We start from the raw sequence: 62,755 nt of genomic DNA, 5'->3' as shown, positions 1-62,755 counted from the left end.
CGGGATTCAATTTTCTCTGAGCTTGAATGGAGGGTCTAGCATCTTCTTCTAACAAGATTTTATGCATGCATATGGATGAACTTATCCCCTTCAAATCAGCTAGGGTCCATCCAATGGCATCTTGATGAGTTTGCAGCACCTTGATCAATTCTTCTTCCTGTTCTTGGCTCAAGGCCGAGCTAATGATAACAGGGTGACTCTCATCACTACCCAAGTATGCATACTTGAGATTAGGGGGCAATGCTTTGAGCTCAGGTTTTGGTGCTTCCTTTTCTTCCTTCACTTTCTCTGGCCTGCTTAGCATGGTTGTGTCAGCACCCTTGATATCACTAACTTCAATATCCTTGGTGAACTCTTCCTCTGCCACTTCCTTTATTGTTTCCTCAAAAGTTTCTTGTACTGCAATGTCCACTACATCAACCCTCATGCATTCCCTTAGTGATTCTGATGGATAGCTCATTGCCTTGAATACATTAAACACCAATTTCTCATCATGGAGTCTAAGAGTGAGTTCACCCTTTTGTACATCTATGATGGCTCCAGCAGTAGCTAGGAAGGGTCTTCCCAGAATTATTGAAGCTTTGGCTTCTTCCTCCATATCTAACACCACAAAATCAGCAGGAAATATAAATTCTCCCACCTTCACCAACAAATCCTCAACTATCCCATGAGGGAATTTAAAAGTTCGATCTGCCAATTGGAGGGCCATTCTTGTTGGTTTGGCTTCTTCAATCTTCATTCTTCTCATCATTGTTAGCGACATCAAATTGATGCTGGCCCCTAAATCACACAAGGCCTTCTCCACCATGACTTCTCCTATAATGCAGGGGATTGGAAACTGCCTGGGTCCTTCAATTTCTGAGGCAATTTGTGCTGAATGATGGCACTGCATTCTTCAGTTAACAACACAGTTTCCTCATTTCTCCAGCTTCTCTTCTTGGTCATTAATTCTTTTAAGAATTTTGCATAGAGTGGCATTTGCTCTATTGCCTCAGCAAAGGGAATGTTGATTTGAAGCTTCTTGAAAATCTCCAAGAACCTGGAGAATTGGCCATCCTTTTCACTTTTCATCAAACGTTGAGGATAAGGTGCTTTAGGTGTGTAAGGCTTCAAGACCTCTTTTTCTTTTTCTTTTGTTGCAAACGGTGTAACATATTGTCCTTGTTCTTTGTCTTTCACATTTTCCTTTGCTTCATCCTCTGTGGTTTCCCTTGAAATCTCCTTTAGATTCTTTCCACTTCTGAGGGTTATGGCCTTACATTCCTCCCTTGCAATAGCCTTGGCAGCATGAGAACCGCTTGTCCCAGGGGCTTGCTTAGTCAAATACAAAATTTGATTTTCTAGCTTCTGGATGGCAGCTCCTTGGTTTTGCAAGTTAGAATTTACTTCTTCCTTAAAAGCTTTCAATTCAATTATGTCTTGGCTCATGGTTGCAAGCATTCCTTCTATCCGGTTTAATTGATCTTGAAATTGTTGGTTCGGATTAGGTTGGGTATGTTGATTATTTTGGCCATGATATGATGATTGGGGGTAAGTGTTTTGTGTGGCTTGGTATGATCTTTGGTTGGAGTTTTGGTATGTGGAATTGTTATGTTGGTTGTGGTTGTAAGGTTTGTGGTTTTGTGGTTGGGTTTGTTGGTTTCCCCACCCAAAGTTTGGGTGGTTTCTCCAGCCTGGGTTGTAAGTGTTGGCATGTGGATCATATGATTGCCTTTGTTGGTTTCCCACATAGTTAACCTCATCCCATTCACCTCCTTCAATGCCTACTTCCTCTTGATCTTGTGTGTGTATTGCAGCCACTTGCTTTGTTTCTAATTGCCTGGTAAGCTCTGCTAGTTGCTTGGCAAACACCTTGTTTTGGGCTAGAATTGTATCAACCTGGTTCAGCTCCATGACTCCCTTAGTGTTGTGCCTTTCTGATGCATAGTAGTACTCATTCTCAGCCACTGTCTTGATCACTTCAATGGCCTCTTCCACAGTCTTTTTCCTGTTCAATGAACCTCCTGATGAATGGTCTACAGCCTTCCTTGATTCATAAGAGAGCCCATCATAGAAGATGTGCAGTTGAACCCAATCATGGAACATGTTTGGTGGGCATTTCCTTGTCAAGTCCTTGAATCTCTCCCATGCCTCGTAGAGAGTTTCACCATCTTGTTGTCTAAAAGTTTGAACCTCAGATCGAAGCCTATTGACCTTTTGTGGAGGGTAGAAACGTGCCAGAAACTTGCTTTCCACCTCATCCCATGTTGTTAGACTCCCCCTTGGGAATGATTCCAGCCACTTAGCTGCTTTGTCCCTAAGTGAGAATGGGAACAAAAGCAGTTTATAGGCATCTTCCTGGACTCCATTGGACTTCACAGTGTCACAAATTCTCAGGAATTTTGTGAGATGTTGGTTTGGGTCTTCATTAGCACTTCCTCCAAAGGAACAATGATTTTCCACAAGTGATATTAGCTGTGGCTTGAGCTCAAAATTGTTGGCCTGAATGGGTGGTTTCTGGATGCTACTACCACAATTCCCAGAGGTTGGGTTTATGTATGAACTAAGAACCCTCCTCTCAGGGATGGCATTGTTTCCATCAGCTCTCTCATGGTTGTGAACTTCTCTATCCATGTTGAGATCTAAAGCTTCCTCAAAATTGTCCTCAGATTCTCCTTCAGATTCCTCTTCTCCCACTACTCTCTTCCCTCTTGCTTCCCTTCTAAGTCTATGAAGGGTCCTCTCTGGTTCGGTATATGGAGGAGTTGATGTCTCTCCTCTTCTACCTGTCATACAAGAACACAGCTCAAACACAAACAAGTGAAATACTCTTGGTTAATGGAAGAGTATGGTTAGCTCAATTGAGGAATTAATTCAAACAGTTAGTGAGTCAGTGAGTTAGTTGCATGAATTTAAAGGCATAAAGAAGGAAAGCATGTAACCAAGTGCAGAAATTAAAATTCGACAAGTATCTAGAACAGAATTAACAAAGCAATAGAAAATTGCTCAATCTAGTTAGCTTCCAATTTGAGAATTGTCAATCGAAAACCAATCCCCGGCAACGGCGCCATAAACTTGATGCGCATAAACGTGTTATGCTACGATTTAGGAAATTGCACGATCGGCAAAATTCCTTCCGGCAAGTGCACCGGTTATCGTCGTCAAGTAAAAACTCATAATAGAGTGAGGTCGAATCCCACAAGGATTGGTTGAGTGAGCAATTCGGATTAGAAGTGTGTTCTAGTTGAGCGGAATCAAGATTTGAGATGAGAATTGCGGAATGTAAAATTGGCGGGAAAAGTAAATGACAAGAAAATTAAATGGCTGAATCTTAAATTGCATGAATTAAAGAGCAGAATGTAAATTGCTGAAATTAAAAGGGAATGGGGATGATTGCAAGAATTGAATTGCAGAATGTAAAGAGAAAGTGGAAATCAGAAATGGGGAATTCATTGGGTTTAGGAGATATTGAAATCTCCGAATCAAAACATGTATATCTCTTCCTCAACCAATGCATTCATTGAATTTTGCTTGGCAATCTTATATGATTGGATCCCAATTCCTTGGCTCACCAATGCTCTCTAAAACAAACAAATTCCCAATCCCTTGGTTTAAATGTTCATAAGAAGAGATGATGCTTGATCACTGATTATACCACACAATTTCATGAACCACAATTTGGTAGGATTACATGTCACAATATCCATCCAAACCCCAATCCAATCCACTGTGAGAAAGCTTCTCTAGCATGAATCCTCCATTCCTTTCCCAAGGCTCCGAAGGATTCCAAGTATGAGTAGTTTCTTTCCCAAGACAACTACTCAATGGAATTAGATCGAGAAGCTTTCTAACAAAATTCAAGAGAAAAGATTGAAGAAGAAGATAAACTATTATTGATTCATTGAATTACAATAGAGCTCCCTAACCCAATGAAAGGGGGTTTAGTGAATCATAGCTCTGAATTCAATTACAAAGAAAAGGAAAACTAGCTAAAAGTGAAGTAAAAAGTCCCTCTAACTTAACTTCTATCCTATTTATACACTTTCTATATTGAGCTTCAGTTGTGCTTCTTGGGCTTTGAGGCCTCTCCTTGCCTTCCTTTTGCCTTGGGTTTATGATCCATAATCTTGATGAGGTTGTTGATCCAAATCCTGTAACATTTATTGAGCCAACTTAGTGATAATCAAATAATGACACATGACTCAATAAATTGAGATTTCAAACTCATCAATCCTTCAGGCCCAATCCCATAAACCATGATATTCAATTGGGTTTCATACCAAAGTAAGTTTAAGTTAATATTTGTGCTCAAAGACTAACTTAAATCACAATATTTTTGGCCCAGAAACCTTTTTCAAGAGTGGCGTTTAAGTTGTAGTTTAAGCTTAAACTGCAGCTTAAACGCCAGACACTTCCAGTGAGGCCTTTTGAAGAAGCACGTTTAAGCTTCAGTTAAGGTTAAACTGAAGCTTAAACGTGGAAATGGAAGAAGGTAGCCCTGGAGAGTCATGTAGTCAAACACGTTTAAGCTTCAGTTTAAGGTTAAACTGAAGCTTAAACGTGGGGATAGGAAGGGCAGCCCTGGAGGTCGAACACGTTTAACCTCCAGTTTGAGGTCAAACTGGAGGTTAAACGTGGAAAAGGGTGGAGGCATACTGGAGGTCGAACACGTTTAACCTCCAGTTTGAGGTCAAACTGGAGGTTAAACGTGGAAGCTTAGAATGGTGGCACTGGAGGTGTCGAACACGTTTAACCTCCAGTTTGAGGTCAAACTGGAGGTTAAACGTGGAGATGGAGAGAGCAACCCTAGAGTGGAAAAGCTATCGAACACGTTTAAGCTCCAGTTTGAGTCAAACTGGAGCTTAAACGTGGAATGGCTCCCTGGTACTCTTCCTGGTTCTGGCGTTTAACCTCCAGTTTGAGGTCAAACTGGAGGTTAAACGTGGAACTCCTCCCTGGGTGGCATACTCATTCTGGCGTTTAACCTCCAGTTTGAGGTCAAACTGGAGGTTAAACTTCAATCCCAGCATTTCTTATCCTTCATGATTTTGGCGTTTAAGCTCCAGTTTAGGCTTCAACCGGAACTTAAACTCCACATGTGATATTCAAGCTTCCTTTATTGATTTTGTTGCTTCCTTGCTTAGCCTCTTCTTCCCTGAAATCATCCAAACAATTGCATCAAAGTCTTGCAAAATTTCATGAGAAATCTTTCATTCATAGCATTTAAGTAATATAACTAAAACTCATGGAATTTGCATCAAAATCATATTGTTTGGATGGTTCATTACTTTGTTCTTCATTTAACCATTTTTGGTTACTTTAAGCTCAAGAAAATGCATAAAACAACTAAAACTAACAGAAAAATGCTAGTGAAACTAGCCTATGATGCCTTGGCATCAAAAGTCTTGAGGTGGTGTATATGAAAATTGTGGTACTTGGGAGTATTGGTGTTGGAATGGTGGTGGCTCTATGTATGGTTCATATAGTGGTTGGTATGGTGGATATGCGTTAGGGTCATATAGGGGTTGGTGCATGAAATTGTGATCTCAATGGCGCCAAAAACTTGGTACGCACTATCATAATCTCAATTCTTCTTCACAACTTCGCACAACTAACCAGCAAGTGCACTGGGTCGTCCAAGTAATAAACCTTACGTGAGTAAGGGTCGATCCCACAGAGATTGTCGGCTTGAAGCAAGCTACGGTCATCCTTGTAAATCTCAGTCAGGCGGATTCAAATGGTTATGGGATTTTGATAATTAAAATATAAATAAAATATAAAATAAGATAGAGATACTTATGCAATTCATTGGTAAGAATTTTAGATAAGCGTATGGAGATGCTTTGTTCCTTCTGAATCTCTGCTTTCCTACTGCCTTCATCCAATCATTCATACTCCTTTCCATGGCAAGTTGTATGTTGGGCATCACCGTCGTCAATGGCTACCTCCCGTCCTCTTAGTGAAAATGGTCCAAATGCGCTGTCACCGCACGGCGAATCATCTGTCGGTTCTCACTCATGTTAGAATAGGATCCGTTGATCCTTTTGCGTCTGTCACTACGCCCAGCACCCGTGAGTTTGAAGCTCATCACAGTCATCCCATCCCGGATCCTACTCGAAATACCACAGACAAGGTTTAGACTTTCTGGATCTCAAGAATGGCTGCCAATAATTCTAGCTTATACCACGAAGACTCTAATCTGAACCAGGAGCCCAAGAGATAAACTCTCAAGCTATTGTAGATAGAATGGAAGTGGTTGTCAGGCACGCGTTCATAGGCGAGAATGATGATGAGTGTCACAGATCATCACATTCATCAGGTTGAAGTACGAGTGAATATCTTGGAATAAGAATAATCTTGAATTGAATAGAAAAATAATAGTACTTTGCATTAATTCATGAGGAACAGCAGAGCTCCACACCATAATCTATGGTGTAGAAACTCCACCATTGAAAATACATAAGTGATAATAGTGTTCATTGGCTTCGGCCCCAGAGAGGGAACCAGAATGACCAAGACCTCGAATACAATAGTAAAAACTCCTATTTATACTAAACTAGTAACTAGGGTTACAGAAAATAAGTAAATGATGCAGAAATCCACTTCTGGGGCCCATTAATGTATGAAAACTTGTCTCTCAACAAATTTTCCTTCGGCAAGTATACCAAATTGTCGTCAAGTAAAAACTCACAATAGAGTGAGGTCGAATCCCACAGGGATTGATTGGTCAAGCAACTTTAATCAAAGGAATGTTCTAGTTGAGCTAAGCAGAAATTGAGTTGAGATTTGCAGAAAAGTAAATAGCAGGAAACTAAATAACAGAAAATGTAATTGCTGGAAGTAAATGGCATAATGTAAATGACGGAAAGTAAGTTGCAGAATCTTAAACGGGGGTTTGGGAAAATGAACATAAAAGTAAATAGCAGAAAGTAAAGATAATGGGTAAGATTAGAAATGGGGGATTCATTGGGCTCAGGAGATGTTGTATTCTCCGGATCAAGTTCATTCTCATCTCTTCCTCAATCAATGCATTCATTGATCTCCTTGGCAATCTTAAGTGATTGGATTCCAATTCCTTGGTAATTCAATCTCTCAAATCTTGATCATTAGCCAATTTCTTGGTCTAATTGCTCATGAAAAGAGATGAAGTATGGTCACTGATTATACCACATGTATTCCCAAATAAAAGTGTTGGTAGGATTATATGTCACTATATCCATCCAAACCCCAATTTGGTCCAACATGAGAAAGTATTTCTAGCATGATCTCTTCATTCCTCTTCCAAGGTTCCGAAGAGATCCAAGTATGAATAGCTTCTTTTCCAAGACAACTACCCAATTGGATGAAGATTAAAAGCCTTCTAGTAAAATCAAGAGAAAAGAAAGAAGAAGAATAATGAAAACTATTATTGATCCATCAAATTACAACAGAGCTCCCTAGCCCAATGAAAAGGGGTTTAGTTGTTCATAGCTCGGGAAATGGAAGAAGATAAAGAAGAATGCATTCTCAAATTAACTAGAAATTACAGAGAAAGTAAAATATACAGAGTGTAGTTCTCCAAAATTCCCAGGCTCTTTTACTAGTTCCAAACTACTCCTATATATACTACTCTTCTTATCTTCTAGTTGGCTCTTCAAGTCTTGGATATGGGCCTTTGATCTTAAGTTGAAGCAGTTACAATTATTAGTGGGCTCAGCTTTGCTTGCAGAAAAAGTGTGAGTTAGGCATGGACGTTAGTTAGGATGTTAGTGGTGTTAACGTTTAGTGAAAATGTGGGTTCGAGAATGTTAGTAACGATCACCTTTTTCACTAACGTTCCAAACCAACAACGATCCACATTAACTTCAACATTAGTGGCACTAACGTGATCACTAACGTTGCCTCTTGGTCCTTTGCAAACGTTATTGGCATTCACCTTTTCCAATAACGTTGCTAATTGCCTCTTTTCCCCGCGTTAGAGTTCACGTTAATTAGATTAATGTGGCCACTAACGTTGTGGTAATTGCCATCTCCAACGTTAGTGACAAAGGTGAGTGTCACTAGCGTTGGCCTATCACTCCTTGCTCCACGTTACCCTTCACGTTAGTGGTCTTAACGTGACCACTAACGTGGGCAATGTGGGCCTAGTCCAACGTTACTGACAAAGGTGAGTGTCACTAACGTTGGAAATTTCTTCCTCTTCCCACGTTAGAGTTCACGTTAATTAGATTAACGTGGCTCTTAACGTGGCTTATGTATGGCCTTTTGGAATGTTAGTGGTGTTCACTTTTACCACTAACGTTGGAGCTCCTCTTTTCTTTCCACGTTAGCACCCATGTTAATGTAACTAAGGTGGCAACTAATGTAGGCTATGATGGCTTTTGTAGGCGTTATTGGCGATCACTTTTCTCATTAACGCCACAAGCTTATGCCCATTCCACGTTAGTGGTCACGTTAATTAGACCAACGTGGCTACTAACGTGGCTCTTCCTTGCTTCCTTTGTCCTGAAATAATGCAAATAAAGTGCATCAAAGCTCTATTCCAAGTCATGAGATCATGAATTATCGAGTTTGTCATTCAATTCATGCATAATTCTCATGAAATCATGTAAAGTTCACAATGTTTGCTTGAATCAAGATGTAAGTGTATTTCTACCCAAAACTTGCTTATTTACTAAGAAAATGCATCAAACTACCCTAAAACAGTAAAGAAAAGGTCAGTAAAACTGGCCAAAATGCCCTGGCATCACAACACCAAACTTAAAGCTTGCTTGTCCCTAAGCAAGTACTGAAACATCAGAATGATTAATGAAAGAACGAGAGAAACAAGTTCTTGTTATAGAAGTAAAGCTCTTGGTTTATGGGGTTTCATGCATAGCAACTTAGGTTCATTCCTTTACTGGTTTCCAGGTCCTTATCATGCTCTTGAATACTTGCTTGATTGCATCCTATGAGATCCTTATTCTTTGATCCTCCCTTTTTTTTCTCAGGGTTTATTGCATCCTTAGGCTAAGTGCTCTGTGAGGGGGCAACTCTTTAAAGTAAGCTTTCAGCCAACACTCCTAAACCAGTTGGTTCAAGGTGCTAGGTGTTGAAACACCCCTAAGGATTTACTCCCTCAAGTCTCTCTCCGCCATACATGCTCACTACAGGCACATGGTTTGTTATTTTCTTTCTTTGAGGCCTTGGTGTCCAGCACCTCTTTGGGTTACTAAATGTTCTGTAGCAAAAGTTGCTCTTGATAGTGTACTTTCAGCTGACAATCCCGGGTTAGTTAACCCAAGTTACCAAGTGATGAGGTGATGAGCGGATATTTTATACACTTTTTGGGGTTAATTTCATGTAGTTTTTAGTATGTTTTAGTTAGTTTTTAGTATATTTTTATTAGTTTCTAGGCAAAATTCATATTTCTGAACTTTACTATGAGTTTGTGTATTTTTCTGTGATTTCAGGTATATTCTGGCTGAAATTGAGGGAGCTGAGCAAAAATCTGATTCAGGCTAAAAAAGGACTACAGATGCTGTTGGATTCTGACCTCCCTGCACTCGAAATGGATTTTCTGGAGCTACAAGAGTCCAAATGGCGCGCTCTCAATTGCGTTGGAAAGTATACATCCAGGGCTTTCCAGCAATATATAATAGTCCATACTTTGCTCAAGGATAAATGACGTAAACTGGCGTTCAACTCCAGTTCCATATTGCATTCTGGCGTTAAAAGCCAGAAACAGGTTACAAGTTGGAGTTAAATGCCTAAAACAGGTTAAAACCTGGCGTTTAACTCCAAATACAGCCTAGGCACGTGTAAAGCTCAAGTCTCAGCCCCAGCACACAACAAGTGGGCCCCTGAAGTGGATTTCTGCACTATCTATCATTGCTTATTCATTTTCTGTAAACCTAGGTTACTAGTTTAGTATTTAAACAACTATTAGAGATTTATTTTGTACCTCGTGACATTTTAGATCCGAACTTTGTACTCTTTGACGGCGTGAGTCCCTAAACTCCATTGTTGGGTGTGAGGAGCTCTGCTGTGTCTCGATAACTTAATGCAATTATTTCTATTTTCTATTTAAACACACTTGTTTCTATCTAAGATGTTCATTCGCACTATATTATGATGGATGTGATGACCCATGACATTCATCTCTCAACCTATGAACACGTGACTGACAACCACCTCCATTCTACCTTCGATTGAATGAGTATCTCTTGGATTCCTTAATCAGAATCTTCGTGGTATAAGCTAGAATCCATTGGCAGCATTCTTATGAATCCAGAATGTCTAAACCTTGTCTGTGGTATTCCGAGTAGGATTCAGGGATTGAATGACTGTGACGAGCTTCAAACTCATAAGGGTTGGGCGTAGTGACAGACGCAAAAGGATCAATGGATCCTATTCCAACATGAGTGAGAACCGACAGATGATTAGCTGTGCGGTGACAGCGCACCTGGACCATTTTCATTGAGAGGACGAATGGTAGCCATTAACAACGGTGATCCACCAATACACAGCTTGCCATAGGAGGAACCTTGCGTGCGTGAAGAAGAAGACAGGGGGAAGCAGACATTCAGAAGATAAAGCATCTCCAAAACTCCAACATATTCTCCATTACTGCATAACAAGTATTTATTTCATGCTCTTTTATTTTTCGCACCTCAGACTGATAATCATAATTAATCTCTTGACTAAGATTTACAAGATAACCATAGATTGCTTCAAGCCAACAATCTCCGTGGGATCGACCCTTACTCACGTAAGGTATTACTTGGACGACCCAGTGCACTTGCTGGTTAGTGGTACGAAGTTGTGAAAAGTGTGAATCACAATTTCGTGCACCAAGTTTTTGGCTCCGTTGCCGGGGATTGTTCGAGTTTGGACAACTGACGTTTTATTTTGTTGCTTAGATTAGGAAAATTTTTCTTTTTGGTTTAGAGTCTTCTATTGTTGTTTTTGGTTGAAAATTTTTTTTATCCTTATTTTCTCTTTTTAAATTTTTAAAAAATTTTATAAACTGATAATTGAGTTTTTCTATTTGAGTTTAGTTTCATATTTTAAGTTTGGTTTCAATTGCATGTTTTTTTTTATTTTGTTTAAATTTTCGAATTTGTGTTCATTGTTCTTTCTTAATCTTCAAGTTGTTCTTATTTATTTCCCCTGTTTGATCTTTAGTTTTCCTTGTTTTGTGATTTTTCTTGTTTTTCTTGTGCATTTTCGAATTATTAGTATCTAAAAAAAATATATTTATTTATTAAATACCTTATTAAAACACGTTAAATTTATAGCTCAATTGGCTATAGCGTTGTGCTTATATTCTTGGTAATTGGCTATCTTCTTTTTAAAACTTTTTCAAAAATAATTTTTTTTTGAATAAATCTTGTGCCAAACTTTAAGTTTGGTGTTCTCCTGTTAACTTTTCTTTAGTTTTCAAAAATTTTATTTTGGTTTTCTAAAAATTTTAAGTTTGGTGTTCTTTCTTCATGTTCTTGTTGTTCTTGTGAGTCTTCAAAGTGTTCTTGAGTCTTCCTTGTGTTTTGATCTTAAAATTTTTAAGTTTGGTGTTCCTTGGTGTTTTCCCTCCAAAATTTTCAAAAATAAGGAGCATTAGATCTAAAAACTTTAAGTCCTGTGTCATTTTATTGTTTTTCTCTTTCCTCATTAAATTCAAAAATATCTTTTCTCTTTATTTTAAATTTAATTTTCGAAAATTACTTTAAAAAATTCAGATTTTTATTTTAAAATCAAATCCTTTCAAAATTCAAAATCTTTTTTAAGAATCATATACAGAGTTTTTCAAATCTTCTCAATTAAGCAATTATTCTCATTTTCAAATTTATTTTTCCCTTGGTTTTCGAAATTTACATTTTAAATTTCTAATTATTTTATTTTATTTTATCTTATTAATTTTATTTATCTTAATAATTTGGTTTGTTCTACTTCAATAAAATAAAAACAAAAATATATCTTCTTTACAATTCACATCAATTTCATTTTATCCATAATGGATCTAAGTTGAAATGAACAGTCCAGAAGTACTCTGAGATCATATGCTAATCCCACTACTGCTGCATATGGGAGTAGTATCTTTATACCCCCCATCAAGGTAGGCAGTTTTGAGCTAAATCCTTAGCTCATTGTCACGGTGAAGCAAAACTGCCAGTATTTCGGTCTTCCACAGGAAGAACCTACTGAGTTTCTGGCACAATTCTTGCAAATTGTTGACACAGTACATGACAAGGAGGTAGATTAGGATGTATACAGACTGTTACTGTTTTCGTTTGCTGTAAAAGTTCAAGCTAAAAGGTGGTTAAATAACCAACCCACAGCAAGCATAAGGACATGGAAATAGTTATCAGACAAATTCCTGAATCAATATTTCCCTCCAAAAAGGATGACACAGCTAAGGCTGGACATCCAAGGCTTTAAACAAGAGGATGACAAATCCCTTTATAATGCTTGGGAGAGGTAGAGAGGGATGCTAAGGAAATGCCCCTCTGAAATATTTTCAAAGTGGGTGCAATTAGACATCTTCTACTATGGGCTTACAGAAGGAGCTCAGATGTCCTTAGACCACTCAGCTGGTGGATCTATACACATGACGAAAACAATTGAAGAGGCTCAAGAGCTTATTGATATAGTTGCCAAAAATCAGCATCTGTACATAAGCAGTGAGTCCTCCATAAAAGAAGAAGTCAAAGCAGTGTCTACTGAACTTGGTCCTCCAGAACAAGTTGCCGAACTCAATCAACAATTGTGTTTTCTAACAAAACAGCTAGCAAAATTCAAGGAGATGCTACAAGACACTAAAAATGCTAATAAAAATATGGAGGCACAATTGAATCAGATAAAACAGCAATTATCAAAGCAGATAACAGAGGAGTGCCAGGCAGTTCAATTAAGAAGTGGGAAAACATTAAATACCCCACTTCAGAGCAGCAGAAAGCCAAGAAAAGAACAACTGACAGAGGATGAGCAAAAAATTATCCAAAATCCCTCTGAGGACAGTAAGGGCCCAGAGAGGAACAACTCTGGCGTTCAAACGCCAGAAAAGGATGCAAGGTTGGCGTTAAACGCCCAACCCACGCACAGTTCTGGCGTTCAAACGCCAGGAACAGACAAGGAGCTGGCGTTAAACGCCAAATGGAAGCTCAATTATGGCGTTCAAACGCCAGAAACAGGTAGGAAGTTGGCGTCCAACGCCAATCAAACTTCCAACCCTGGCATTCAAACGCCAGTGAGGGATCAGACACACACAAGTGCTGATAGTAACCCCTCTAAAAAGGCTTCTCCAACCACTTCTATAGGAAATAAACCTGCAGCAACCAAGGTTGAGGAATACAAAGCCAAGATGCCTTATCTTCAAAAACTCTGCCAAAAGGAGCAGGATAAGCAATTTGCTCGCTTTGCAGACTACCTCAGGACTCTTGAAATAAAGATTTCGTTTGCAGAGACACTTGAGCAAATACCCTCTTATGCCAAGTTCATGAAAGAGATCTTGAGTCATAAGAAGGATTGGAGAGAAATTGAAAGAGTTCTCCTCACTGAGGAATGCAGTGCAGTCATTCTGAAGAGCTTCCCAAAAAAGCTTAAAGATCCCGGGAGCTTTATGATACCATGCATATTAGAGGGTGATTGCACCAAGACAGCTTTATGTGATCTTGGGGCAAGCATCAACCTAATACCTACATCCACTATCAGAAAGCTTGGTTTAACTAAAGAAGTCAAACCAACTCGGATATGTCTCCAACTTGCTGATGGCTCCATTAAATACCCATCAGGCGTGATTGAAGACATGATTGTTAGGGTTGGGCCATTCGCCTTTCCCACTGACTTTGTAGTGCTGGAAATAGAGGAGCACAGGAGTGCTACTCTCATTCTAGAAAGACCTTTCCTAGCAACTGGATGAACTCTCATTGATGTTCAAAAGGGGGAAGTAACCCTGAGAGTCAATGAGGATGAGTTTAAGTTGAATGCTGTCAAAGCCATGCAGCATCCATACACACCAAAAGACTGCATGAAAGTTGATCTTATTGACTCTTTGGTAGAGGAGATCAACCATGGCTGAGAGTCTCGAATCAGAGCTGGAAGACATCTTTAAAGATGTTCAGCCTGATCTGGAGGATTCAGAGGAATTGAAAGAGCCTTTGGAAATTCCTCAGGAAGAGGAAAAACCTCCTAATCCCGAGCTCAAACCATTACCACCATCCCTGAAATATGCATTTCTGGGAGAAGGTGACACTTTTCCAGTGATCATAAGCTCTGCTTTAAATTCACAGGAAGAGGAAGCACTACTTCAAGTGCTAAGGACACACAAGACAGCTCTTAGGTGGTCCATAAGTGACCTTAAGGGCATACGCCCAGCTAGATGCATGCACAAGATCCTATTGGAGGATGATGCTAAGCCAGTGGTTCAACCACAGAGGCGGTTAAATCCAGCCATGAAGGAAGTGGTGCAGAAAGAGGTCACCAAGTTATTAGAGGCTGGGATTATTTATCCTATTTTTGATAGCCCCTGGGTGAGCCCTGTCCAAGTTGTCCCCAAAAAGGGAGGCATGACAGTGGTTCATAATGAAAAAAATGAACTGGTTCCTACAAGAATAGTTACAGGGTCGCACATGTGTGTTGACTATAGAAGGCTCAATACAGCCACCAGAAAGGATCATTTTCCTTTACCATTCATAGACTAGATGCTAGAAAGACTAGCAGGTCATGATTATTACTGCTTTTTGGATGGCTATTCAGGCTACAACCAAATTGCAGTAGATCCCCAAGATCAAGAAAAAACAGCATTCACATGTCCATCTGGAGTATTTGCCTACAGAAGGATGCCATTTAGGCTGTGTAATGCACCTGCAACCTTTCAGAGATGCATGCTCTCTATTTCCTCTGATATGGTGGAAAAATTTCTGGAAGTCTTCATGGATGACTTCTCAGTATATGGAGACTCATTCAGCTCCTGTCTTGATCACCTGACACTGGTTCTGAAAAGATACCAAGAGACTAACCTGGTTTTAAACTGGGAAAAATGTCACTTTATGGTGACTGAAGGGATTGTCCTTGGGCACAATATTTCGAACAAGGGAATAGAGGTGGATCAAGCTAAGGTATAGGTAATTGAAAAATTACCACCACCTGCCAATGTTAAGGCAATCAGAAGCTTTCTAGGGCATGCAGGATTATATAGGAGGTTTATAAAGGATTTTTCAAAAATTGCAAAACCTCTAAGCAACCTGCTAGCTGCTGACACGCCCTTTGTGTTTGACACAGAGTGTCAGCAGGTGTTTGAAACTCTGAAAGCTAAGCTGGTCACAGCACCAGTCATTTCTGCACCAGACTGGACATTACATTTTGAACTAATGTGTGATGCCAGTGACCATGCCATTGGTGCAGTATTGGGGCAAAGGCATGACAAGCTTCTGCATGTCATTTATTATACTAGCCATGTTTTAAATGATGCCCAGAAAAATTACACAACCACAGAGAAAGAATTACTTGTAGTGGTTTATGCCATTGACAACTTTAGATCATACTTGGTAGGATCAAAAGTGATTGTGTACACTGACCATGCTGCTCTTAAATATCTACTTACAAAGCAAGATTCAAAACCCAGGCTCATAAGATGGTTATTGCTTCTGCAAGAGTTTGATATAGAAATAAGAGACAGAAAAGGGACAGAAAACTAAGTGGCTGATCATCTGTCCCGAATAGAGCCAATAGAAGGGGCGTCCTTTCCCTCTATTGAGATCTCTAAAACCTTTCTGGATGAGCATTTGTTCGCCATTCAGGAAACACAGATATTGCAAACTATAAAGCTGCAAGGTTCATACCCAAGGAGTACAGCAGGCAACAAAAGAAAAAATTAATTACTGATGCAAAGTACTACTTGTGGGATGAACCCTATCTCTTTAAGAGATGTGCAGACGGAATAATCTGAAGGTGTGTGCCTAGAGAAGAAGCACAGAAGATCTTATGGCATTGCCATGGGTCACAATATGGAGGCCACTTCGGAGGTGAGCGAACAGCCACCAAGGTCCTCCAATGTGGCTTCTACTGGCCTACCCTTTATAGAGATTCCCAAGAGTTTGTACGTAACTGTGATAGTTGCCAGAGAGCTAGTAATCTGCCTCATGGTTATGCCATGCCTCAACAAGGAATCTTGGAGATTGAGTTGTTTGATGTATGGGGTATTGACTTCATGGGGCCTTTCCCACCATCATACTCAAACACTTATATTCTGGTTGCAGTGGACTATGTATCCAAATGGGTAGAGGCCATTGCCACACCCACTAATAATACTAAGACAGTGCTGAAGTTCCTCCAGAAACATATCTTCAGCAGGTTTGGTGTCCCTATAGTACTAATCAGTGATGGGGGCACCCACTGCTGCAACAAACAGCTTTACTCTGCCATGGTACGGTATGGAATTAACCACAAGGTGGCAACTCCATATCATCCACATACAAATGGGCAAGCTGAAGTCTCTAACAGAGAACTAAAAAGAATCCTGGAACGGACTGTAAGTACCCGTAGAAAGGATTGGGCAAGAAGCTTGGATGATGCTCTGTGGGCCTACAGAACAGCATTCAAGACTCCTATAGGGACCTCTCCATACCAGCTTGTGTATGGTAAGGCCTGTCATCTGCCCGTGGAATTGGAGCACAAAGCCTACTGGGCAACCAGATTCTTGAACTTTGATGCCAAATTAGCTGGAGAAAAAAGATTGCTCCAGCTGAATGAGCTAGAGGAATTCAGACTCACTAATTTCGAAAATGCCAAGCTTTACAAAGAGAAAGCAAAAAGGTGGCATGACAGAAAGCTGTCATCTAGGGTCTTTAAACAAGGACAGAAGGTTCTGCTGTTTAACTCTAGACTCCGGCTATTCCCCGGGAAACTGAAATCCCGGTGGAGGGGACCATATGTGATTACAAGTGTATCACCATATGGCTATATGGAGCTTTAAGACATTGATTCTAATAAGAAGTTCATTGTTAATAGACAGCGAATCAAGCATTATCTTGAAGGCAATGTTGAGCAAGAGTGCTCAAGGCTGAAGCTAGATTAAAAGCTCAGCAAGGTTCAGCTAAAGACAATAAAGAAGCGCTTGCTGGGAGGCAACCCAGCCATTAGCAAAACTCTTTCTATTATTTTATTTTATTTTATTCTATTTTTTGTTTTATTTATTTTTAAATTAAGTAAGTTCAATATTAATAATCTTCAAGGTAAAGAATCAATTGCATAAGTTCACAGGGTTACAGAAGGATTCAGAGCACAAAACAGTAAAAAGAAGCTCACTGGTGCAAAAAAGCCAGTAAGAGCTATTTTGGGCGTTAAACGCCTAAAAGGAGCATATACTGGGCGTTTAACGCCAGTAGAGATAGCCATCTGGGTGTTAAACGCTAGAAAGAAGCAGCTTCTGGGCGTTTAACGTCAGATTTACAGCATCCTGGGCGTTCAGAAAAACGCCCAGTGACAAAGGAGTTTCTGCCGTTTAACGCCAGCTAGAAGCAACAGCTGGGCATTAAACGCCCAGACCAAGCACCAGTTGGGCGTTAGACGCCCAAAACATGCAGCAGTTGGGCGTTTAACGCCAAGATTGTGGGGAGTAGGTAATTTCGTTTTCAATTCAAATTTTTTCCATTTTTCATGTTTCAATTCATGATTTCTTGCATAAACATGTTACAAATCCTAATTTTTCAAATCTTTTTTCAAAAAGATATCAAATGTATCTTAATTCTAAACATAAACTTTTTTTAATCCTCTTCAACTTCTTTTCAAATCTTTTTCAAAACAAATCTATCTCTCTTCTTCAAAAATCTTTTCAACTCATCAATATCTTGTTCAAATCTTCACAATATCTTTTTCAAAACAAAGCTATCTTTTTCAATTATCTTTCATATTATTCATATCTTTTAAATTTTAAAGTGCATCCTTTTCCTATCATACTTATCTTTTACAAATCATATCTTTTATTATATCTTCTTCAAAATTTTTGAAAACCCACCCCCCTTCCCTTTAAATCCTAGTTCGGCCTCCCCCCTCCTTCATAGTTCGGACTTGGCTCTCCTCATATCCTACTTCTTTCCTTTCTTTTGGTTGAGGACAAGGAAACCTCTAAGTTTGGTGTGTCTATCCGTGATCACTAAGCCAATACCCACTAAGATCATGGCTCCTAAGGGAAAACAAACCAACTCAAAAGAGGAGATCTCAAACCAGTCTCCAGAGGCTGGCTGGACTTCATTGGGCGCTCTATACTGCCCACTAGCAACTGCTCTGAGGTCACCATCAGAAGAGCAGTGATGATTCATTTCATTATGCTGGAAAAAGAAGTGGAAGTTCATCAGCTAATTGCTTGTGAGCTCTACAAAATTGCAAACAAGAACTCTAAAGATGCCAGATTGGCTTATCCAAGCTTGGTCTCTCTGTTATGTAAAGATGCTGGGGTAAAAATGGGAGTAGATGAGTATATCTCAGTTGAGCAACCAATCACCAAAAATTCTATAGAAGGACAACAAGTGCAGGATGACCCCATCAAGAGGAGAGCACAGGAGTTCCTCCTAGAAATCCCTCAAATTGAATACTAGGAGCGCCTAAAAGCATCAGTCACCAAGTTGCAAGAAGCTGTGGATTAACTGAAAGAAGAACAGCAAAATCAAAACAGCATGCTCTGCAAACTGCTTAGAGAATAAGAAGAGCAAGGGTGTGAACTGAAGGAACTGAAGCGCCAGAAGCTATCTTTTGAAGGGCCAAGCACTCCACAGACTAAAGAGGCATCCACATCCCAAATTCAAGGTTGTTGAGTTCTAATCTTAGCCTTAACTCTGTGATAATTATTCTTATTAGAAATTTACCTTAGAAGTCATATATGAGTAGTAGTAATCAGTATATCTATTTTAATTTTATCTCCAATTAAGCTATAATTTATTTTTCTCATCATCATCAAACATGAATAAAATAGTAGATTTTTAGAATAAGGAGGCAATTTTTTCGAGTTCTTAATAAGGAAAATTCTAATTATCTATATGTGGTGGCAATGCTTTTTGTCTTTTGAATGAATGCATGAACAGTGCATGTTTTTGATATTGAATTTTATGAATGTTAAAATTGTTGGCTCTTGAAATAATGATGAACAACAGAAATATTATTGATAATTTGAAAAATCATAAAATTGATTCTTGAAGCAAGAAAAAGCAGTGAATACAAATGCTTGCAAAAAAAAAAAGCAAGGGTTAATTAGATTAACGTTGGCCACTAACGTGGTGGTAATTGCCATTTCCAACGTTAGTGACAAAGGTGAGTGTCACTAACGTTGGCCTATCGCTCCTTGCTCCACGTTACCCTTCACGTTAGTGGTCTTAACGTGGGCAATGTTGGCCTAGTCCAACGTTAGTGACAAAGGTGAGTGTCACTAACGTTGGCAATTTCTTCCTCCTCCCACGTTAGAGTTCACGTTAATTAGATTAACGTGGCTCTTAACGTGGCTTATGTATGGCCTTTTGGAACGTTAGTGGTGTTTACTTTTACCACTAACGTTGGAGCTCCTCTTTTTATTTCACGTTAGCTCCCACGTTAATGTAACTAATGTGGGCTATGATGGCTTTCGAAGGCATTATTGGCGATTACTTTTCTCATTAACGCCACAAGCTTATGCCCATTCCACATTAGTGGTCACGTTAATTAGACTAACGTGGCTACTAACGTGGCTCTTACTTGCTTCCTTTGTCCTGAAATCAAGCAAATAAAGTGCATCAAAGCTCTATTCCAAGTCATGAGATCATGCATTATCCAGTTTGTCATTCAATTCATGCATAATTCTCATGAAAACATGTAAAGTTCACAATGCTTGCTTGAATCAAGATGTAAGTATATTTCTACCCAAAACTTGCTTATTTACTAAGAAAATGCATGAAACTACCCTAAAACAGTAAAGAAAAGGTCAGTAAAATTGGCCAAAATACCCTGGCATCACAACACCAAACTTAAAGCTTGCTTGTCCCTAACCAAGTACTGAAACATCAGAATGATGAATGAAAGAACGAGAGAAACAAGTTCTTATTATAGAAGTAAAGCTCTTGGTTTATGGGGTTTCATGCATAGCAACTTAGGTTCATTCCTTTACTGGTTTCCAGGTCCTTATCATGCTCTTGAATACTTGCTTGATTGCATCCTATGAGATCCTTATTCTTTGATCCTCCCTTTTTTTTTTCTCAGGGTTTATTGCATCCTTAGGCTAAGTGCTCTGTGAGGGGGCAACTCTTTAAAGTAAGCTTTCAGCCAACACTTCCGAACCAGTTGGTTCAAGGTGCTAGGTGTTGAAACACCCCTAAGGATTTACTCCTTCAAGTCTCTCTCCCCCATACATGCACACCACAGGCACATGGTTTGTTATTTTCTTTCTTTGAGGCCTTGGTGTACAGCACCTCTTTGGGTTACTAAATGTTCTGTAGCAAAAGTTGCTCTTGATAGTGGACTTTCAGCTGATAATCCCGGGTTAGTTAACCCAAGTTACCAAGTGATAAGGTGATGAGCGGATATTTTATACACTTTTTGGTGTTAAATTCATGTAGTTTTTAGTATGTTTTAGTTAGTTTTTAGTATATTTCTATTAGTTTCTAGGAAAAATTCATATTTCTAGACTTTACTATGAGTTTGTGTATTTTTCTGTGATTTCAGGTATTTTCTGGCTTAAATTAAGGGAGCTGAGCAAAAATCTGATTCAGGCTGAAAAAGGACAGCAGATGTTGTTGGATTCTGACCTCCCTGCACTCGAAATGGATTTTCTGGAGCTACAGAAGTCCAAATAGTGTGCTCTCAATTGCGTTGGAAAGTAGACATTCAGGGCTTTCCAGCAATATATAATAGTTCATACTTTGCTCAAGGATAAACGATGTAAACTGGCGTTCAATGCCAGTTTCATGTTGTATTCTGGCGTTAAACGCCAGAAACAGGTTACAAGTTGGCGTTAAACGCCCAAAACAGGTTACAACCTGGCGTTTAACTCCAAAAACAGCCTAGGCACGTGTAAAGCTCAAGTCTCAGCCCCAGCACATACCAAGTGGGCCCCAGAAGTGGATTTCTGCATTATCTATCATAGCTTATTCATTTTCTGTAAACCTAGGTTACTAGTTTAGTATTTAAACAACTTTTAGAGATTTATTTTGTACCTCATGAAATTTTAGATCCGAACTTTGTACTCTTTGACGGCATGAGTCTCTAAAATCCATTGTTGGGGGTAAGAAGCTCTGCTGTGTCTCGATGACTTAATGCAATTATTTCTGTTTTCTATTCAAACACGCTTGTTTCTATTTAAGATGTTCATTCGCACTTCAATATGATGGATGTGATAACCCGTGACATTCATCACCATTCTCAACCTATGAACGCATGACTGACAACAACCTCCATTCTACCTTCGATTGAATGAGTATCTCTTGGATTCCTTAATCAGAATCTTCGTGGTATAAGCTAGAATCCATTGGCAGCATTCTTAAGAATCCAGAAAGTCTAAACCTTGTCTGTGGTATTCCGAGTAGGATTCAGGGTTTGAATGACTTTGACGAGCTTCAAACTCACAAGGGTTGGGCGTAGTGACAGACGCAAAAGGATCAATGGATCCTATTCCAGCATGAGTGAGAACCGACAGATGATTAGCCGTGCGGTGACAGCGCACCTGGACCATTTTCATTGAGAGGACGGATGGTAGCCGTTGACAACGGTGATCCACCAACACACAGCTTGCCATAGGAGGAACCTTGCGTGCGTGAAGAAGAAGACAGGGGGAAAGCAGACATTCAGAAGACAAAGCATCTCCAAAACTCCAACATATTTTCCATTACTGCATAACAAGTATTTATTTCATGCTCTTTTATTTTTCACAATTCAGACTGACAATCATAATTAATCTCTTGACTAAGATTTACAAGATAACCATAGATTGTTTCAAGCCAACAATCTCCGTGGGATCGACCCTTACTCACGTAAGGTATTACTTGGACTACCCAGTGCACTTGCTGGTTAGTGGTACGGAGTTGTGAAAAGTGTGAATCACAATTTCGTGCACCATAAGGCACCCCTGAGAGCTTAGTCATCCAAGCATATCCTTTGCACAGGAGCACCACAGACATATGCCTCATTATTCAAACCCTTGGTGACTAGCCTTATTTCTTATTATTTTTCTTTCTTTTCAAACTCTTATTGTTCTTTCTCTTTTTCTTATTAGGATCTTGTTGTTTGGCTAATCTCATAGGATGTGTTTCAAGCATGTAATTCAATACACATGAGTGCCCTCATACCTTATAGGTGATCCAACTTAGTTAATCTATTATCCTACCACAAACCTTTAGGACTTAATTCACTATATGAACCCTACTCTAGTTTCTTTCATAACATTCTCTTTCATTGAATTCAAGGGGCAAGCATACAAATAACTAGGATGAAAATGAAAATAGCTAACTTGGACCAGCACACATAGACTTAATAACTGAAAATGCTAAAGACAGAATTGAAAATTCCTAAGCTACTATGGAAGCATGTCCTATTTCATACATGATTTTCCTTATTTAGACTTGAAAAAGATAAAACAAAGAGGGAACTCCACCACCTTTTACTCATGGGTATGCCCATGCTCTCTCTCTTGTTTGTCCTCTTTGTGTCCACTTGTGTTTCCTTGTATCCGTGTCATTCTGGCTCTTTTTCAATCCTCAAGTGCTTTCCTTACTGATTCATGACTCCTTTTGACGCTTTCTCTTTCTTCTCGTGCTAATTCATCCTTCACCTCTTCATATCTTGTGATTCCCGGATGTAATATAGGCAGTTGTCCGACTAAGTATTCGAGCCTGGCTTGAGTGTTCACATGATGTCCAGTCTCACTCATGTAAACTCCTTCTGAGAATGCCCTGTGTTCGTCGAAGAGTTCTGCCTGTTCTCTTTGTTTCCGATACATCTCATGTATGTGTTCACCTTGATGTGCTTGGATGTAGATTAGCTTTTGGATGGCTTCTTGTTGTTGATCTTCCTTTTGATTCATCCTTTGTAAAGATTCATCCCATTGTCTCCCTTGTTCCAATTGCTACTCCATCAATTGCTTTTGCCACTCCTCGTGCTGATTCATCCATCTGGAGAATGATTCTTCCTAGAGGTCCATCATTTGTAGTTGAAGCTCTTTCTGTGCCCCTTGATTCTCCACGTATTTTCTAGATAATCCATCAATGGCTTCCCGTAATTGGTGCATGTCCAAAGTGGCTGGGACTTGCTCCTCTGGGTCTTGTCCTTCTACAACTTGATGGGCTGTCCTCTTTCTTAGCCTTCATTGAGGTAGGGGAGATGTAACAGCATGCATCCGTCGAACAGTAATTGGGATGCCAGCTTTTATCCATTCGGGGTTCTCATCTTCGAACACCACCCGAGCCCTGTCACACAGACGAAAAATAGTGCTGGGGTAGCCTAACCTTGATCTCTCCCCCTTTAAGTATACATTGCACCATTGTTGCTCTCTTAAGATTTACCTCTGAGTTGTTTCCGGCGAAGAGGATGGATCTCCTTATAATTTTGAACCACCCCTTTGCTTCCGGAGTGAGGTCCCCTCTCTTGATGAACTTAGGCTTCCTCTGGGAATCTCGTACCCAATCAGCTCCTTGTACGCAAATATCTTGCAAAATCTGGTCATAATTAGGACTGCTGTCTATTCTGGATTGATAGCTCTCTTCCGCGAATGGTATGGTTTGTAGCTTTAACACCATCATGACGCTCATGGGACTAAAGTCCACTGTTGCTCCTCTTACAAAGCTTATATAGGACTCATCTGCCCTATCATACCTGACTACGTTTGCATCAATTCTCTCACAGGAGTTGCATTTACTTTTGTGACCAGATCAGTGAGGAGCTCCCATCTTCTCTTTTCCACCTTTTCAGTTTTCTTGACTTGAAAGCCTAGCTCATATATGATCTCCTTATCAGCCATCCACCCGAATTGCAATGCATGGTAAAAGATTCTAAATTTCTTCTCATCGAAAGCGCGTTGCTCCATAGGCTCCTTCCCTTTTCTTCTTTTAGAGCTCGATGATGCCATGAGTGGCCTTTGATTTTGTATTTGTAAAAGTGTGGATAGTTGAAAGAGTGTAGCTAAGGGCATGGGTGAGAGTGTTTTTGATGGAATAAGAGGTGTTGAAGGTATGAGCATTGGAATGTGAAAGGGTACGGACTAGGAACCACTTACATAGAAAAGTAATGAGTAAATGAAAGGTGTGGATTGATGGTATAGTCTAATAATGAACGGATGGGGTTTAGTATGGGATGGGCACAAGGATCATCACTTTTATGATGGGGTTGGTTCGGTTTCCAAGCGTGTTATTCCTCCAATGTTGCATGGCAACATTTCCCAATGTATTCCCCTTGAAGACATGTGTATAGTCCCCGTTTTTGAAGTGGCCGAACCCTCCTTCTTTAATTGTCCCATCAATTCCTTCCAATCTTCCCTTCATTTCTCCTACAAGATAAAAGGAATGTAACTCATGAATTTTAGATAGTGGCGGAAAAAATTAAAAAATGGGATAATTACTTTTTAAAATTTTTCTTTTTAACTAACTGAGTGCTATTCATGAATGCAAACCAACTGACTATTTAACTGTCCATGTATGCAACATTGGTGACACCAAACTTAGTTTGTGGCCATGTGGTGTAAAAAGATTTGTTCAAGGTTCTAAGAGTAACATGATATGAATTGCATTTATGTTCTCTTAGTGTGCTTTGAACCCCAAACTTGTTCTTCACTATATGTTACATACAAGGATTCATTTAAGTGTATGACAAAGTTGATTTGGAATTCATGAACCTTGCTTTATTAACTACTTTAAAAGCATATAAAACATGGGTTGCCTCCCATGAAGCGCTCCTTTAGCGTCCCTAGCTTGACGTTCTGCCTTTGTCAGGGTGGTTGGTAATGCTTCAAATCTTCTCCCCTTGCAGTGAATCTATCTCCATTGGCTTCATTAAGGATCTCTACATGTTCTAAGGAGAGAATTCTGCTGATGGTGAAAACTTTAGGCAGCTGAGATGGGATGGTGGGGAGATGAGGTGGAATAGCTGGGAGATGAGCTGAGATCACTTTATCCCCTGGAGAGAAATCCTCTGTAAGGATCTTTTTGTTCCTCCATCCCCTTGGTGCCTTATTCCTTGTTTCTTTAAATGTTACCCTGCTCTTTGTCGCCTCCTTTCCCAGGGAAATTTTGTTGCTGGTCTCATATGACTCTGGTGGGTTTGGCTCCTCTTGGGTTTCCTTTAGCTGTTGCGCTGCACCTTCTGACTATTTTGTTTACCAACCAAAGGGATTCTAGGGTGTACTGTTTGTGCTTCGGTGCTTGTTTCTTTCACGAGTGCATCATTGTGATCTTCCCTTTGATCTTCCCTTGGTTCTTTGTTTTCTTGATCTGCTTCTTTTGAGGGTTTCAAGACATTGAATGCGAGTTGTTCATCATGTATCCTCAGTATTAGCTCTCCTCGCTCCACATCTATAAGTGCTCTGGCTGTGGCTAGGAATGGTCTTCCCAATATGATTGGGTGGAGGTGACTCTCTTCCATTTCCAATATGACAAAGTCTGTGGGAAGGAAGTAATTTCCAACCTTTACCAACACGTTTTCAACCACTTCTATTGCTTGTTTTTGACTTTTGTCAGCCAGCTTGATGACTACGTCTGTGGGCGTTAGCTCATTGATCTGCAGCTTCTTCATGAGGGATAAAGGCATTAAGTTGATGCTTGCTCCCAAGTCACAGAGTCCTTTACCAAACCTTGTTTCTCTTATGGTACAGGGGATGTGAAAACTCCCTGGATCATTCCTTTTTGTAGGCAACTCTAGTTGAATGAGAGCACTGCACTCCTTATTAAGTTTTGGTTTCTTGGTTACCCTCTTCCTGCTTCTCTGTTGAAGTATCTCCAGAGTGTTCTAAGGGTTCGTTCAGCTCTTCCTCAGTCTCCTTATCACTTATAGTGACCATCTTGCATTCTTCCCATCTCACTTTCTTTGCTTCACCTCTCGGGTTTTTTTCTGTCACTTGGTAAACTGTCAGTAGGTTTGGGAATCTTCTCAGAGACGTATCCCACTTGAAATTCCAGCCTCTTGATGGTGTCTCCCTGGTTTTTGATATTGGCCCGCACCTCCTCCTTGAACACCTTGTTATCTTGGATTTCCTTACATATGCCTTCAAGTAGAGTCTCGATTCTGGAGAGTCTATCTTCGGATGATGGTAAGCTGAGATTGGAGGGATGAGAAGGGCCATTTTGGTTTTGATATGGATATTGAGAGGTATTGTTAGGTGGGTGCTGATATGATCTCTGTGTGGAATGTTGGTGAGCTGCATTGTTGTTGGGGTTGTGACGTCTCTGATCTTGGCCTTGATCTTGTTGATTTCTCCACCCAAAGTTCGGGTGGTTCCTCCAACCCAGATTATAAGTTTTGGAGTATGGATCATGGGTCTGCCTAGGTCAGTTCCCAATGTAGTTGGCTTGCTCCTGATTACTTTCATCCTCTGCATTCGCTCCTTCTTGAGCTGCTGATGAGGTGGTGACTGCTGCCACCTGGTTCCTTTCTATCTTCTTGGTAAGATCAGCCAGCTGCTTGGTGATCATCTTGTTTTGAGCAAGAAGTGCATCCACGTTGTTCAGCTTCATCACTCCTCTAGTATTCCCCCTTTCAGAAGCATAGAACTAATCATTCTCAGCTACAGTCTTAATGACATCTATGGCTTCTTCAATAGTCTTCTTCTTATTCTCAGCTACTGCCTTCTTTGATTCATAAGAAAGACCCTCATAGAAAATATGAACTGCACCCATTTATTGAACATGTCTGGTGGGCACCTTCTTGTCAAGTCCTTAAACCTCTCCCATGCTTCATAGAGGGTTTCACCATCTTGTTGCCTGAATGTTTGTACTTCAGCTCTCAACCTGTTAATTCTCTGAGGAGGGTAGAATCTCGCCAAGAATTTTTTTCACCACATCTTCCCAGGTTGTTAAACTCTCCTTCGGGAAAGATTCCAGCCATTTAGATGCTTTGTCCTTGAGTGAAAAGGGGAACAAAAGCAATCTATAGGTGTCAGGATGAACACCATTCGACTTCACAGTATCACATATCCTTAGGAAGGTGGTGAGATGTTGATCGGGGTCTTCTTAGACACTTCCTCCGAATGAACAGTTGTTCTGAACAAGGGTGATGAGCTGTGGCTTTAGTTCAAAGTTATTGGCATGTATGGTTGGCTTTTGGATGCTACTTCTGTAATTTCCTGGGTTTGGATTGATATAAAAGCCTAGAACTCTTCTCTCTTGCCTAGTATGATTTGCTAGAGCTTCTCTGCCATGGTTGTGAGCCTCTTCTTCATGGTGGTTCTCCATATTCTCCTCTATGTTTGGTTCAAAATACTCCTCCTCTTCTTCAGTACCAACGACTCTCTTTCCTCTTGCTTCCCTCCTTATTCTAAGGAAGGTCCTCTCAGGTTCAGAATCAAAGGAAGCTGAAGCCCCGCTTCTTCTACCTGTCATACATCCAACAGAGCAAAAAGCAGGAAAGAGAATTGATGGAGAAGTTACTCCTATTAGGGGTGCTGTTAGTGTGAGTGATGCAATATATCAAACAGTTAGTGGGTTAGTGAACTGAATTGTAAAAAAAAAAATTGAAGATAACACCACAAATGGGTAAGGGGTAAAGGAAAGAAAATAACTAAAACTGAAAGTAAATCACTCAAATGAAATTAAACAAAACAAAAGAAAAATGCTCTATCTAGTTATCCACTAATTTAATCATTGTTGATTTGATAAACCCCGATTTTGTGATTTATCTTGTGCTTAATTTGGGGGATTTCATCACCTTTTCTCACATTTATTCAATGAAATAGCATGATTTTGTAATTCTCCCTTGATTTGTGCTTAAATGTGAAAACATGCTTTTTAGGCCTTAAAATAGCTAAATTTAATCCACTTTAATTCCATTCGATACCTTGATATGTTTGTTGAGTGATTTCAGGTTCATAAGGCAAGTATTGGATGGACGAAGTGAGGAGAAAAGCATGCAAAGTGGGAGAACTCATGAAGAAATGAAGGAACCATAAAGCTGTCAAGCCTGACCTCTTCGCACTCAATCGACCATAACTTGAGCTACAGAGGTCCAAATGAGGCGGTTCTAGTTGCGTTGGAAAGCTAACATCTGGGGCTTCAAATTGATATAACATTTGCAATATGTTGCCTGATTCATAGGGGCTCGCACGCGCCATGTATGCGCGCATGCCGATGCTATCTGTGGCCCACTAAAGTGAAGTCCCCCCCCAGCGATTTCTGAAGCATTTTGGGCCCAATCCAACACATTTCTGATGCTATTGAACCCAAGAATTGAGGGAGGAATGAACCAAGTAGTCATAGTTTAGCTTTTATCATGTTTTAGGGGTAGAATTCTAGAGAGAGAGGCTCTCACCTCTCTCTAGATTTTAGGGTAGTTTTAGTTAATTCTTCTTGGATCCAAGTTATAATTCTTGTTTTGATTTAGTTTTCCTTCTTAATTTCTTGTATTACATCTTTGCTCTTCTAGTTTTACTTGTTCATTTCCCTTATTTTGTTACTTTTATTTTGATGAACCATTGTTGAATCTTAATTTTCTTTAATGCAATTTTATGTTTCTATGTTCTTTTATGTTGATCTTGATTGTTATTATTGATTTCTTGCAATTGGTAGTTGGTAGATTTATTATTCTTGCACTTTTATTATGCTTTCCTTTATTACCCACCAAGTGTTTGACAAAATACTTGGTTGGGCTTTAGAGTAGATTTTGAGCATTCTTGGCTTGGAAAGAGTAATTGGGCAATCTTGAGTCATGGAAACCCAACTTATGTTGGTGATCTAGAGTTGTTAGCTAATATTGTTTCCATTGACGCTAATCTTTTGCTAATTTAATTAGTAAGTTGATTAGGACTTTTGGATTGAGATTAGCTAGTCTTATTAGACTTTCTCTCATGGAAGATAATATGATACCTTCTTCCAATGTTGGAGATGACGTAATAAGATAAATTCTTGTTATTATTATGGTATGATTGATTAGTCTTATTTGACTTTCTCCCTATTTGTTGGAGTTGACTAAATAAGATGAATTAATCATTGCATGACTAGGATAGAAAGCCTATGATCTCAACACTTGCCATGAATGTCTCTCTTTATTACTTGCTTTCTTTAGTTACCTGTTTGATTTACTTTTCTTGTCATTTATTTTGTTGCCCCTCTTATCAACCAAAAACCCCCTTTACCCCTTCATAGCCAATAATCATTCACTTCATTGCAATTCCTTGTGAGACGACCCAGAGTCTAAATACTTCGGTTAATTTTCATTGGGGTTTGTACATGTGACAACTCAAATTTTTTGATTGGGAGGATTGTTTGTTAGTGTAGAACTATGCTTGCAACGAGAATTCAATTGAGAAATTCTATATCAACAAAAGTTCACACATCAAAATGGCGCTGATGCCGGGGAGTTGCCATGGTGTTATATTATTGGCTATTGTGAATATTGTGAATATGTTTGTCTTTTGCTTATTGTTAGTTTTAGTTAGCTTTAAGACTTTGTTGCTTATTTTTGTTAGATTTTATTTTTATTTGCTATCATGAATTCTCATCCTCACTTTGGCTATGAGTTTGGCTCAAATTATGTTGTAGGAAATGGGAACTACAATGAGGATGTGCATCAAGGATGGAACAATCAAAGGTGGGAGGAGCCTCAAAGGATTGATCACCCTTCTTGGCAACAACCCCCTCCGGTTTCTTATAGGTATAACTCCAATCCTAATGCATATCAATCTAATGGATGTGGTAACCCTTATTGTAATTGTCAACAACCACCACCACATGCCTATGAACCACCCCCTCAACATGACTTTGAACCACCTTACTCACAAGCCCCCTACCACCAAACACCTCATTATGACCCTAATCCTTATCCACCATACCGACCACCTTATGAACCATATGAACCACACATGAAACCACCACCATTCCAACACAATTACTCTCAAGAACCACCTCAATATACACCGCCTCCATACCCTTACCAAGATGAACCAACTTCCAATTATGAAACCTCCTTCCCAAACAATAAACCTTCTTTTTCTACACCACCTCCAATAGATGATCCTCTCCAAGAATGTGTTAGTTCTTACATTCGAAGGCAAAAAGAGAACCAAAAGGAGTTTAAGGAGCTAGAAGCCAAGATGGCTATCCTAGCGGAAGCCGTTAGCAATATGGTCTCCTCCCGCCTAAGCCTATGCGATCAAGGAACTCCCATTGTTGAATGTGGAGTAGCAATCAAGGAGCATAGTGAGGGAGTGAGTTTAGAGCTTTAAGGTGTAGAAGAAGGGGTGAAACAAGGATTGCCACAAGGGGAGGAAGTTAAGACAATTGAGCCGGAAGAAGTGGTTGAAGCCTTTGAAGAGGTTGACCAAGAGATGGATTCAATCATTGAAGAATTCTTATGTACAATTGAATCCTCTCAAATTGGGTTTGACATAGAAGGTAAGGAAGAAGATACCTCACCTTCTATACCCTTGGTAAGCAATGAAGAAGAGATTGAATTGGAAGAAAGCTACCAAGCGGAGGAGGTTGAGCAAGAAGCAAGATCCATCATTGAAGATGATTCTACACCAACTAATGAGTCTTTTAGAATTGATGAATCTCCTTCATTGTGTTGTGAAATTGATGACAAGGAGGACCGTGCACAACCTCCAACACATGGTTTGAGCAATGAAGGGTGTATAGAAGAAGTTGGTGAGGAAGGAATTGAAATCGAAGAAGCTTGCAACGAGGTGGAAGATGCAAAGAAAGAGCACAAGGGAATGGATCTCACATTAGCTAAGTGTCGGGAAGTCCCCCTTCCTAAGTCACCATCCTACACAATATTCAAGTGCGTAAAATTCTTATCTCTAAGCTTTAATTTCCCACTTGAATATGGTTTGATTGAAAGTGATGGTCAACTTAGAGCTCTTTGTGAAATTAAGAGTAGGAGAGAGTTGTGTAGTGGTTGGAAATATCATTCTAGGTTTATTATGGTTGCTTCCTCAAAGTTTGATTGCAAGGTTTGGTGTGGAGCTAAATTGTATGGGTCTAGGAAGTTGTTTGGAGGCTTCTTTGAGAATTCCAAGGCTAAACTACCCAAGTGGAATCATGATAATCACTTTGAAGATGGGTGTCAAAACAAAGTGTGGGATCCCGGATCACACGAGAAGAATCAACTTTGGGAGCTCATGGTTTATAAAGAACTCCATCAAAGCTTGAAAATATTAACATTGAAGAATGGAGCTTATTGGAGATTCAAGCATTGGTGGATGTTCCAAGATGGTTACAAGCACAAGCCACCATAGGAGGAGCTCCCCATAAGTCCAACTTAAGGACAATAAACAAAAGTGCTAGGTGGGAGACACCCCACCATAGTAAACTCTTTCCACTCTCTTTTAGATTTGGTTAATAAGTGATTTGAGTTGCCATTATGGGTAGTTTTTGTTATTTTCTATACTCTTATACATTTTTCTTTGATTGATTGGTTGTTTCTTAGTTTGTTTTGATTAGTTTAGTTGTTGTTGAGTTGCATTTTGCTTGTAGTATAAGTTTTGTTTTTAGTGTGTTTAAAAATTTTTTAAAAACCAAAAAGATTTATTGTTGAATTTAATTTTGGTTATATTAGAATGCTTATAGATTAGGAGAATGCCCTGCTTAAAAAAAATAATTAAAAAAAATTTAAAAAAAATTTTAAAAAAATAATAATAAAAATTTTTTTTCCCTTTTCTTCCATTTTCTTTTATTGTATTTCCTTGTTTTCATTCATTGCATTTTAATTTTATTTTTGTAACTTGTTTTCCCTTTTATTTTCTAAGTTTCTTATTTTAACATTGGTGTTAGATTACTCTTACTCAAAATTGTTGAGAATTCTTTGGATTATTTTGATGCTTCGTGACTTGTTTGGCATTAATTTTAATATTTGCTCTACACACAAGATTAGTGCTTTCGTCTTTCTTGACTCATGATCCCTTGTTTTTTATACCTCATCATCAGTGAGTTAGGATGGGACCAAGTGCTCTCATGCTTATCGCTAATCTTGTTTGTGTCAATTATTGATTAAGCTTGATGCAACGTGCTCTTCATGGCATGTACCCATGCTTTAACTTGTTCTTGCATCAAGTATTAGTTAATATGTCTTTGCTTGAATTGCTTTCTCACTCACATGTTGTAGCTACCATGTATTTGAGAACCATACTTTTATTTGGCATAGCCCCCGCCTATGTTCTAATTGCTTTCATATATTTGTTGTAGGCTTAATTTTCTTTCTTTTTCTCTCCTTTGAGGTTGGCCACCAAGAAGGAAAGGAATGGAAGGGCTTCTAAACGGGGCAACAAACAAGTTCACCCGCACAACCCTTTGAAGAAACTCATCAATTGTAGCAACCCGTCCACTTTACTCTTCTTTGCATGCACCGAGGATGGTGCAAATTTTTAAGTGTGGGGAGGTCGTCCGACCGACCTCCATGCGTAACAACTTCCTTTTTTTTAACACCAATTCTTAATTTTTGTCCTTGTTAGTTAGTTGTTGCATTGCATGATAGGTTGCATGCTAGTTAGAAATTGTACATATTTTACCACTTCTTTTTATGTTAGGACTACTTGGTTAGGGTGATGATTTCTTTTCCAAGAAACTGTTTTTAGGGCACCCTACCAATTTGAAAAAATTTTTTGTTGAACTTGCTTGAAGAATGTATTTTGGAACATGGTTTTTGAGCTAAGAACACAAGCATGTGATTTTTGAGCCTAATTGTATGGTTACATCATATAACCACTTATTTTCATTCTTGTGTGCATTATTCTCTTTCTATGATTGTAATCTTTGATTTGTTTGATTCTATATGTCTATTATTCCATGTATACGTGCATTTATATGATTGAGGCCATCATTTCATTTAGCTCACCTATCCAAATAGCTTACCTTTCATCAACCATTGTTAGCCACTTTTGAGCCTATTTAATCCCTTTTGTTCTTAATTGTAGCACATCACTGCCCATAAGCAAAAAACAATAAATGTCCTTAATTTGGATCTTTGATTAGCTTAGGCTAGTGAGGGTGTGTATCATTTGGGTATGGAAAACTTGGGACATTGGTTGAGGTAAAAGTGTAATTTTTATTTTTATTAAAAATATTGGAAATTGGGTACATATTCATGCACCATATGTAAAACTATATGCATTGATATGTTTAACAAAATACTTGGTTAGGCTTTAGGGTAGATTTTGAGCATTTTTGGCTTGGAAAGAGTAATTGGGCAATCTTGAGTCATGAAAACCCAACTTATGTTGGTGATCTAGAGTTGTTAGCTAATATTGTTTTCATTGACGCTAATCTTTTGCTAATTTAATTAGTAAGTTGATTAGGACTTTTGGATTGAGATTAGCTAGTCTTATTAGACTTTCTCTCATGGAAGATAATATAATACCTTCTTCCAATGTTGGAGATGACGTAATAAGATAAATTCTTGTTATTATTATGGTATGATTGATTAGTCTTGTTTGACTTTCTCCCTATTTGTTGGAGTTGACTAAATAAGATGAATTAATCATTCCATGACTAGGATAGAAAGCTTATGATCTCAACACTTGCCATGAATGTCTCTCTTTATTACTTCCTTTCTTTAGTTACTTGTTTGATTTACTTTTCTTGTCATTTATTTTGTTGCCCCTCTTATCAACCAAAAACCCCCTTTACCCCTTCATAGCTAATAATCATTCACTTCATTGCAATTCCTTGTGAGACGACCCGGAGTCTAAATACTTTGGTTAATTTTCATTGGGGTTTGTACATGTGACAACTCAAATCTTTTGAATTGGAGGATTGTTTGTTGGTGTAGAACTATACTTGTAACAAGAATTCAATTGAGAAATTCTATATCAACAAAAGTTCACACATCAAAATGACATTTTGATGAACGAATTCTTGACGGTTTAGAATTTATCTAATGGAGTCTCGTTGTAAAGTATAGTTTCTAAACCAAACAATAGTCCTTTCATGCAAAAATTTGGTTGTCACATGTACAAACCCCAAATAAGAATTAACCAAAGTATTTAGACTCCGGGTCGTCTCACAAGGAATTGCAATGAAGTGAATGATTATTGGCTATGAAGGGGTAAAGGGGGTTTTGATTGATAAGAGGGCAAGAAATTAAATGACAATAAAGTAAAATGAGCAATTAAAGAAAGCAATTAATAAAGAGAGACATTCATGGCAAAGATTGAGATCATAGGCTTTCTATCCTAGTCATGCAATGATTAATTCATCTTATTTAGTCAACTCCGACACATAGGGAGAAAGTCAAACAAGACTAATCAATCATACCACAATAATAAACAAGAATTTATCTTATTACGTCATCTCCAACATTGGAAGAAGATATAGGTTATCTTCCATGAGAGAAAGTCTAACAAGACTAGCTAATCTCAATCCAAAAGTCCTAATCAACTTACTAATTGAATTAGCAAAAGATTAGCGTCAATGGAAACAATATTAGCTAACAACTCTAGATCACCAACATAAGTTGGGTTTTCATGACTCAAGATTGCCCAATTACTCTTTCCAAGCCAAGAATGCTCAAAATCTACTCTAAAGCCCAACCAAGCATTGTGTCAAACACTTGGTGGGTAATAAAGGAAAGCATAATAAATGGCAAGAAATAGTAAAATCTATCAACTACCAATTGTAAGGAAAGTAAATCAACAACTCAAATCATCAATAAAAGAAACATCAACATCAAATTTCATTCAATGTAAACAAGATCTAACATGAGCATCCATAAACATAAAAAGAAAGCATAAAAGTAAAATTAACATAAAACTAAGAATAATAGAATGGTAGAAACAAGAAATCATAAAGGAAATAAGATGAGAACATTAATCAAAACCTAGATCTAAGATGGAATTAACCTAACCTAATTCTAGAGAGAAGATGGAGCTTCTCTCTCTAGAAACTAACCTACATGATGATATACTACCAAACAATTGCTCCCCCCTTACCCAAGCTTGAATTCTGCATGAAATAGCATCAGAAATGGGTTGGATTGGGCCCAAAATGAGCTGCAAAATCGCTGGGGGCGATTTTATTAAAGTGGACCCACGGGCAGAATCGGCGCGCACGCGTCCCCTGAGCGCGAACTAACATATGACAAATTTTAAATCATTTCAGAGCCCCGGATGTTAGCTTTCCAAAGCAACTAGAACCGCCTCATTTGGACCTCTGTAGCTCACGTTATGGTCGATTGAGTGCGGAGAGGTCAGACTTGACAGCTTTACAGTTCCTTCATTTCTTCATGAGTTCTCCCACTTTGCATGCTTCTCTCCTCACTTCTTCCATCCAATACTTGCCTTATGAACATGAAATTACTCAACAAACACATCAAGGCATCGAATGAAATTAAAGTGAATTAAAATCACCAATTTTAGGGCCTAAAAAGCATGTTTTCACATTTAACCACAAATCAAGGGAGAATTGCAAAACCATGCTATTTCATGGAATAAATGTGAGAAAAGGTGATAAAATCCCCCAAATTAAGCACAAGATAAACCACAAAATCAGGTTTTATCATGATACAAAATCAATTCCCGGTAACGGCGCCATAAACTTGATGCACGGAAACTTGTCTCTCAACAAATTTCTCTTCGGCAAGTATACCGAATTATCATCAAGTAAAAACTCACAATAGAGTGAGGTCGAATCCCACAGGGATTGATTGGTCAAGCAACTTTAATCAGAGGAATGTTCTAGTTGAGCTAAGCAAAAATTGAGTTGAGATTTGCAGAAAAGTAAATGGCGGGAAAGTAAATAATAGAAAATGTAATTGCTGGAAGTAAATGGCAGAATGTAAATGACGGAAAGTAAATTGCAGAATCTTAAACGGGGGTTTGGGGAAATGAACATAAAAGTAAATGGCAGAAAGTAAAGAGAATGGGTAAGATCAGAAATGGGGGATTCATTGGGCTCAGGAGATGTTGTATTCTTCGGATCAAGTTCATTCTCATCTCTTCCTCAATCAATGCATTCATTGATCTCCTTGGCAATCTTAAGTGATTGGATTCCAATTCCTTTGTAATTCAATCTCTCAAATCTTGATCAATAGCCAATTCCTTGGTCTAATTGCTCATGAGAAGAGATGAAGTATGGTCACAGATTATACCACATGTATTCCCAAATCAAAGTGTTGGTAGGATTATATGTCACTATATCCATCCAAACCCCAATTTGGTCCAACATGAGAAAGTATTTCTAGCATGATCTCTTCATTCCTCTTCCAAGGTTCCGAAGAGATCCAAGTATGAATAGACTCTTTTCTAAGACAACTACCCAATTGGATGAAGATTGAAAGCCTTCTAGTAAAATCAAGAGAAAAGAAAGAAGAAGAATATTGAAAACTATTATTGATCCATCAAATTATAACAGAGCTCCCTAACCCAATGAAAAGAGGTTTAGTTGTTCATAGCTCTGGAAATGGAAGAAGATAAAGAAGAATGCATTCTCAAATTAACTAGAAATTACAGAAAAAGTAAAATATACAGAGTGTAGTTCTCCAAAATGCTCAGGCTCCTTTACTAGTTCAAAACTACTCCTATATATACTACTCTTCTGATCTTCTAGTTGGCTCTTCAAGTCTTGGATATAGGCCTTCGATCTTAAGTTGAAGCAGTTACAATCTTCAGTGGGCTCAGCTTTGCTTGCAGAAAAGTGTGAGTTAGGCATGGACGTTAGTTAGGACGTTAGTGATGTTAACGTTAAGTGAAAATGTGGGTTCGAGAACGTTAGTGACGATCACCTTTTTCACTAACGTTCCAAACCAACAACGATCCACGTTAACTTCAACGTTAGTGGCACTAACGTGACCACTAACGTTGCCTCTTGGTCCTTCACAAACGTTATTGGCATTCACCTTTTCCAATAACGTTGCTAATTGCCTCTTTTCCCCGCGTTAGAGTTCACGTTAGTATAACTAACGTGACCCTTAACGTGGGCATGCCTAAGCTTCGAGAATGTTAGTGACACTTACCTTTGTCACTAACGCTCCAAACACCCCTCCTTCCCACGTTAGAGTTCACGTTAATTAGATTAACATGGCCATTAACGTGGTGGTAATTGCCATTTCCAACGTTAGGGACAAAGGTGAGTGTCACTAACGTTGGCCTATCACTCCTTGCTCTACGTTACCCGACCACTAACGTGGGCAATGTTGGCCTAGTCCAACGTTAGTGACAAAGGTGAGTGTCACTAACGTTGGCAATTTCTTCCTCCTCCCACGTTAGTGTTCACGTTAATTAGATTAATGTGGCTCTTAACGTGGCTTATGTATGGCCTTTTGGAACGTTAGTGGTGTTTACTTTTACCACTAATGTTGGAGCTCCTCTTTTCTTTCCACGTTAGCTCCCATGTTAATGTAATTAACGTGGCAACTAATATGGGCTATGATGGCTTTCGAAGGCATTATTGGCGATCACTTTTCTCATTAACGCCACAAGCTTATGCCCATTTCACGTTAGTGGTCACGTTAATTAGACTAACGTGGCTACTAACGTGGCTCTTCCTTGCTTCTTTTGTCCTGAAATCAAGCAAATAAAGTGCATTAAAGCTCTATTCCAAGTCATGAGATCATGCATTATCCAGTTTGTCATTCAATTCATGCATAATTCTCATGAAATCATGTAAAGTTCACAATGTTTGCTTGAATCAAGATGTAAGTGTATTTCTACCCAAAACTTGCTTATTTACTAAGAAAATGCATGAAACTACCCTAAAACAGTAAAGAAAAGGTCAGTGAAACTGGCCAAAATGCCCTGGCATCACAACACCAAACTTAAAGCTTGCTTATCCCTAAGCAAGTACTGAAACATCAGAATGATGAATGAAAGATCGAGAGAAACAAGTTCTTATTATAGAAGTAAAGCACTTGGTTTATGGGGTTTCATGCATAACAACTTAGGTTCATTCCTTTACTGGTTTCCAGGTCCTTATCATGCTCTTGAATACTTGCTTGATTGCATCCTATGAGATCCTTATTCTTTGATCCTCCCTTTTTTTTTCTCAGGGTTTATTGCATCCTTAGGCTAAGTGCTCTGTGAGGGGGCAACTCTTTGAAGTAAGCTTTCAGCCAACACTCCCGAACCAGTTGGTTCAAGGTGCTAGGTGTTGAAACACCCCTAAGGATTTACTCCCTCAAGTATCTCTCCCCCATACATGCACACCACAGGCACATGGTTTGTTATTTTCTTTCTTTGAGGCCTTGGTTTCCAGCACCTCTTTGGGTTGCTAAATGTTCTGTAGCGAAACTTGCTCTTGATAGTGGACTTTCAGCTGATAATCCCGGGTTAGTTAACCCAAGTTACCAAGTGATAAGGCACCCCTGAGAGCTTAGTCATCCAAGCATATCCTTTCCACAAGAGCACCACAGACATATGCCTCAGTATTCAAACCCTTGGTGCCTAGCCGTATTTCTTATTATTTTTCTTTCTTTTTCAAACTCTTATTGTTCTTTCTCTTTTTCTTATTAGGATCTTGTTGTTTGGCTAATCTCATAGGATGTGTTTCAAGCATGTAATTCAATACACATGAGTGCCCTCATACCTTATAGGTGATCCAACTTAGCTAATCTATTATCCCACCACAAACCTTGAGGACTTACTTCACCATATGAACCCCACTCTAGTTTCTTTCATTGAATTCAAGGGGCAAGCATACAAGTAAGTAGGATGAAAATGAAAATAGCTAACTTGGACCAGCACACATAGACTTAATAACTGAAAATGCTAAAGACAAAATTGAAAATTCCTAAGCTACTATGGAAGCATGTTCTATTTCATACATGATTTTCCTTATTTAGACTTGAAAAAGATAAAACGAAGAGGGAACTCCACCACCTTTTACTCATCGGGATGCCCATACTCTCTCTCTTGTTTGTCCTCTTTGTGTCCACTTGTGTTTCCTTGTATCCATGTCGTTCTGGCTCTTTTCCAATCCTCAAGTGCTTTCCTTACTGATTCATGACTCCTTTCGACTCTTTCTCTTTATTCTCGCGCTAATTCATCCTTCACCTCTTCATATCTTGTGATTCCCGGATGCAATATAGGCAGTTGTCTGACTAAGTATCCGAGCCTGGCTTGAGTGTTCACATGATATCCAGTCTCACTCATGTATACTCCTTCAGAGAATGCCCTGTGTTCGTCAAAGAGTTCTGCCTGTTCTCTTTGTTTCTGATGCATCTCATGTATGTGTGCACCTTGATGTGCTTGGATGTAGATTAGCTTTTGGATGGCTTCTTGTTGTTGATCTTACTTTTGATTCATCATTTGGAAAGATTCATCCCATTGTCTCCCTTGTTCCAGTTGCTGCTCCATCAATTGCTTTTGCCACTCCTCCTGTTGATTCATCCATCTGGAGAATGATTCTTCTTGGCGGTCCATCATTTGTAGTTGAAGCTCTTTCTATGCCCCTTGATTCTCCACGTATTGTCTAGATAAGCCATCAATGGCTTCCTGTAATTGGTGCATGTCCAAAGTGGCTGGGGCTTGCTCCTCTGGGTCTTGTCCTTCTACAACTTGATGGACTGTCCTCTTTCTTAGCCTTCATTGAGGTAGGGGAGATGTAACAGCATGAATCCGTTGAACATTAATTGAGATGCCAGCTTTTATCTATTCGGGGTTCTCATCTTCGAACACCACCCCACCCCTGTCACACAGACGGAAAATAGTGCTGGGGTAGCCTAACTTTCCCCCAGAATCACTTTTCTCAGCCATCTTCCTAATGCATTGGGCTATGAGTTCATGAACCTTGATCTCTCCCTCTTTAAGTATACATTGCACCATTGTTGCTCTCTTAAGATTCACCTCTGAGTTGTTTCCGGTGGGGAGGATGGATCTCCTTACAGTTTCGAACCACCCCTTTGCTTCGGGAGTGAGGTCCCCTCTCTTGATGAACTTGGGCTTCCTCTGGGAATCTCGTACCCAATCAGCTCCTTGTACATAAATATCTTGCAAAATATGGTCATAATTGGGACTGCTGTCTATTCTGGATTGATAGCTCTCTTCTGCGAATGGTATGGTTCGTAGCTTTAACACCCTCATGACGCTCATGGGACCAAAGTCCACTGTTGCTCCTCTTACAAAGCTTATATAGGACTCATCCGCCCTATCATACCTGACTGCGTTTGCATAAAATTCTCTCACAAGAGTTGCGTTTACTTTTGTGACCGGATCAGTGAGGAGCTCCCATCTTCTCTTTTCCACTTTCTCAGCGATTTTGGGGCACTCAGTTTTCTTGACTTGAAAGCCTAGCTCATATATGATCTCCTTATCATCCATCCACCCGAATTGCAATGCATGGTAAAAGGTTCTAAATTTCTTCTCATCGAAAGGGCGTTGCTCCATAGGCTCCTTCCCTTTTCTTCTTTTAGAGCTCGATGATGCCATGATTGGCCTTTGATTTTGTATTTGTAAAAGTGTGGATGGTTGAAAGAGTGTAGCTAAGGGAGTGGGTGAGAGTGTTTTTGATGGAATAAGAGGTGTTGAAAGTATGAGCATTGGAATGTAAAAGGGTACGGACTAGGAACCACTTATATAGAAAAGTAATGAGTAAATGAAAGGTGTGGATTGATGGTATAGTCTAATAATGAACAGATGGGGTTTAGTATGGGATGGGCACAATGGTTCGGTTTCCAAGCGTGTTATTCTTCCAATGTTGCATGGCAACATTTCCCAATGTATTCCCCTTGAAGACATGTGTATAGTCCCCATTTTTGAAGTGGCCGAACCCTCCTTCTTCAATTGTCCCATCAATTCCTTCCAATCTTCCCTTCATTTCTCCTACAAGATAAAAGGAATGTAAGTAATGAATTTTGGATAGTGACGGAAAAAATTACAAAATGGGATAACTACTTTTTAAAATTTTTGTTTTTAACTAACTGAGTGCTATTCATGAATGCAATCCAACTGACTATTTAACTGTCCATGTATGCAACATTGGTGACACCAAACTTAGTTTGTGGCCATGTGGTGTAAAAAGATTTTTCAAGGTTCTAAGAGTAACATGATATGAATTTCATTTATGTTCTCTTAGTGTGCCTTGAACACCAAACTTGTTCTTCACTATATGTTGCATACAAGGATTCATTTAAGTGTATGTCAAAGTTGATTTGGAATTCATGAACCTTGCTTTATTAACTACTTTAAAAGCATATAAAACATAGGTTGCCTCTTGATAAACCACTATTTCATGGTTTATCTTGTACTCAATTGAGTGGTTTTTATCTACTCTTTAACCACTTATTCATACTATTTACATGGTTTTACATTTGCCTTCCTAATTATGTGCTTTGATTGAAAACATGTTTTTTTGGACTTATATTTGTTAATATTAATCCTCTCTTATTACCATTAGATGCCTTGATATGTGTGTTAAGTGCTTTCAGAGATTATAGGGCAAGAATGGCTCAGAGGATGGAAAGGAAGCATGCAAAAGTGGAAGGAATACAAGAAGTTGGAGAAATTGCTAAGCTGTCCAGCCTGACCTCTTCACACTGAAACGGCTATAACTTTAGCTACAGAGGTCCTAATGACGCGGTTTCAGTTGCGTTGGAAAGCTAACGTCCGGGGCTTTGATTTGATATATAATATGTCATAGTTGCTTTGACGCTAGGCGACGCAACCGCGTGAACCATGCGGCCGCGTCGCAGTGACGGAAATCCAGCGTGGTTGAATTCGAGACCAGCGAATTCTGGGCTGTTTCTGATCCAGTTTGCGGCCCAGAAAACACAGATTAGAGGCTATAAAGTGGGGGAATGTATCCATTCATGAGGAGGCTCTCATAATTCATAATTTTAGGAGTAGATGTGGTTTTTAGAGAGAGAGGTTCTCTACTCTCTCTTAGGATTAGGATTTAGGATTTCTCTTAGTTTTAGGAGTGACTCTCAATCCCAGGTTTAATATTCCTTTTACTTTATATTCCTCTTTTTACTTTCAGATGCTTCAATGCTTGTATTAGATATGTTGCCCAATTGGCTTATGAACTTTTCATGTTAAGATCTGCATATTTTATTTAATATTATTCGAGGTATTTTCAGATTTAAGATTGCTTTGCTTATATTGATGCTTTTAATTTAATTTAGATATTTTTCTCCCTTTTGGCTTTGGTCAAGTGATTGGTAGTACTTGAGTTATCAAACTCAGCAAGTGATTGAAATTAGCAGATTTTGCTTTAGCTAGGATTGCTCTAACACTAGTCTCTCCACAGGAGTTGACTAGGACTTGAGGATCAAGCTAATTAGTCCACTTGACTTAACTAAGTGGGATTAAGATTCAATTCTCATCACATCTGATAAGGATAACAAGGACATGATTTCCGGTTCTCATACCTTGCCAAGATTTTATTTTACAGTTATTTATTTATTTTTATTGCTCGAAAATATACCTGTGCGCATTGCCCAAACTTCCAAAACCCCCAATTTACAATCTTCATAACCAATAATAAGAACATACTTCCCTGAAATTCCTTGAGAAGACGACCCGAGGTTTATATACTCGGTTATCAATTTTAAAGGGGTTTGTTACTTGTGACAACCAAAACGTTTGTATGAAAGGACTTTTGAAGGTTTAGAAACTATACTTGCAACGAGGATTTATCCGCAAATTTCTAGACCACGCAAAAGTTCTCTCATCAAAATGGCACCGTTGCCGGGGAATTGCAAACGTGTGCCTTATTATTGATTATTGTAAATATTTTATTTTTGCTTGTTTATTTGTTTTTATTTTTATTTTTGCTTTTTCTTAAGTTAAGAGGTTATTGGTTTTTATTTTAAAATTTTTATTTTATATTATCTTATTTCAAAAATCAAATTTCAAAATTTAAATTTAAAAATTTTTTTTCAAAATTCAAAATTCAAATTTCAAAATTTCAAAATTTCAAAATTCAAATTTCAAAATTTAATTTTCAAACTCAAAATTTAAATAACCTTTTAATTTAAATTTATTTTTATTTTTGTTTTTAATTTTTTATTTGCTACTATGAACTCTCACCCCTTTGGCTATGAGTCTGGTTACAATTATGTTGCAGGAAGAAAAAATTACAATGAGAACAGGCATCAAGGTTGGAACAATCAAAGATGGGAGGAGCCACAAGGATTTGATCAACCCTCATGGCAACAACCACCTCCAATGGACTATCAACAACCACCACCTTATGCCTATGAACCCTTTCCTCAACATAACTTTGAACTACACACTCACAAGCCAACTACAACCATTCACCTCCATATAAACCTAACCCTCAACCACCATACCAACCACCTTATGAGCCATATGAACCATATATAGAACCACCCCAATTCCAATCCAATCACTTCCAATCACCACCACTTTCCTTTGTGTCATGTCCAAGTCCAGCAACCTGAGAAGTAGAGGTTCGCCTAACGGAAACAGTAATTAAATTTCAGACAAGCATTCGACAACTGGAGCAAGTATTAATTCAATGGGCTTCTAGACGCTCAAATATACAAGGGTCAACCACAGCCCCATGTGGACAATTTCATGAAGAGCGTAGCATGAAGGAGATACCAGAAACCCCAGTGGACAAGAAAGAGAATGAATTCGTACTAGAACAAGTAGAAGAGCTGTCATTGTTCAAGAAGAAGAGTTGGTTGAAGACTTAGGAGATGCAGAACCTCCATGGGAAAGTCAAGACATAGAGCCTCCTTCCAAGACGGTTGAAATTGATGCTGAGGAGGGTGTACAACCTCCAAGGTATATCATAGTTGAAGACTTGGAAGAGGTTGATCAAGAGATGGAAATTCAAGAAGAAGCACAACCTCCCATGCCCTTGGAAAGCAATGAAGAGGAGATTGAATTGAAAGAGAGCTACCAAGAGGAAGATGTTGAAATTGAAGAAGCTTGCAAAGAGGTGGTAATTATCAGAGAAGAGCACAAGGGAGTGGAGCTTGCAATTTCATTGAAAATACCTCCCCCTAAGTTGCCATCATCCTTCACAACATTCAAGTGGGTAAATTTCATATCCCTTAGCTTTCTAATTCCACTTGAATATGGGCTACTGGAGACGGATGGTCAACTTAGAGCTCTTTGTGACATTAAGAGTAAGAGGAAGATGGCCAGTGGTAAGAATTGTCCTGCAAGGTTCATCATGGTTGGAAGATTTAAGTTAAATGTAAAGGTTGGTATAGAGCTCAACTGAATGGGTCTAGGAAGTTGTTTGGACGCTTCAGTGAGAATTCTAAAGCTGAACCACCCGGATGGAATCATGATAATCAACTTGAAGACGGGTGTAAAAGTAAGGTTTGGGATCCTGGAATCTGTTCTGACATTTGTCACCCCGGGAGCCTAAGAATCTGTTTAAAGCTTCTTAAGGGCTTTACATGCTTAGTTTGGAACCCCGGAGGCTACTGGAAGTACAAACATTGGTGGGGATTCCTAGATTAGTACAAGCATAAACCACCATAACAGGGAGCTCACCAAATGTCCAACTTAAGGACTTTAACTAAAAGTGCTAGGTGGGAGACAACCCACCATGGTATGATCGTTCATTTTTCATTTTATTTGTTTTTAAGTTTTATTTTATTTTATTGAACCTGGAGTTTTGCATCACATTCATATTAACACTGCATTCTGCATCTTTTCAAATTAAATAAAAAAAAAAGAGAAGCGAGCACGCGACGCGACCGCATCAGCGACGCGTCCACGTCGCAAGGAGATGGGAGACAATATTAACATGAACAGAGAATTTCGCAGGAGCAGCGCTGGAGGCGTGCCAATGGCACAAATCACCCCACGTAACCGCGTCGCTGACGCGACCGCGTCATATGGGAATAATGGCCTCTCACGCGACCGCGTCACCCACGCGGCCGCGTGACCTGAAATCGGCGTAAAAAGGGTGCATGGCTGAAAGTTGTGCTGGAGTTGGGCTGGACTCGTGCTGGCAGCCCAAGCCCTCCCACGCGAACACGTGCCCCACGCGTTCGAGTCGTTTTCAAAAGATGGCCACCCCCGCGACCGCGTCAACCACGCGATCGCGTCACCCAGATTTTTGGCAAAAGAGTTTTGAACAGAGAGTTGTGCGACCGCGAGGCTGCACTCGTGCCACTAGCACAAATCGAGTCACGCGATCGCGTGCCCCACGCGTCCGCGTCGCCTAACCTTATTGCGCACCACGCGACCGCGTCACCTATGCGACCGCGTCGCCAGCATCGCACAACCTATCCAGATTAGTGCCAATTTTCTTATCTTTTCTTCTGCGAATACTTATTCTTCTTATCTTTTCTTGCTTCTTTTTTTTTCTTCCCTTCTTATTTTCTTTCACTTCCATTTTATTTTATTTAATTCATTTGCATACTTTTATTCATTGCATATTTTTATTTTTCTAAAATTATTATTGGTGTTCAAATATTCTTATTCAACTGTTACATCTTTTCTGGTATTTTCTTGATGCTTAGTGACTTGTTTTATTTTGAATAGGTAATATTATTTATATCAATGCCAATCTTTTATACCTGTATTACTTTTACATTGATATGAATTTATATTATCTCTCCTTACCCACACTCTCTCCCTCATTGTTGCAATATTTTGCACCACTAGTATGCCATGTGCTTCTATTGTTTTCTCACTTGCATGTTGTAGCTACCATGTAATTGAGACCCTCACTTTTGGCATTAACCAACCCATGTTTTATTTGTTTTCTATCTTTGCTTTGGGTTACTTTCCTTCCCTTTTTCTTTCAGGATGGCCACCAGGAAGAGAACCGGAAGACGTTTACATGGGAGAGACAAACAAGTTCCTACGCACATTCCTTGATGAGAAAAGCGTCAGTTGAAACAACCCGTCCACCTGCACATCTCAGCATGCACCGAGGACGGTGCAATCTTTAAGTGTGGGGAGGTCGATACCGATCTCCATGGGTTAGTACCTTCCTATCTCAACACCAATGATTTATTTTCCTTATTAGTTGTTGCATTTGTATATTTGTTTGATTTTTTTCGCATATTTTACCACATGGTTAAAGTAATATTTTCTTTTTCAAGAAACCTTTTAGAGCATTTCACTAATTTGAATAAAATTTAATGTTACACTTGTTTGAAGAGATATTATACTGGAACATGGTTTAGAGCTCGAACACACAAAATCTGTGAGATTTTTGAGCCTATTTAATTGGTTGCATTTTATCAACCAATATTTTATTTTTAGTGTGTATTTTTCTCTCTAAAATTGTGATATTTGTCTTGCTTAATTCTATATTTCCATGGTTTGATGTATGCATGCACTTATATGATTGAGGCCTTTGTTTCACTGAGCTTACATACCCATATGGCCTTACCTTTCATTATCCTTTGCAAACCAATTTGAGCCTATTTTACCCCTTTTTTATTCTTTATTTTAGCGCATCACTAACTCTAAGCGGAAAACAATAATGTCCTTAATTTGAATCCTTAGTTAGCTTAGACTAGTGAGAGTGCTTATGATTTAAGTGCGGAAAATTGGGTTTGGAAATATTTGGTTTGAGAATTGAGTATGTTAAAATTTTCTAAAAATGTGAAAGAAATGTTTAGGACATATTCATGCATTAAATAAATTAATCATATGCATTGAGAAAAATAAAAGAAAAAGAAAAAATATATACATATACAATAAAAAAGAGAAAAAAAAGAAAAAAAAGAGAAAAAAGAGAGAAAAAGAAAAGAAAAAGTGCAAATAAGAGAAAGGGAACAAAATGTCCCAAAGTAAGTGGTGAAAGCAATGCATATGTACGATACTTAGAATTAGAATGCATGAATAATGTGGAAAACATGGTTAATGGATGGTTAGATGTTGTATTATGATTACATAGATTGTTTAAGTTAGGTGGGAAAAGTTTAAGTTAATTAAGGATTCCGATTTTAGTCCACTTGACCAAATACAATCCTACCTTGACCCTAACCCCATTACAACCCTTAAAAGACCTCCTGATTTGTGTATTTATGCATTAAATTTATGTTGATTGTTAGATGAAGAGCAAGCCTTAGAAAGCAAGGTTAGTAGAGAATTGAGAGAATCGAACCTAAAACACTTGAGTGATTAGAGTGTATACACTACCAGTGATGGTTCAATGCTCAACCCCTTGTTCCCTGCTTTCATGAGCTATTTTCTTCTTGCAAGTCGATTTGTACTTCATTTTAATGATTTGAATTAATGAAATCCAGTTCATATTTCCTCTTGAAAGATTTGTTTACTTTTAACTAAGTAGGTGAAAACATTCTGCATGTAGTTACATTCATAGGTTGCATTTCATACCATTCCTCTTCATCTTTATAGCTTCTCTTGAGCTTAGCATGAGGACATGCTAGTGTTTAAGTGTGGGGAGGTTGATAAACCACTATTTCATGGTTTATCTTGTGCTCAATTGAGTGGTTTTTATCTACTCTTTATCCACTTATTTATACTATTTGCATGGTTTTACATTTGCCTTCCTAATTATGTGCTTTGATTGAAAACATGTTTCTTTGGACTTATATTTGTTAATATTAAACCTCTCTTATTACCATTAGATGCTTTGATATGTGTGTTAAGTGCTTTCAGAGATTATAGGGCAGGAATAGCTCAGAGGATGGAAAGGAAGCATGCAAAAGTGGAAGGAATACAAGAAGTTGGAGAAATTGCTAAGCTGTCCAGCTTGACCTCTTCACACTCAAACGGCTATAACTTTAGCTAAAGAGGTCCAAATGACGCGGTTCCACTTGCGTTGGAAAGCTAATGTCCGGGGCTTCAATTTGATATATAATATCCCATAGTTGCTCTGACGCTAGGCAATGCGACCGCGTGATCCATGCAGCCACATCGCAGTGACGGAAATCCAGCGTGGTTGAATTCGAGACCAGCGAATTCTGGGCTGTTTCTAACCCAGTTTGCGGCCCAGAAAACACAGATTAGAGGCTATAAAGCGGTGGAATACATCCATTCATGAGGAGGCTCTCATAATTCATAATTTTAGGAGTAGATGTAGTTTTTAGAGAGAGAGGTTCTCTCCTCTCTCTTAGGATTAGGATTTAGGATTTCTCTTAGTTTTAGGAGTGACTCTCAATCCCAGGTTTAATATTCCTTTTACTTTATATTCCTCTTTTTACTTTCAGATGCTTCAATGCTTGTATTAGATATGTTGCCCAATTGGCTTATGAACCTTTCATGTTAAGATCTGCATATTTTATTTAATATTATTCGAGGTATTTTCAGATTTAAGATTGCTTTGCTTTTATTGATGCTTTTAATTTAATTTAGATATTTTTCTCCCTTTTGGCTTTGGTCAAGTGATTGGTAGTACTTGAGTTATCAAACTCAGCAAGTGATTGAAATTGGCAGATTTTGCTTTAGCTTGGATTGCTCTAACACTAGTCTCTCCACAGGAGTTGACTAGGACTTGAGGATCAAGCTAATTAGTCCACTTGACTTAACTAAGTAGGATTAAAATTCAATTCTCATCACATCTGATAAGGATAACAAGGACAGGATTTCCGGTTCTCATACCTTGCCAAAAGTTTATTTTACAGTTATTTATTTATTTTTATTGCTCGAAAATATACCTGTGCGCATTGCCCAAACTTCCAAAACCCCCAATTTACAATCTTCATAACCAATAATAAGAACATACTTCCCTGCAATTCCTTGAGAAGACGACCCGAGGTTTAAATACTCGGTTATCAATTTTAAAGGGGTTTGTTACTTGTGACAACCAAAACGTTTGTATGAAAGGACTTTTGAAGGTTTAGAAACTATACTTGCAACGAGGATTTATCCGCAAATTTCTAGACCACGCAAAAGTTCTCTCATCACCTCCCATGAAGCGCTCCTTTAGCGTCACTAGCTTGACGTTCTGCCTTTGTCAGGGTGGTTGGTAATGCTTCAAATCTTCTCCCCTCGTAGTGAATCTATCTCCATTGGCTTCATTATGGATCTCCACATGTTCTAAGGAGAGAATTCTGCTGACGGTGAAAACTTTAGGCAGTTGAGATGGGATGGTGGGGAGATAAGGTGGAATAGCTGGGAGATGAGCTGAGATCACTTTATCCCCTGGAGAGAAATCCTATGTAGGGATCTTTTTGTTCCTCTATCCCCTTGGTGCCTTCTTCCTTGTTTCTTTAAATGTTACCCTGCTCTTTGTGGCCTCCTTTCCCAGGAAAATTTTGTTGCTGGTCTCATATGACTCTGGTGGGTTTGGCTCCTCTTGGGTTTCCTTTAGCTATTGCACCTTCTGACTATTTTGTTTACCAACGAAAGGGATTCCAAGGTGTACTGTTTGTGCTTCGGTGCTTGTTTCTTTCACCAATGCATCATTTTGATCTTCCCTTGGTTCCTTGTTTTCTTGATCTGCTTCTTGCGAGGGTTTGAAGACATTGAATGCCAGTTGTTCATCATGTATCCTCAGTATTAGCTCTCCTCGCTCTACATCTATAAGTGCTCTGGCTATGGCTAGGAATGGTCTTCCTAATATGATTGGGTGGAGGTGACTCTCTTCCATTTCCAATATGACAAAGTCTGTGGGAAGGAAGTAGTTCCCAACCTTTACCAATACATTTTCAACCACTCCTAATGCTTGTTTTTGAGTTTTGTCAGCCAGCTTGATGACTACGTCTATGGGCGTTAGCTCATTGATCTGCAGCTTCTTCATGAGGGATAAAGGCATTAAGTTGATGCTTGCACCTAGGTCACAGAGTCCTTTATCAAACCTTATTTCTCCTATGTCACAGAGGATGTGAAAACTCCCTGGATCTTTCCTTTTTGTAGGCAACTCTGGTTGAATGAGAGCACTGCACTCCTTATTCATCACTATTGTTTTCCCTCCTTTGGGTGAGCTTTTCCTGGTCAGCAACTCTTTCATACACTTAATGTATGAGGGGATTTGTTGGAGAGCCTTGATAACTCAAGTGTCTCCAATTTTCAGTCAACAATGAGTTTGATAACTCAAATGTCTCCAATGACTCAACCAAAGCCAAAAGGGAAAAATCCAAATTATTTATATCATAAATAAAAGAGAGCGATCATAAATCTGAAATACCTCAAATTGCATTAAGTAAAGAAAGTCAATCTAAACATAAAGAGTTCATAAACTGAATTGATAAAATAAATAAAATGAACATTGAACTTGAGAAGAAGTTGAAATAATCCTAAATCCTAAAACTAAATCCTAAGAGAGAGGAGAGAACCTCTCTCTCTAAAAACTACATCTAAATCCTAAAATTGTGTATTGTGAGCTTGTTATCATGAATGAATGAATTTCCCCACTTTATAGCCTCTAATATGTGTTTTCTGGGCCGCAAACTGGGTCGAAAACAGCCAAGAAATCGCTGGAGAAGAAATCTGCCACGCTGATTTTCGCCACTGCGACACGTCCGCGTGGAGCACGCGTTCGCGTCGCCTAACGTCAGGGCAACTATGGCATATTATATATCAAATCGAAGCTCCGGACGTTAGCTTTCCAATGCAACTGGAACCGCGTCATTTGGACCCTGTAGCTAAAGTTATAGCCATTTGAGTGCGAAGAGGTCAGGCTGGACAGCTTAGCAATTTCTCCAATTTCTTGTATTCCTTCCACTTTTGCATGCTTCCTTTCCATCCTCTGAGCCATTCCTACCCTGTAATCTCTGAAATCACTTAACACACATATCAAGGCATCTAATGGTAATAAGAGAGGATTAAACATAGGGAACTTAAGGCCAAAGAAGCATGTTTTCAATCAAAGCACATAATTAGGAAGGCAAATGTAAAACCATGCAAATAGTATGAATAAGTGGGTAAAGAGTTGATAAAAACCACTCAATTGTGCACAATATAAACCGTGAAATAGTGATTTATCAAAGCTCTTCCTCCAGGGTGAGCTATTTTTCATTCTGTTTTTCATTCTTTAGTTATTTTTGTGACTTCACATGATCATCAACCTAAAGAAAACATAAAATAGCAATGGAGAATATATCGATATAATTAAATAGAATTGGGTTTCCTCCCAACAAGCGCTTCTATAATGTCAATAGCTTGACAGTGAGCTTTCATGGAGCCTCACAGATAATCAGAGCAGGGTTGGGGCCTCTCAACACCAAACTTGGAGTTTGGTTGTGGCCTCCCAATACCAAACTTAGAGTTTGAATGTGGGGGTTTGTTTGACTCTGTATTGAGAGAAGCTTTTCATGCTTCCTCTCCATGGTTACAGAAGGAGACCCTTGAGTCTTAAATACAAGATAGTCCTCATTCAACTAAAGGACCAACTCTCCTCTGTCAACATCAATCACAGCATTTGCTGTGACTAGGAAGGGTCTGCCAAGGATGATGGATTCATCCTCATCCTTTCCAATGTCTAGGATTATGAAATCAGCAGGGATGTAAAGGCCTTCAACCTTTACTAGCACATCCTCTACTAGTCTATAAGCCTGTTTCATTGATTTGTCTTCCATCTCTAGTGAGATTCTTGTAGCTTGTACCTCAAAGATTCCCAGTTTCTCCATTACAGAGAGTGGCATGAGGTTTATCCCTGACCCCAGGTCACACAGAGCCTTCTCAAAGGTCATGGTGCCTATGGTACAAGGTATGAAGAATTTTTCGGGATCCGGTTTCTTCTAAGGTAATGTCTGCCTCATTAATGCACTCAGTTCATTGGTGAACAAGGGGGTTCATCCTCCCAAGTTTCATTACCAAATAACTCGGCATTCAGCTTCATGATTGCTCCTAGATACTTAGCAACTTGCTCTTCAGTGATGTCTTTATCCTCTTCAGAGGAAGAATATTCATCAGAGCTCATGAATGGCAGAAGAAAGTTTAATAGAATCTCTATGGTCTCTGTTTGAGCCTCAGATTCCTTTGGTTCCTCAAAGGGAAATTTCTTTCTATCCAGAGGATGTCCCATGAGGCTTTTCTCATTGGACCTTACATCCTCCTCACTCTCTCCAGGTTCGGCCATATTGGTCATGGTTATGGCCTTGCACTCTCTCTTGGGGTTTTCTTCTGTATTGCTTGGGAGAGTACTGGGAGGAATTTCAGTAATCTTCTTACTCAACTGACCCACCTGTGCCTCCAAATTTCTAATGGAGGACCTTATTTTATTTATGAAACTTAGTGTGGTCTTGGATAGATTAGAGACTATGGTTGCTAGGCCAGAATGGCTCTGTTCAGAATTCTCTGTCTGTTGCTGAGAAGATGATGGAAAAGGCTTGCTATTGCTAAACCTATTTCTTCCACCATTATTATTGAAGCCTTGTTGAGGCTTCTGTTGGTCCTTCCATGAGAAATTTGGTTGATTTCTCCATGAAGGATTATAGGTGTTTCTATAGGGTTCTCCCATGTAATTCACCTCTGCCATTGTAGGATTCTCAGGATCATAAGCTTCTTCTTCAAAAGATGCTTCTTTAGTACTGTTGGATGCAGCTTGCAATCCATTCAGACTCTGAGAAATCATATTGACTTGCTGAGTCAATATTTTATTCTGAGCCAATATGGCATTCAGAGTATCAATTTCAAGAACTCCCTTCTTCTGAGGTGTCCCATTGTTCACAGGATTCCTCTCAGAGGTGTACATGAACTGGTTATTTCCAACCATTTCAATGAGTTCCTGAGCTTCTGCAGGGGTTTTCAGATGAAGAGATCTTCCTGCAGAATGGTCCAATGACATTTTTGACAACTCAGATAGACCATCATAGAATATACATATGATGCTCCATTCTGGAAGCATGTCAGTAGGACACCTTTTGATCAGTTGCTTATATCTTTCCCAAGCTTCATAGAGGGATTCTCCTTTCTTCTGTCTGAAGGTCTGGATTTCCACTCTAAGCTTGCTCATCTTTTGAGGTGGAAAGAATTTGGCCAGAAAAATACTGACCAGCTTATCCCAAGAGTTCAGGCTATCCTTAAGTTGTGAATCTAACCATGTTCTAGCTCTGTCTCTTACAGCAAAAGGGAAGAGCATAAGCCTGTAGACCTCGGGATCAACTCTATTGGTCTTGACAGTGTCACAGATTTGTAAAAATTTAGCTAAGAACTGATGAGGATCTTCTAATGGAAGTCCATGAAACTTGTAATTCTGTTGCATTAGAGAAACTAATTGAGACTTAAGCTCAAAGTTGTTTGTTCCAATGGCAGGAATTGAGATGCTTCTTCCACAGAAGTCAGAAGAAGGTGCAATGAAGTCATCAAGCATCTTGGTGAAAATAAGAAATAAAAAGCTTAAAAATAAAATAAAATTACCTAATTTGAGCAACAAGATGGACCGTCAGTTGTCCAAACTCGAACAATCCCCGGCAACGGCGCCAAAAACTTGGTGCACGAAATTGTGATCTCAATGGCGCCAAAAACTTGGTACGCACTATCATAATCTCAATTCTTCTTCACAACTTTGCACAACTAACCAGCAAGTGCACTGGGTCGTCCAAGTAATAAACTTTACGTGAGTAAGGGTCGATCCCACGGAGATTGTCGGCTTGAAGCAAGCTATGGTCATCCTTGTAAATCTCAGTCAGGCGGATTCAAATGGTTATGGGATTTTGATAATTAAAATATAAATAAAATATAAAATAAGATAGAGATACTTATGCAATTCATTGGTAAGAATTTTAGATAAGCGTATGGAGATACTTTGTTCCTTCTGAATCTCTGCTTTCCTACTGCCTTCATCCAATCATTCATACTCCTTTCCATGTCAAGCTGTATGTTGGGCATCACCGTCGTCAATGGCTACCTCGCGTCCTCTCAGTGAAAATGGTCCAAATGCGCTGTCACCGCATGGCAAATCATATGTCGGTTCTCACTCATGTTGGAATAGGATTCGTTGATCCTTTTGCGTCTGTCACTAGCCCAGCACTCGTGAGTTTGAAACTCGTCACAGTCATCCCATCCCGGATCCTACTCGGAATACCACAGACAAGGTTTAGACTTTCTGGATCTCAAGAATGGCCGCCAATAATTCTAGGTTATACCACGAAGACTCTGATATGAACTAGGAGCCCAAGAGATAAACGCTCAAGCTATTGCAGATAGAACGGAAGTGGTTGTCAGGCACGCGTTCATAGGCAAAAATGATGATGAGTGTCACGGATCATCACATTCATTAGGTTAAAGTACGAGTGAATATCTTAGAATAAGAATAAGCTTGAATTGAATAGAAAAATAATAGTACTTTGCATTAACTCATGAGAAAAAGCAGAGCTCCACACCTTAATCTATGGTGTGTAGAAACTCCACCGTTGAAAATACATAAGTGATAATAGTGTTCATTGGCTTCGGCCCAAGAGAGGGAACCAGAATGACCAAGACCTCGAATACAATAGTAAAAAGTCCTATTTATACTAAACTAGTTACTAGGGTTACAGAAAATAAGTAAATGATGCAGAAATCCACTTCCAAGGCCCACTTGGTGTGTGCTTGGGCTGAGAATTGAGCTTTACACTTGTAGAGACTTTTCTTGGAGTTAAACGCCAGGTTGTAGCCTGTTTCTGGCATTTAACTCTGATTTGCAACCTGTTTCTGGCGTTTAACTCTAGAATAGGGCAGGAAGTTGGCGTTTGAACACCAGTTTGCGTCGTCAAAACTCGGGCAAAGTATGGACTATTATATATTTCTGGAAAGCCCTGGATGTCTACTTTCCAACTCATTTGAGAGCGTGCCAATTCGGTTTCTGTAGCTCCAAAAAATCCATTTCGAGTGCAGGGAGGTCAGAATCCAACAGCATCTGCAGTCCTTCTTCAGCCTCTGAATCAGATTTTTGCTCAAGTCCCTCAATTTCAGCCAGAAATTACCTGAAATCACAGAAAAATACACAAACTCATAGTGAAGTTCAGAAATGTGATTTTTATTTAACAAATAATAAAAATATACTAAAAACTAACTAAATCATACTAAAAACTATGTAAAAAGAATGGCAAAAAGCGTATAAATTATCCGCTCATTAGGGGTGTTTGGTGGTAGGTGGCTTGTAAGTAGGGTTGTTGAGGGCAATGTTAAATGAATGGGTCATATGTATGTGGTGGTTGTAGTTAACAATCACAATAAGGGTCACAATATACATTAGATTGGTATGCATTAGGAGTTATATTGTACCCATAAGAAACCAGAGGAGGTTGTTGCCAAGAAGATTGTCCATAAGCTTGGGGCTCCTCCCATGATGGGAAAATTTGTGGAAAAACAAATTTCCGAACACCCAAAACTAACCGGCAAGTGCACCGGGTCGCATCAAGTAGTAAAACTCACGGGAGTGAGGTCGATCCCACAGGGATTGATGGATCAAGCAACTTTAGTGGGTGATTAGTTTAGTCAAGCTAACATTTGAGTGATAATTGATGCAGCAGAAAGTAAATGACAAGGAAAATTAAAGTGCAGAAAGTAAATTGGACAGTAACTTAAAGAACAAGAAAGTAAAATAGCTGAAACTTAAATTGCAAGAAATGTAAATTGTATTAAATGTAAAGGGGAGTGGGTGCTGGAAATTAAAGAGAGCAATAGATCAAAGCTTAGAGAAAATTAAACTTGCAGGAAAAGTAAATCAGATCATGAATAGAAATGTAAAATGCAGAGCACTTGCAGAAGAATTAAATTGCTTGAAAGTAAATTGAATTCAGTGAGAACAGAAAGCAATGAGAACCAAAGATCAAAATCATGCTCAATGTAAATTAAATTGTAAACTTGCAGCAAAGGAACTTGTAGTAGAGGAGAAATTAAAATTGCAGAAGAAGAACAAGAGAAATCTTAGACCGAGAGGGAAACAGAATTCCTTCTCTCCTCAATCCAAGATTCAAATTCAAAGAAAGAAAAACTAGAAGAGGGAAAGCTCTCCAATCCTAATGCACCCTAGTGGAGCCAGCCTCCTAGTGCTCTCTGTTCCAACCTCCCTTCTAAAATGAAAATGATGCCTTTTTATAGGCTTTTACAAACATGACAAATGAAAATGAAATTGAAAAGCAAATTACAAAGAAAATGAAATTCCTAATCGAATTGTTTCTTGTGCCTTTGAGTGATGTCAGTTGGGCTTTTGGCCTTGATGGAATTGGGTTGAAAATAGCCTCTGTTGATTGCTCTTGCCCTTGGGAAATATTTAAGCTTTGAACCGGACCATGAACCAAAAAAAGTTTGAGTCAAAGTTTGAGGCAAACTTTGACTCAAGCTTTTTGTAGCAGCTTGCTCTTTTTGCTGTCATCCACGTTTGGCTTAAAGTTTGAGGTCAAACTTTAGCTCAAACGTGGATCCTCCCTTGCATGTCTTGTGGCGCTACTTTGTCCTTTTGTCAACGTTGCCAATTTTATGCCAACTATAAACTATTATATATGGTTGGAAAGCTCTGAATGTCAGCTTTCTAAACCACTTGGAATCACCTCAATTGGACATCTACAACTCAAGTTATGCTCTTTTGAAGAGAACAAGGTCGCTGGCTTTGGTGTGCAGCGTTTGAGGAAAAGTTTGCCTCAAACGTGGTTGAAAATGCCAGTTCTGGAGGCTCAAACGCATTGTCCACCCCATACTATTAAATATTTTTGGAAATTCCTGAATGTCTACTTTCCAATACCGTTGGAAGCACATCATTTGGAGCTCTACAGCTCGAGTTATACTCCGTCGAAGGTGCAGAGGTCAGTTGGCCTCACTGCAGGTTGCCACCATGTTCGTTTCTCCACATTGCGGGGCAGTTTTCTCCCTCAATTTTAGTGTCCACCATGCAGTGCCATATATGCTTGGAAAGCTCTCGATTCCTACTTTCCATTGCTCTTTGAATCACCTCATTTGGAGCTCTGTAGCTCAAGTTATTCTTGTTGGAAGTATACCTCTTTAGGCTGTTGTGGTGTGTGGCGCCAACGTTTGCCAAAAAGTTTGAGGCAAACGTTGGTGCAAGCTTTTCTCCTCCAGGGTGTTGGTTTTGTGATGCCAACATTTGCCAAAAAGTTTGAGGCAAACGTTGGCTCAAGCTTTTTTCCTCTGGGGTGTTTTCAATTCTTCCAAAAGTTTGAGCTAAAGTTTGAGGCAAACTTTGGCTCAAACTTTTTGTTCTCTCTTGCTCCTAGCCATTCCTTTTTCCTTCAACCTTCTTCAAAACTCTTTTCACCTATCATCAATCAATCAAAACAATCAAAGCTATACCCCAAATCATAAGATTGTGTTTCTTTCATAATATATGATAATTATAGCACAAAATCTAATGAAAGTGCATTAATTCATCCATGGTTGATTGAATCAAAGAAAACATAGAAATCTACCCAATTGGCTTGCTTATGGCTTAAGAAAGTGCATAAAACCTATTGAAAACAAAGGAAAAAGCATAGAAAAATATGACATGGTGACATGTCATCACAACACCAAACTTAAACCTTGCTTGTCCCCAAGCAAGAAAAGAATCATGCAATAGAGATTGACAATGCAAGGTAAGAAGAATAGCAACTCAATGTTCATGGCAAGCTAGTTTTCTATGCATGCTACAATTACAAAAGAGATGTAAATGATTGATGCTTCTCTCTAGCTCAATTTATGAAATCTTTCTTTTATATTTCTTCCTTGAAACAAGCTTTTGATTTTCTTATTTAGCTTCTCCTTTTGGGTGCTTTGCCCCATGAGTTGATAACAAAGCTACGACTTCTAAATGCTTTGTTTTCAAGTATTACCACTTGATACATAAGCACCACAAGCATTTGATTAGAGGACTTCATTAATCTCATTTTTTCTTTTCTTTTCTTGACTCTCTAATCATTGATGCTCAGAGCCTTGAGCTTTGAGGGAGTGCTTTTGCACTTTGAGCCTAACCTTGACTTCTAAATGTTTTGTTTTCAAGCATTTGGCTTGATACATAAGCACCACAAGTACTTAGCAAATAAAATGCCATTGGTACTCAGAGCCTTCAGCTTTCTCATTCTTTCCCTTTTTCTTTTCTTGCTTTAATTGTATTTGCTTCTTTAAGGTTTTCATGATTTTCAAAAGATTTCACAAAATGTACTAGATGAAAACTTCAATTAAATAAAATCCAATGCAATTGAGCAACAATTAATCATACTAGCTTTCCAATACTTGTATGCACATGCTAAACTCTTCTTTAATTCCTTGTTTGTTTATGATCATGATGCTTTACTGCTTTTGAATTCACAAAACTCAAGTTGGTAATCATAATGGCACAGCACCATGTTGCAATTTAGAAATCAAACTATGCCTTTTCATACACACATGCATACAGTGAAGGTAAAGACAATCATGCAGTTTATAGTGCTTGAAACAAATGAGGAGAAAAAGAACTCTACAACCTTGTAGTTCATCTTCATTATTGTTGTCCTTTTTCCTCTATTCTTTCTCCTTCCCTTGCCAAACTCAGAATGCTTGCTCATCTTCAAGCAACAATTAGAACAATGGCTATGGGGCTAAGATGGATCATGAATGTCTTATACAATGAAATGTTAGTAGCACATGTGTTTTAAGCAGGCAAAATTAAAGATTTGAAGGCACAGAGGAACAGAGACATTGTGATTGCAAACATAAGAAGGTGAGCATAATACATTGCATAAAAGATAAGTAGCACACCAAATTTAGTGTGACACTTTCACCTGGAATCAATACAAGTATCTAGTAAAGATTGGAAGCAAATTTTGTTGCATAGCAACACCAAACTTAGAATGCAACCACATGTCAATTTATTTGAATTAAAACTAAACAAGAGAAACTGTTATTTGTTGAATACAATCACCAAGCCAAGATTTGCCATGAATAAGAATCTCTTGGTGATGTATTAACAAGAACAGTTAATAAAAGGAAACATAAAAAAATAAAGAAGTGACTAAAACAAAGAGAATGCAAACAAAATGTCAAAACAAAAGAAAAATAATAATGCAAAGGCAATATGATTATGCAGACAAGTGATGTTGCTGGATGAGTTGCATAGAAAAAAATAAGTGGCACATCAAACTTAGAATCTTAGTGTGACACTTTCATGTAGAATTGATGCAATCATCCAAAGGAATTGAAAATAATTTGTTGCAGGGCAACACCAAACTTAGAATGTGATCATATGCCAGTTTATTGAAATTTAAACAAGGCAAGGAGAAGGAACGTTACCTACTATTTACCTATTCTTCACTTTCTTCCTCTTCTTCCAGTTTGTTAAGAGGAATGACTTCATAGGAGGGAAAGATTCAGCTAGTGTCCCTTGTCTTGGCCTTTCCTCAGCAAGCTTCCTTTTGCAAATGGCTTGATTGATCTTGCTTGCTGGATTAGGGACAGAATTGGTGTTCTTGCTAGTTGCCTTCACTTCTTTGGATTCAAGACTTGGTTGCTGTGTGATTATTGGAGTTTTGTATTCATCCAGAGCCTTTTGAATTGGTGGTACTATGAACTCTTCCTTCATGTACTTCTCTGCCTCACTTGAGTGTAAATTTTTTTGAATGACTTCCTCACTTTCTTGCTCCTCCACTTCCTCCCTTGCACTCAACATTTGACTTAATAGCTTTTTCATTGAGGAGGTTTGTTGATCTTCCCAACATTTCTTCATCTCCTCTTCATATTTTTCAATCACAGATTCAATTGTTGAGAGTTTTTGGGTCAGGGTAGTTTGTGAGAGTTGTGAGTCTTCATGTTCCTTTGTCACCTCAAGTGGCTTTTGTGAATGTAAAATCCTTGGCTCATGTTCCTCATCCTTCATTGCAATTTCACTTGACATAAGGACCTTTTGTTCTTGTTTTTCCACTTCCTCTCCCACAGATTGATTTTTACTGTTTGATGGTTCTAAGTGTTTCCTTATGTTCTCCAAGTGCTCATTCGTCCTCTGACAGATGATTTCTTCCCTTTTCCAGGCTTGTTCTTGTCTTTCAAAAAATCCTCTGGACTTTTGAAGGAGATCCTCTGAATCAAAATTTGAAGAATTATTGAACTCATCACAGTATAGATTACTAAGATTTCGTTGGTTTTGACTTTCCCAGTCACAATATGAGTAGTTGTTAGAATCATCAAAATCTGGATCATATTGTGTCTCTAGGAGGTGTCCCATTTTAACTGATTGTTCACATTTTTCTTGATATGTCCAGACACCATGAGAATAATGATATAAGTTATTTTGTGATTCTGAACAGTATCTCATGTGCTCAGCTTGATCAATTTGTGGCTCTAGAGCAAGTCTCCATGGATTGGAGTGCTTAGAATTTGTAAATTCTTGGTGATATTCCCAGCCACCATTAGAGATTTGTGATGGTGGGTGATATCCCAGAAAATTTGTTTGATCACAAGATGAGTTGAACTCCATTTGAATTTTGTAAAACACAACACCAAGGAAAATTGAAATTCATATCTCAGAGATGAATTTCTTAGCGAGGCAATAACTCAAACAGCTTGGTTTCAACTTAGATCAGAGAACAAAAATAAAGAAAATACTTGATCTAGACTTCTCACCCACTTAATCATTGTTGATCTAGATCAATCCCCGGCAACGGCGCCAAAAACTTGATGGTATTTTTGTGGGAAACTGAATTTTCCAAAACACCCAAAACTCACCGGCAAGTGTACCGAGTCGCATCAAGTAATAATAACTCACGTGAGTGAGGTCGATCCCACAGGGATTGATGGATCAAGCAACTTTAGTGGGTGATTAGTTTAGTGGTTGATTTAGTCAAGCGAATCAAAATTTGATTGAGTGATTTGTGATTAACAGAATTTAAATTGCATGGAAAGTAAAGGGAATGGGTAAATTGCATGAAATTAAAGAGAACAGAAAATAAAGTGCTGAATCTTAAAGAACAAGAAATTAAATGGCAGAAACTTAGAACGCAAGAAATGTAAAATGCAGAATCTTAAAGTGCAAGAAATGTAAATGGCTTGAATTGTAAAGGGAATTGGGAATTGGATTTGCAGAAATTAAACAAGGAAAAGTAATATGCAATAAACAGAAAAGTAGAAGATGACTTAAATTGAACCGGATCTTAAACGGAAATGTAAATGAACTTGAAAAGCTTTTAAACAGAGAATTTAAAATGCAAACTCCAGATCTCAGGACCTAAGAGACTAGATAACCGAGTCTAGATCTCAATGCCTTCCTAGATCCAAATATAGAATTCAATTGCAAGAAATTAAAGATCAAAACAGAGAAAGCTTGAATGTAGATCTCAATTCTCCAATGGTGCAGTAAAAGAAACAGAAAGAGATCTCAAGGTGAGATTGAGACAGAATTTCCCCAATTCTCAACACCCAAGACTCAAGACAAGTGTAATTGAAATTGAAAACAAGAAAACTAAGAGGAAGAGAATTCAATTCTCCTCTCCGAAACTCAGAAACTCAGAATAATTCATAACCAAAAGCTCTCCAAAAAACTACTCAGCAAAACTAAAAGAAAAGCCCCCATAAAACTTAAATCCTAACCTATTTATACACTTTGAATTGGGCCTTTGCTCTTGATGGAATTGGGTTGATAAAGGCCTTGGTTGATTGCTCTTGAGGATTTTCTTCCAGCATTTCTTCCACCAAACTCTCTATCATATCCACTTTCATGTAATCCTCTTGCTCAGGAATGTGTTGCATTGACTTGAAAACATTTATGACCATTTGTTCATTGTGGACCCTGAAGATCATTTCTCCTTTTTCTACATCAATGATGGCTCTCGCTGTGGCTAGAAATGGCCTTCCCAAAATGATTGAATTGTTTCCTTCCTCTTTAGTATCCAAAATCACAAAATCTGCTGGGAAAATAAACTCCCCCACCTTCACCAACAGATTCTCCACAATTCCATTGGGTGTTTTGATTGATCTGTCAGCTATGACCAACGACATCCTGGTGGGTTTAAGTTCTTCTATGGCAAGCTTTCTCATCATTGAGAGAGGCATTAAGTTGATACTGGCACCAAGGTCACAGAGAGCTTTGTTGAGAACTATTCTGCCAATGGTGCATGAGACTACAAAGCTTCCTGGATCCTTGAGTTTTGGTGGAATGCCCCTTTGAATCACAGAACTGCATTCTTCGGTGAGTAACACGGTTTCCTTCTCAAGCCAACTTCTTTTCTTGATGATAAGCTCCTTAAAAAACTTGGCATACAGAGGCATTTGCTCAAGTGCTTCAGCCAAGGGAATATTGATTTCCAACTTTTTGAAAGTCTCAAGGAACTTATGAAAATGTTGGTCTTTAGTCTCTTTGCTGAATCTCTGGGGATATGGCAGTGGAGGTGTGATGCTCTTTCCTACTTGCTACTGTCTCTGAATCACTTCTTTTGAACCGTGTGGTTGGTTGTTCTTCTCTTTGAGTTTCTCAGTGCTCTTGTTTGGCATCACAACTTGATCCTTGGCTTCATCTGCCTTTGTTTGTTTTTCATCTTCTATTGGTCTTTTGCTACTCTCTGCTTGCTTCTTTGTAGTGTCATTGTTGCTCATCAATGTTCTCCCACTCCTTAATTGTATCACCTTGCATTCTTCCTTAGGATTTGGGATTGTGTCACTCGGCAGTGAGCTTGAAGGTCTCTCAACAGAAATCTGCTTGGAGATTCGCCCAATCTACCTCTCTAGGCTCTTCATGGAGGCTTCATGGTTCTTGGTTGTCATTTCCTGGTGTTTCCACATTTTGTCTATCAAAGTTTCCAAGTTAGTGAGTCTTTGAGATTCAGGTGATGCTTGTGGTGGGTTGTGAGATGTGGATGGTGGATGGTGGGCATTTTGGTTGGTGGGTTGGTTATTGGATTGGTAATAGTTGGGGTTGGGGTAGTTGTTTTGAGGTTTTCTGTAAGGGTTTTGGTTAGTTTGCTGCTGGTTGTGGTTTTGGTTGTTTCTTGAATTGTTTTGGTT

At 38.8% G+C, this 62,755-nt stretch overlaps 2 non-coding genes across 2 annotated transcripts; both read left to right on the top strand.

The window, feature by feature from the left end:
- Nucleotides 1–2,083: 2,083 nt before the first annotated feature.
- LOC112781461 (small nucleolar RNA R71) lies at nt 2,084–2,187 on the top strand. Its single transcript, XR_003192237.1, has one exon. It is a non-coding gene; the product is annotated as a small nucleolar RNA R71 (small nucleolar RNA).
- Nucleotides 2,188–26,783: 24,596 nt separating this feature from the next.
- On the top strand, nt 26,784–26,887 carry LOC112780468 (small nucleolar RNA R71). Its single transcript, XR_003191301.1, has one exon. It is a non-coding gene; the product is annotated as a small nucleolar RNA R71 (small nucleolar RNA).
- The last annotated feature ends 35,868 nt before the right edge of the window (nt 26,888–62,755 follow it).

This window comes from Arachis hypogaea, chromosome 19, assembly GCF_003086295.3.
Source record: "Arachis hypogaea cultivar Tifrunner chromosome 19, arahy.Tifrunner.gnm2.J5K5, whole genome shotgun sequence".
NCBI lineage: Eukaryota > Viridiplantae > Streptophyta > Magnoliopsida > Fabales > Fabaceae > Arachis > Arachis hypogaea.
Note: the sequence above shows the minus strand (reverse complement) of the source record. Positions and strands in the feature narration are given on the sequence as shown.